The sequence below is a fragment of the Pteropus medius genome, unplaced genomic scaffold (assembly GCF_902729225.1).
Source record: "Pteropus medius unplaced genomic scaffold, Ma_sr-lr_union100, whole genome shotgun sequence".
Taxonomy (NCBI): domain Eukaryota; kingdom Metazoa; phylum Chordata; class Mammalia; order Chiroptera; family Pteropodidae; genus Pteropus; species Pteropus medius.
The window spans coordinates 16611488-16683576 of record NW_024354499.1 but is presented as its reverse complement, the minus strand read 5'-3'; the positions used below and the strand labels follow the sequence as shown (position 1 = coordinate 16683576).

At 39.4% G+C, this 72089-nt stretch overlaps 3 long non-coding RNA genes and 1 other non-coding gene across 4 annotated transcripts in view; 3 read left to right on the top strand and 1 right to left on the bottom strand.

The window, feature by feature from the left end:
• The window catches only part of LOC120594422 (uncharacterized), a 21151-nt gene extending 7570 nt beyond the window's left edge, over nt 1–13581 (top strand). Inside the window, exons 2-3 of the long non-coding RNA XR_005650567.1 lie at nt 9271–9419; nt 11550–13581. This is a non-coding gene — a long non-coding RNA (uncharacterized LOC120594422). The remainder of the gene's footprint in view (nt 1–9270; nt 9420–11549) is intronic.
• A 16284-nt stretch (nt 13582–29865) lies between these two features.
• On the top strand, nt 29866–42154 carry LOC120594421 (uncharacterized). The gene is made up of 3 exons (XR_005650566.1): nt 29866–30044; nt 36031–36112; nt 40709–42154. It is a non-coding gene; the product is annotated as an uncharacterized LOC120594421 (long non-coding RNA).
• Nucleotides 42155–42233: 79 nt separating this feature from the next.
• On the bottom strand, nt 42234–63150 carry LOC120594423 (uncharacterized). Its single transcript, XR_005650568.1, has 3 exons — nt 62836–63150; nt 45087–45241; nt 42234–43640 (listed from the first exon to the last, which is right to left on the bottom strand). It is a non-coding gene; the product is annotated as an uncharacterized LOC120594423 (long non-coding RNA).
• Nucleotides 45078–45242, top strand: LOC120594717 (U1 spliceosomal RNA). Its single transcript, XR_005650665.1, has one exon. It is a non-coding gene; the product is annotated as a U1 spliceosomal RNA (small nuclear RNA).
• Nucleotides 63151–72089: the final 8939 nt, after the last annotated feature.

Sequence of the window (72089 nt, the reverse complement as noted above, 5' to 3'; positions counted from 1 at the left end):
ATTTCTCTTACTCAGAATCAAAAAAAATTTTTGAGGAAAATTTGGTCTAATAGGAGAGTGGAGGCCTACTAACATGGCTCTAATTGGTAAGGCTGTCATCAGCAATGACCATAGATTCATGAAGACTATGTATGAAAAAGGTCAGAGATGGAAGGTAATATGAACCTACCAATTAGCAGGTATGAAGTAATGCAGGAGTGGCTATTTCAAGCAAATGCAAAAATTCTGATTGACTAACCTTTAAGTTTCAGTTTAAATACTTCTTCAGGGAATCCTTCTAAGGTGAGTCCTTCCAAAGACTAAGGTGAGTCCTTCCAAAATTATGTAATCAAATATTTGTAAGAATGTTTTAGTATCTGTCTTCTCTGCTGGAATGTAAAATCTATGAGAGTAGGGGTCTCATAGATTTTGTCTGTTTGTTCATCATTCTATCCCCAGTACCTAGTACAGTGGGTGACAATGTCAGGTGCTTAATATAAACAAACAGATACTTTGGATAACACAGTATTTTACTGTGATATTATAACCCCAGAGCAATCCTAGAATTTATAAATGCATTCTTCACACATAAATATTTGTTCTTAAAATGAATTGGCACAACTAATGCTTATGTATTTTTTCTGTACCAGTGCTATTAACAGCACTTCCTGAGTTACCATTTTTATCCTGACAGTCAGTTGCAGGGCTGGGGTTTGAATTAGCCCTCCAGTTTCAGAGCTACCCTTCCTCTTTAATGGAATGAATGAGTCAAATGAATAAATGTTGAAGCAGAAAATTTTTCAGTTTAGTGTCATTAGTCACTCATACCTTATTGTAAATGAAGCATCTGAGAAAATATAACGGACCAGAAGAGGAATAACAGGCTTTGGCCCCTGTAGTAGGGAGATATAGAGATATAGAAGTAACATGCACAGAGAAGAGATAAATAAAAACACATGATATTTATTATTGCCAGACAATTTTACAGATGGGGAAGCTAAGACACAAAGAGTTCATTTAAAACTTAAGTGGCAGAACCAGGGTTTAAACTCAGGCAACCTGGCAAAAGAGCTAGCACAATGTATCAATTTCGGTTTGGTCTGAAGAATTAAGTTCCAAGTCATTTAATTTAACATTCTAATATTTTGAGACATTCAATCATAGAAATATTAATATGTAACAATCTTAGAGAATATTAAAATAAATTTAAGAGTCTGTTCAAGATGATGGAATAGGTGGATGCTGTACCTGCCTCCTACCATGACCACACTAAAATTGCAACTAAAATATAGAAAAGAATCAACCTGGAGAACCACCCAAAGACTCGATGAACAGAAGTCCTATAACTAAGGACATACAGAAGAAGCCACCTTGAGACTGGAAGGAGGGGCAGAGAAGCAAAATGGGCTGGCCCCACACCCATATATGGCAGTCAAGAATTGGGAGGGAGATCTTGGCTTCAGAGGTCCCCATGAACAGCAAGGAGCCACAACCCCACACCAAGTTCCCGATCTTGGAGCACCATTGCTGAGAAGAGCTTCCCCACAATATCTGGGTGTGAATACTAGCCAGGTTTCTGTATCTCTAGGTGAGAGAGAGGGTGAGTAGAAACACAGGAATCCTTTTAAAGAGCCAAAACACAGACTTTCTTACTCCCAGGCACTCACTGGGAATACACTAGAAGGAATCAACAGCAGATTAGATAAAATAAGAATTGAATTAGCGATTTATAAGACTACGTAGCAGAAAACACCCAGTAAGAACAGCAAAAAGCAAAAAGAATCCAAAAAAAAAAAAGAGAGAGAATAGTTTATGGGGCCTCTAGGACATCAAGCATACTAACATTCCCAACATAAGAGTACCAAAAGGAGAAAAGAAAGCAAAGAATTGAAAACCTATTTAAAGAAATAATGACAAGGATCTTCACTTTAACCAAGATAGACCACATGTTAGGCCACAAAACAAGTCTCAATAAATTTAAGAAGATAGAAATCATACCAAGCATCTTCTCTGATCTTCAATTACAAACAACAACAACAACAACAACAACAAACTGAAAAACTCATAAACCTGTGGTGGCCAAATGACATTCTACTAAATAACAAATGGGTTAACAATGAGACCAAGGAAGAAATCAAAAGATACTTTGAAACAAAAGAAAACAAAAACAATTACCCAAAATTTATAGGACAGAGTGAAAGCAGTCCTAAGAGGAAAATTCATAGCAATACAGGCCTACCTCAAGAAATAAGAAAAAGCTCAAATAAAGAATCTAATTTACACCTAAATGAATCATAAAAAGGACAACAAACATAGCTCAAAGTTAATAGAAGGAAAAGGTAATAAAGATCAGAGCAGAAATAAACAAAATAGAGTCTAAAAAAAACAATATGAATGATCAGTGAAGCCAAGAGCTGGTTCTTTGAAAAAATAAACAAAATTGATAAACCTTTAATAACACTCATCAAAAAAAAAAGAGAAGACTCAAACAAATAAATTCTGAAATGAGAGAGAAGTGACAACTGACACTAGAGAAATACATAGAATTTTAAGAAAATACTATGAACAATTAGATGCCAACAAATTCGACAATCTGGAAGAAACGGATAAATTCCTAGAAGTATAAAATCTTCCAGGTCTGAATAAAGAAGAAACAGAATATGAATAGACTAATTACTACTAATGAAATCAAATCAAATTTACCAAATGTTTAAAGAAGAATTAACACTTATCCTTCTCAAACCATTTCAAAAAATTCCAGAGGATGGAAGGCTCCCAACCTCATTTTACTGGGCCACCATTATCCTGATTCCTAAGCCAGACAAAGACGTTACCAAAATAAGAAAATTATGGACCAATATCCATGATGAACATACATGCAAAAATCCTCAACAAAATATTAGCAAACCAAATTCAGCAACACATTAAAAAGATTATACACCATGATCAAGTGTGATTTATTACTGGGATACAAGGTTGATTCAGTATCTACAAATCAATTAATGTGATACACCACATAAAAAGAAAGATAAAAATCCTATCAATAGATGCACAAGGAGTGTTTGACAAAATCCAGCCTCTACTTATAATAAAAACTCTCTGGGAGACCACCTAGGAAGACCAGGTGCTGTAGTCATAAAAAATAAAAAAAATAAGGGATTGTAAGCTGACAAGGTCCTTGCAATCTGTGAGGTCAACCAAAGGTTGCCTCGCCTAAAAAACAAACAAACAAGCAAACAAACAAAAAACCTCTCAGCAAAGTGAGAATAGAGAAAACATACTTCAAGATAATAAAGGCCATAGGATCAGGAACAAGACAAGGATGTTCACTTTAACCACTGTTATTCAACATAGTATTGGAAGTCCTAGCCACAGAAATCAGACAAGAAAATGAAACAAAGCCATCCAAATTGGAAAGGAAGTAGAAAAATTGTCATAATTTGCAGGTGACATGACACTATGTATAAAGAACCCTAAAAATTCCACCCCAAAATGGTTAGAACTGATAAATGAATTCAGTAAAGTAGCAGGATACAAAATTGATATTCAGAAATTGGTTGCATTTATATCAATAACAAATTTTCAGAAAGAGAAATTAAGAAAATAATTCAATTTATGATTACATAAAAAAAAAAATATCAAATACCTAAGAATAAATTTAACCAAAATTGTAAAAGACTTGTACTAGGAAAATTATAAGACATTGAAGAAAGAAATTGGAGAAAATACAAATAAATGGAAGCATATATTGTGCTCATGGATAGAAAGAATTAGCAGCATTAAAATGTCTGTGGTACCCAAAGCAATCTACAGATTCAATAAAAACCCTATCAAAATATGAACAGCATTTTTTGCAGAATGCAAATAATCCTAAAATTTATATGGAACCACAAAAGACCCCAAATAGGCACAGCAATCTTGAGGAAGAAAAATGTTGGAGGTATCACAATACCTGATATCACACTATTCTACAAGGCTCTAGTAATCAAAACCACATGGTACTGATAAAAACAAACAAACAAACAAACAACAACAACAAACCAGACACATAGATCAACAGAACAGAGTGCCCAGAAACAAACCCAAGCCTATATGGTCAATTAATCTATGACAAAGGAGGCAAGACTATATGGACAGTCTCTTCAATAACTTATGTTGGAAGAACTGGACAGACACATGCAAAAAAAATGAAACTGGACCATCTTATACCATGTACAAGAGTAAACTGACAATGGATTAAAAAATTAAATGTAAGACTTAAACCATAAAATCCTAGAAGAAAACATAAATTCTCTGACATTGCTTTTAGTAATATTTTTTCTGATATGTCGCCTTGGCAAGGGAAACAAAAGAAAAAATAAACAAATGGGACTACATTAAACTATAAAATTTTTGCACAGCAAAGGAAACCATCAACCAAACAGAAAGACGATCTACTGAATGGTAGAAGATATTCACCAATGATACATCAGATGAGAGGTTAATATCCAAAATTTATAAAGAACTCTCATAACACCTAAAAAACTAACAATCCAATTTAAAAATAGGAAGAGGACCTGAATAGACATTTCTCCAAAGAGAACAGATGGCCAATAGACATATGAAAAGATGCTCAAAGTCACTAGTCATCAGAGAAATGCTAATTAAAATCACAATGACATATCACTTCTCACCTGTCAAAATGGCCATCATCAATAAATCAACAAACAACAAGTGCTGGCAACAATGTGAAGAAAAGGGAACACTTGTGTACTGTTGGTGGGACTACAAATTGGTATAACCACTGTGGAAAAACATTGTGGAGATTCCTCTAAAAAAAAATAAAAATAGAACTACCATATGGCCCAGCAATTCTATTCTGGCTATTTATCTGAAGAAATCCAAAACACTAAATTGAAAAGCTATATGCACCTCTATGTTTATTGTAGTATTATTTACAATAACCACTATATGGAAGCAACTTAAGTGCCCATCAATAGATGATTAGTCAAAGAAATTATACATATATACAATGAAATATTACTCGGCCATATAAAAGAATGAAATCTTACCATTGGTGACAACATGGATGGACCTGGAAGGCATTAAGCTAAATGAAATAAGTCAGAGAAAGAAAAATACCTTATGATCTCACTTATATGTGGAATCTAAAGAAAAAAATAAACAAAACAGAAACAGACTCAGATTCAAGAAACAAGGTGATGGTTGCCAGATGGGAGAAGGTTTGGGGGGAGCTAGTTTAAAAAGGTGAAGGGACTAAGAAGTACAAATTGGTAGTTAGAAAATAATGGGGATATAAACTAAAACATAGAGAATACAGTCAATAATATGGTAATTACTATGTATAGTGTCAGGTGGGTACTAAACTAGTCAAGAGGATCACTTTGTAAATTATATAAATGTCTAACTACTATGCTGTATACCTGATACCAATATGAACTAATACTGAATGTCAACTGTAATTGAAGAATCAAAAAAGGGGTGAAAAGGTGACAGGGAAAAAGAGATTCAAACTTCTAAGTACAAAACAAATAAGCCATGGGAATGTAGTATACGACAAAAGGAATATAGTCAATAATATTGTGATAGTGTTGTATGATGTCAGTTGGTTGCTGGACTTATCACGGTTATCACTTCTTTAAGTATATAAATGTTGAATAACTATGGTGTACATCTGAAACTAATACAATATTGTATGTTAGCTATATTTTAAAAAATATTTTAAAATCTGTAACATACTTACAAGCAGGTGGCTGAGAGAGATGGAGGACTGTGGGAGTCCCAGGCATTCCTCTTAAGGGGCCCACACACTGATGGACTCATTCCCTCTGAGCTCCAGTGTTGGGGCAGCAGCTCAAAAGGTACCAGGGACATATAGAGAGGAACTGCATTGTCTGGCTTCAGGGCGAAAGCTGAAGGGGCAGGTTTTTCCCAGACAGAAGTGCTGGCAGAAGCCATTGTTCCTTTGTTGAGCTCTCTCCGCCATCCCAGAGTGCAGAAAGCCCACACAGTATGTGAGTCTCCATCAACCTAACTAACAGTATTTTCCGTCTGCTCCCTCTGATTCCCTGTGACCCTGCCCCACTCAACTTGCAGGCCCACGTAAGTCACTTTCGGTGGCTTTTCCATGCAAATAGCCCATCTTGGATTATGCTGCAGGCTTTCCTAAAATCTCTCAAAAGTTCACAAACCCTAAGCAAGCAGCATCCGGCCTCAACCTGCTCCATACCTCTTGCTAAGCAGCCTCAAACCAATTGGCACTAGTGGCAGCCAAACCTGGTTCGCAGCTTAACCCCTCCTAGGCACCTCAAAGCCCAGCATGGATGAAAGACATCTGTGGATTGCTTTATGGCTCATTTCACATGGCCCTAGGCGAACACAGGTGGTAGCTGAACTCAGCCTGAAGTGGGCCCCTCCCAAAAGGCCCCAGAGCCAGCATGCCAGTTGGCTGCTTCAGACTAAACCAGAGCACCATCCAACTGCTTCCACAAATGACGCACCTAAAGGGCATACTGGGCAGGCACCAAAGCCCTGCTCTGTAGGGTCAGCCCCTGCACAACAATTCCTCCACTGTAGTCATGGCCAGTCATCACAATCAGCCTGAGGGTCATTTCCTCCCACTGATGTGCCAACAGCAACCAAGGCTCAACTACAACAGGAAGGCACACACAACCCACACAAGGGACACATACTTGGGGCACCTGGCTCAGGTGACCCGGGAGACTGCACCACTGGACCCCATAGGACTTCTACTACATAAGGCCACTCTTAGACAAGCAGACATAGCAGATTCTGCCTAATACCTAGAAACAAACACAGGGAGGCAGCCAAAATGAGGAGACAAAGAAACATGTCCCAAATGAAAGAATAGAACAAAACTCCAGAAAAAAAAATGGAGATAAGCAATCTACCAGATGCAGAGTTCAAAACACTGGTTATGAGGATGCTCATTGATCTCAGTGAGGACTTCGACAAAGAGATAGGAAACATAAAAATAAAGAGAAAAGATAAAAGCAGTCATAAGTAAAAGATATAATAAAGAAAATGAAGACTACATGAAAGGGAATCAGCAGTAGATTAGATGAAGCAGAGGATCGAATCAGCAATTTAGAAGATAAGGTGGCAGAAAACAATCAGAACAGTAAAAAAAAAATTAATATTTAAAAAAATAATAAGGATAGTTTAAGTTGCCTCTGGGACATCAGGTATATTGACATTTGCATCATAAGTGTACCAGAAGGAGAAGAGAGAGAGCAAGGAATTGAAAACCTATCTGAAGAAACAATGATGGAAAACTTCCTTAACCTGACTAAGGAAATAGACATACGAGCCCAGAAAGTACAGACAGCCCCTAACAAAATGAACTCAAAGAGGCCCACACCAAGACATATCATAATTAAAATGCCAAAAGTTAAAGACAAAAATGGAATCTTAAAAGCAGCAACAGAAAAACAGTTAGTTACCTACAAGGGAGCTCCCATACTGTCAGATGATTTCTCAGTAGAAACTTTGTAGGCCAGAAAAGACTGGCATGAAATATTCAAATTAAAAAAAAGCAAAGACCTACAATCAAGGCTATGCTACCCAGCAAAGCTGTCATTTAAAATCAAATGACATATAAAGAGCTTCCCAGACAAGAAAAAGATAAAGGAATTCAGCACCGGTATTACAAGAAATGTTAAAAGGACTTCTTTAAGAAGAAGAAAAAATAAATAAAAAATATGAATAATAAAACGGCAATAACTACATATCTAGCATTAATTAGTTTAAATGTAAATGGGTTAAATGCTTTAATCAAAAGACAAAGACATGCAGACTGAAAGTAAAGGGATGGAAAAAGATGTTTCATGGAAACAGAAACAAAGCAACAAAGCTATGGTAGCAATTTCTATACTAGACAAAATAGACATTAAAAGAGAGGCTATAACAAGAGACGAAGAAGGACCCAGTTATCCCGCTTCTGGGTATTTATCTGAAGAAACACAAAACTTTCTTTGAAGGGACATGTGAATCCATATGTTCATTGCAGCATTATTTACAATAGCCAAGAAATGGAGGCAACCTGGGTGTTCATCAATGAATGAATGGATAAAGAAGAGGTGATACATACATACATTGGAATATTACTCAGCCATAAAAATAATTAAATCTTGCCATCCTCAACAACATGGATGGACCTAGAGGGTATTGTGCTAGGTGGAGTGAGTTAGACAGAAAAAGACAAATGCCATATGATTTCTCTTACATGTAAACTCTAAAAAACAAAACAAAGAAAATAAAAACAAACTCATATATACAGGGAATATTTTGATGGTTGCTAAATGGTAGGGGTTTGGGGAGTAGGCAAGAAAGGGGAAGAGATTAAGAAGTACAAATTGGTAGTTACAAAATAGTCATGGGGATGTAGAGTATAGCATGGGAAATATAGCCAGTAGTATTATAATTATGTATGGTGTCAGATGCGTACTGGATTTATTGGGGTGATCACTTTGTAAGTTACATAAATGTAAATGTCTAATCACTGTATTTTACACCTGCAACTAATATATTGTATATGTCAAGTATAATTGAAAACAAATTAAAAGAATGTCAGGGAGATGATGGAAATTTATAAGGGTTATGACAATACATTCTAGTGATGTGACAACACACGTAGTATAAGCCAGGCTCAGGAAACAAGACCTAAATCACGAAGGTCAACAGTGAAAATTTAATGTGAAAAATGAGAAACAATGTGTTAGGAAGCTGACAGAGCAAAACGGAAGGCAAACTATCCCAGACATTAGTAATTGCAGGAAGCTACTACCTCCCTAGGGTAGAAAGGATGAAGAGAAGAGGTGAAGCCTGGTGTCCAAAAGTCAGAACCACCTGTGTGAGCTGGAGCCACAGAGGCTGCTTGGCTGCAGCTGGGGTTGTGGGGGGAGTTGCTGCCCAACCAGAACTGAAACACAGAGGAGACACAGCTGGAGAAGCTGCAAGAGCAGGGAGAATGGGGAGGAGGGTACCCTGTTTCTCTCCTTTTCCTTCCTGTCATTCTCTTGCCAGTACTTCCCACTGGCCAATCCTGACTGGAAGCTGGCAAGGGAGTCTGGGAAATATAATCTGATGGAACAGAGTAAGGAGAGTGCTAAGGTATCTGAGAGCAAATGGCAAATAACTGGCACAACCTCTCCTTTTATGGTTTGGTATTTATTCTCATATATCTAGCCATGTTGAATTCCTATTCGATAATGTCACGGTCCAATTACCAGGATTAGTTTTCCTTAATATACTTTGTCCCTCCAAATACAGAGACATGAAGTCCCAGCAATCTGGATCAATCTCAAAGCCCAGGATCTCTGGCGATACACAGTCCCCTCTGTCAGATCCAGATGTGGCTTCAGGTGGCCTATGAACTACACTGCTTAAGTACCACCAATTCTCCTCATCTAAAACAATAGGTAATAAGTGAAGTGGAAACATATGTAAATGTGTATCTATAATTTTAAAACTTATTTATGTATTATATTTTTTCATTATATTTTACTATTTAAAGCTACTACATTTCTCATTTCTGTAACTGTCATGAGGTTGATATTATCACTTTTTTTTCCTTCCAAGTTCCCTTTTCTATCATGTGGTCAGATAACACAAACCGTTATTTCTGACCTCAGTGGTCCTGCCCTTAATGAGCAGCTGTAGTTTTCCATTAGATTCTATTTTGGACATGGAAATACTAAGAAGGGCCCACCAAATCCTTTGTGTGCCAAACCTGGTCCTTTCTTGTCCCAACTATATAGTGCCAAACCAGTGTCTCCTTAGAAATCAGGATGTATTACCCAGCCAGCTTAGTAAACCCCCTTTCTCCATTTGCCTGTTGATTTGGGGGTATAAGGAGACCCAAAATAGCCAGGTTTTAGCATGCAAGTCAATGGGAGCATTGTTGCATCCCCTGGTGAAGCATTTCCAAGTCTCCCTTGACAACCAAGAACTCTAAACCTCCAGACCAGGTTTTCAAAGATAGAAATGTGTTAGCAGGTAATGGTGAGAAGGTTCACTACTATTTCTACCCATTGATACTAGGACCTGTGAATTCCTGCTATGGAAGAAGCAGCACCATATCTTGTTCCCTGGCTCAAAGCATTCTGTAGGGCAGAACCCCAACCTTGTTTCCCAGCTGATTCCGTAACTGAATGTAAATCAGATTGGGCTCAAGCAGGTCCAGAAGTTATAGAGTATCATAACACCTACTACTACTACATTTCTCTTTCTCCCTCACCACAAACTCAAGGCCTTATAGAAGCTCCCTAAGGCCACATGAGTGGGGCAAAAAAAACTTGGATCTTATTTACAGATTTATCTATACAATATGTTGGCATCAGCAAGAAACGGACTACTGTTACATTCAGTCCCTCTCAAGGGTGTCCCTGAAGGGCAGTGGCAAAGGGCAATCTTCCCAGTGTCCAAAACATTGAGTGCTAGAGAGAGAGGTAGAGGTAAAGATCTGTGCTGATTCACAGACAGCAGCTGAGGGTTTGGATGATGGTTTGGGATGATTGGTTAGAAGACAATTGGAAGATTTATGACAAAGAAGTGTAGGGAAGAGGTCTGACCTATTGGAATGGACAGAGGATGATGTCATTTGTATCCCATATGATTGCTTCGCAATGGCATTCATTGCAGAGGAGACTTTCAAAAGTCAGTGTACAAAGTGATATTAATATGTGAATATTAGCTTTCTCTCCCAAGTTTGCTCAATGGCAGAAGCCAATACTTCCCTCCCAATAAGGCACCATTTCCAAGAAGGGCCTGGTGACAAGCCAGCTCCATGATGGTAGGTTAATTACATTAGACCCCTTTCAATCATGGAAGGGGAGGCAATTTGTCCTCACTACAATAGGCAACTGTTTTTCCTTGCCAACAAAAGAAGTAAGGTATTTTCCACTTTATGATGGATTCCTGCTCTGCATGTACATCTATAAGGATTGGTGGGTCAGATAGCACCTAGTTCATGATGGCAACTTGACTTGTCTGCTGACCTAGTGTGTCGTGGTCAACCTTTCGGTCTCTACCAGAGCCCAGTAGGAAACTGCAGCTGTTTCTCAAAAGCATAAATTACAGTTATCTGTATAGTAAGATGTAATAAAGACTAACATTTTCTCTGAATTGTAGAACACAGCAATGTATTGGCTTTCCAGAGATTGTCAACATATATTTAGTGTTTAATAAGCACTCAAAGTCTCATTGTTTCCCTTTCTCAGATGCACAGTCACCCTGGGAAATGACCTCGGGTCCCTTTGGGGAGTGCTTGGAGGAAGACTTACAAATTATTGTATTTCTGACATTGCTAAAGTTTCCTTCCTAAGAAGAACCGGCCTTCCCTTCAACAAAGGAGTGGGGTTCCTATGAGCTAGCAAAAGTTTAGCAATTGAAAGAGAAATAACTTCCTTTTGTGGTTATTCAAGTCATGTTTCTGCTGACTGAGAATTTTGATTATATAAATTAATGCTTTGATAGGCTACCCATTTGTTTCATGCCAAAGATGACTGTGATTCCTTAAGATGATCTTTACTCCTTTTTGCGTATTATAGCAATTGTACTCATCTTGTCAGCTGGTTAAGCACTGTCAGCTGGACTGATTGCTCCAGGACCGGATGATTCCTACTGAATTAGAAAGCCTTTTACAATGCAGTCTTCCACTGTCATCCTCATAAGGCTTTTCAAGGCTGTTTGTCCTCTCCTCACCAAAGCGTTTCTCAAAGCCTTAATAAAGAGAAGTCTCCATGTCTTCCTGGGAGACAGTGAGGTTGTGGACAGGTAGGTTGCACAAAATAGTTTCCTTTTAACTTTCTCGTATTCCTAAATCTTTGGATTCTTTCCCTGACATTATCCCAGGGAAGTTCTGGCCTCTCTGCATCGTTAAATGTACACTGCTGTTGGGCCCAGGGTTCACTCAACTAACCACCCAAATTGTTAGAGCCACTTCTAGATCTTCAAGCTAGCACATGAAGTTCAGAATCTTTGATAATAGTCCCCATATCAATAAATGCAGTCCAGTCCAATATTTTATTTCATCTCAAGTTCTTGTGGACATAAACTTAGCAAAATCTTGCAGTTGTTTTGTTGTATAAGCTCTCTTCTCCAGGAACAAACCTAGGATATAAGAGTCTGATTCTACCAGTGGGTTTGAAAGTAATGGGCAGAGATCTTCAGGAAGCTAGGCATTTCCTTGAAAGACAATTATCTCATGAGTGGCCTCAGATGGTATGCAAGGGGATGTTCCTGCTGATTTGGAAGTCTCAGTGGATCTGAGATGCAAGGTGCTCAGATTCTTACAAACCATCCAAATGTCCTCACCTAATCTCAAGGTCTTGAGCCATACTAACAGTTTCCTAACCTTGACATAAGAGACTGGACAAGGCTGAAGGTTGAATTTGTCTTGTAATTTAGAAGCCTGAAAACTAGCTTTTGAGTCTAGCGCTCGGTCTATGATATAAAAATAAAACATTCGGTTAAGCCCACTATGGAAATGTTCAGTTTCTTAGACCATGCCTTGACTTGAGCTAAGGTTTTAAAGCCCCGAGCTCAGCCTTTTTTTTCTTCATGAGCTCTCTAATGCAACAATAAGAAGTCAGTCCTCCTTCATCGCTACTATAACCATCATTACTACCATATCAAGTGCAGTAGCTACTTCATATCCCAAAGTCTTGCTTTCAAGAAGCCTTTCACTTCAAATCAGCGTAGATGATCATTTAAGTCATTGTGAATTCATGGAATTGGCAGAGCTCATAACTGCTTTTAAGCTCAAATAGGTAAGCAATTCCAGAATTCTTGCATCTCAGAATTCCTGGGACTACTTTTGGGGTCTGTCAGGAAACAATTAGGGCAGAAAATGCATCTGAGACCAAACAAATTTCTGGCATAGTAATGGGGTGTAGAGCTTGAACTTGATGATTTACCAGCTGTATGATTTTAGAACGTTGTATGCCCTCTCTGGGAGTATTCTTGTTAGAAAAGTGGAAGTGATATTATCTCTCTGTCCTAGTGGCCATGAACCATATATCTCTACTACTGCTTCCAGCCACAGTTCTTTGGAACTTGGAGGACATCAGACCAGCAGCTTATAAATGATTGGCAATGAAGGGTTCTGCCCAAATAGAAGAAAGCCCCAATCAAGTCTGTCATTTGAGAATTAAAATAGATAAGACCTAAAAGCTCCTCAGGTTTGGGAAAGTTTGGGGGCCATGAATAAGCTGATGAAGAAGCAGAAATAAGTCATTCATAGGAAGAGAAGAGCAAACTGGGAGAGGCAGAGATCAAGAGGAGAGTGAGAGCCTTCCTCGGGTGTCAGCACCTACCCGGTTTGCATAAGATTCTACCCTGGTTCCTCACATGGGTTCGCTGACAGGCGCCTACATCTTTATTTTAAAACAGAAACAAGCAACCAAAAGCAAAACCAACAAAACAAAACCCTCTCTTTTGCTTGAACTGCTTACATGATCTATCTTCCTCAAAACCAAAAGATCCTGGCCTGGGAGAAAAAAAAAATTTTTTAATACATTGTTGTGAGTATTAAATGAACTAATTTGTGTGAAAGCCCAGGTGCACTGGGGAAAAACAAAACAAAACAAAACAAAACAAAACAAAACAAAACAAAAAACGTTCTCACAATCAGCTCAAGGTTAAAATTCTGGGTCTACCACTTGTTAGCACGGCCTTGGTGCGTGTACCCTCCCTGCCCCTCGGTTTCCTCAACTGTAAAAGGAAGATAATGATTCCATTTGGAATGCCTTTCCAAACCAATCAATTTCTGTTCACAAACTCATTTTTCAAAGTCTAGCGCAAGCGACATCTCCACAAATCCTTCCTAAGCGGTCACCCGCTTCTCTGTCTTAGATTGATGCTATTCTGCTTTGTATACTACTACTAATTTATATACCTGTCTCATCTCTGCTACCATGCCATGAGCATCCTGAAGTTATGGGCCACATCCAATCACTCTTTATACCCTATGGGGCATGGCAGAGAGCATCTCAGACAGAAGGTAAACAATAAACATTTCTTGAATGAATGAAGCATCTACTGTTTATTAGAACCATATTCATTCTTTCTTTTAATTTGCAACTCCTTTCCTTAAAAATAAAATTCCAAAGGAAGCCCAGCTTCATTTGTCCAGGTGCTTATCTTATATATTCATTTCTGAACTATATGATTAGCAATTATAAAGTTTATTTTTCCTTTGGCATTAATGCCATGTGAGTATTCTGAGTTTCTTATAGCTAAAATATTAGTGAATGCTGAATAAGGCCTATAGGAATGGAAAAAGTTAAAACATAGTCTGCTACGATTCTGTTAAGATAATGGAAAGAATTTAGAAAAGTATGAAGATTCATGGAAAATATCAAGATCACCAATAGAGAAGAAAAAAGACAGATGTAAAAATTAACCATACAATGGAGTGATTTTTTTGACCAATCATTTCAACAATGGGTCCAAGAAAATCCATGATATGACTTGAAAGATGAAGTCATTCTAGGTAAATTAGAAACAATCTCTGGATACCTTGCTTTCATGAATGACCTAAACCTAGACATTACTTAACTGCTAAATGGTTGATGATCTAGCTCCATCTGGACATGCAGACATCCCCGCATTTCAACAGCCAAACAGCTGTTTGTTAAGTAGAACCAGGACACTCCCAAACACATTCCCTATATTCCCAAAGAAAGAAAAGCATAAAGTGGGAAGATTAAAGTCCAACTTGAAATAAATATTTAAATTAGTTTCAAGTTCATGTTCGATTGTGTTTAACTATTAAGAATGGTATCGTTAGTAAAGGAGAGGAAGAATACATTCTTGGAAGGACGTCTGAGTTGACTGAAAGTTCCAAAGGCGTTAATTAGCTGAACTTATCATTAGTTACTTGATGTGGAAGTCTTACCCCAAGTTCATAACATTGAAATTAGCCCAAATCAGAGTTCATGGTATATAAGCCAATTACGAATTCTTTCCTGAATAAAATTACTTAATTCCTAACATAAATCAGAATCATAACAGTCTCTCCTTATTTAAACAGACCACCCTGATATCTAGTGATAAGATCTCTTTAGAACAAAATTGAGTCATAGTGAAAGGATCTTACTAAGCTAGTCAAAGACTGACAAATGACATCAGTGACATTCCAAGAAGGAAATTAGATAACAAAATCAAATAACAGCACCCTAGTGATCTTGGTTCCATTTTAAAAGTGAATGTTGGTGAATGTCAATCAGAGCCTTGTCTTCTAACAGATTTTCTGTTATTTACTCCAGAGTGGCCAGCGAGTGTGGTCATGGGCTTGAAGCTGGACAGACAGTGGGAGGGGCCACGGGTGGGGCAGACTCAGGGGGTAGGAAGGGGTGGGGCACAGCTTCTGCAAAGAAGGTTTTTTTTGGCAAACAAAGTGTGAAAGCCCAGGGCCCAGAGTTAGAAAAGGGGCTCCAGATGAGGTAGAAGGTCTCTAAGGCAAGGGGAAGCAGTACCAGGAAACCTGAAGGAGGGTTGTGTGTGCAGGGTCCCAGTCCTCATCACCTAGGAGGAGAACAAAGCAAAGCTCCAGTCTAGGTGGGGACTAATATTCTAAGCGGTTTAGTTGAACAGGGCTCTTGGGGCCAAGGGCCAGACAATAGCCCAGTTATGAGAACTGGGCACAAGGTGGAGGCACAGAATAAGCAGCAGAGGCTTAGCTCTTATCTCAGGTCAGGATTGGTTCTGGGAAATCAAAAGGCAGGAAAAGCTGAGGGAGGGATCAAGCCATCTTCATAGCCAGGAGACAGCAGGAGGACTAAAGGATGAGCAGTCAGCTGATCAGGCTGCGCAGTACTGCCCGGGGCAGGCTGATGGAGACTGTCAAGGGCCTGAGCAGCAGAGTGCTGGTTCTGGTTTTGTACACAAATAACTTTAGATAAATCTTTCAGAGCCTCATTTTTCTCTTGAAAAACTGATTAAAAACACCACTCTTCCTAACAATTTGGGTTAAGATCTCATTTTCTTTCCCTGGTTCCTTGTCATTCATCTGGCCCTTGGATGTAGAGACATTAGCCTAGTGTCAGTCTTCAGCTCTCCTCTCTCATTCTATACACTCTCTTTTATATGCTCTCTCTCTCTGGATTCTCTCATCTCCTACAGGTACGTCTTTAGATTTGGCCTCTTTCTTGGACCTCAGTGTACTACTAATGGTTCATTAGGTTAGTTAGAGCTGGCTTATCTGCTTTAATAAATAGATATATGATAAACAGACATTGACCTAAACACAATAGAAATGCATTTGCTCAAGTAAGCATGCCTGGAGGGAAAAATAATTCCCTTCCATACAGTCATTTAGGGACCCAGGTTGATTGAGGCTTTGCCACTTTTAACATGTAGCTTCTTGGTTATTCTGTCAGTGCTGCTAGTGGAAGGGGAAGGGATATTAGGTAGTATGAGAAGGTTTTAAGGGCTAGGAATGAAAGTGACACACACTTTTGCTTATATCCCACTGTCTAGAACTCAGTTACATAACTACACCTAACTGCAAGGAAAGCTGAGAAATGCAGACAGGTGGTGAGCCCAAAAAGTGGGGTACATAAGGTTTAGTGAGCAGTTATAAGTCTCTACCATGTACATCCTTGATTTCCAACTATCTTCAGGATATACCCCTCAGATGCCCCATAAGAACTTCAAACTAAACCTGTTCAAAGTCAAACTCACTAATGACCCCAATAAAACCTGCTTCTGCTATATTCCTTTCTCTGTTAATGATATTATCCACTCACGTACTCACCTACAAATCTTTGAGTAAGTCTTCAATCATCTCCCTCTATCAGTAAGTTTTGGTGGTGGCCATGAAAATGCACAGCTCATGTCTTCTGCTTTGGGAAGCATGATGAACTGAAGGCTCCAACTTCTGAGGACCCCTCCTGGGTCCATCTCTGTGTCTGCATTGAGCCCACACTTCCTATGGGCTACTCCCAGCCTGTGACTGAGCATACACAGCCTATTCCTGCAAGACATGGGACTCCTTCAAAGGGAGACTTTGGCTTGAGTACTCCCCATCAACCTGGCAGAAACTTTCTCAGACCTGTACTGAGTTTGAGATTCTCCTCCCCAGTGCTCCTTTGTTTTCTGGTCTTCAACAAGATCAGACCTGCTTTGTAGTTTGAAGGCTCGCCTCACCTTTATCTTTAACAGGTGTTCCCCCAGTAAATCTCTTGCAAAGAAGTCTCATATCATGCTGGCATCTGCTTTTCAGAGGACCTGAACTAAAGCAGTTTTCGAAGTTGTCCTCTTTTCCATTCTCGCTGCCACTGCCCTAGTTCAGGTGTGTTCTTCTTCCTCGTACTATTTCAAAAGCTCCTAATGGTCTCCCTGCCTCCAATATAGTTCTTTCCAAACAGAGCATCTATACAGTTACTTTGTGCAGACAGAGATGGACAGAGTTCCATTTCCAAAATATAAATACTAACCTGTCACTCCTCCGATCAAATGCCTTCAATCATTCCCACATTTCATCTATGGAGTCTACTTAAATTTCTTAGATCATAATTCAAAAGTCCTTCACACTCTCTCCTCAGCCTTGCATCCTCCCACTATCCTTCCCACACTTGGAGCACTTGCCTTTTCCTGAATCTATGCTGTTCTTTCTTTGGGCTCCTCTGTCTACCTGAAATAGTTTCCAGCCATTTCTCATCCCATGGAAATCTTATTCATTCATTTATTTATTAGTACTCATCTCAAAACCCTTCCTAATCCTCAAAGACCTATTTCTTCCCTCTTTGGGATTCTTACAGTGTTTTGTACATATCCCTCACCTTGCATATCTTTATTTAAGTGGATGTCTATCTCCTCTGTTAAACGGAGATCCTTGAAGGCAAAGATGATGTTTTATTTATTTATTCATTCAGTAAAAAGGTATTGAGCAGCTATCGTGCCCTAGTTCCTGTCCTAGGTGTTGGGGATAAATCAACAAAAGATTTTTAAAATTCCTATCCCTATGGAGTTTTATTCTAGCATGTACCCAGGTTGAGTGGTTCTTTTGCATATAGCAAGTGCTTCAATGTTTGTTAATACTGCAAAAGAAATCATCATTTAAAATACCCTACTGACCAAATATATAGTTTATATATATATGCTGAATATATAGTTTATATATATGTATGCTGAAACTCAGCTCTAAGGAGGAAACGTGGAATTATGGCTTGGAATGTCTGCAGAAATCGCAGAACTACACAAACAAAAGTGAAATGAGCCACAAATTTAGGCCAAGAACACTTGAGGCAAAAGATAGAAGGTTGATAGAACATCAAATTAAAGAGACCAGCCTCTGTGTTGGCAAGGAGACTGGACTTGACTAGGAGTCATTTTCAGAAATAACTCCTCCTCTAGTTGGCTTTCGGGAAAATGCTCTTGTGACATTGATATGTCTCCCAAATGTCACTGGGCAGCAGCCAACATGAAGCACAGTCATGGACTCGGACACATTAACTCTGAGAGCTGAAAGGCACACAGGGCGAAGAAGTCCTCAAAGAGAATCCTTCATCTTCTTCTGCTTGGACACTTCCAAAATGAAGACATCATTCTTATAGAGCAGACTGTTCTGTTCTGTTCTTGGGCAGTCCTCATTTCATTTATTCCTCTTCTAATACATCTTAGATTTTGCCCATACTTCCTGTCGAACAAGTTCTCTGCTTATACCAATGCCTTCATTATATTTCTGTAGAAATGATGCATGCATTATAAAAATTAAAGCAACAGTACAAAGAACATTTAAAACCATCTCAAATCCCACCACCCAGAAAAAAACCTTCATGAATAGTGAACATTCTAATAGAAATCTCTCAATGACATATCTAAAGAAATATCCCCAAAATAAAAGCAATTACACCAAAATGGGATACTACAATTCTATTTTTAATTTTTAATTTTATTTAAAAACTTTGTTTTGAAGTACAGGATACACACAGAAAAGGAAAATGAAAATTATAAATACAATGAATTATCACTAAATGAATACATCTGGGTAATCTTCACAAAATTCAAGAAATAGAACATTACCAGTATCCCCAAAACTCCACTCCTGCCTCCTCCATAAGAGTCCTGCTAGAACAACTAATCTTAAAATGTATAGAAAGCCTCAAAACACCCCAAGTAGCCAAAGAAATCTTGAAAAAGAACAAAGCAGGAGATATTACAGTCCTTGATTTCAAATTATATTACAAAGCTACAATAATCAAAACAGTATGGTACTGGCACAAAAACAGACACATGGGTCAATGGAATAGAATAGAGAGCCCAGAAATAAACCAGCATTTATATGGGCAATTAATCTATGATAAAAGAGGCACAAATACACAATGGAGTAAAGACAGTTTCTTTAATAAGTGGTGTTAGAAAAACTGGACAGATACATGCAAAAAGAAAGAAACTGGACCACTTTCTTCCATCATATAAAAAAAAGAACCCTCAAAATGTTTTAAAGAATTAAATGTAAGCCCAGAAACTATAAAACTCCTAGAAGAAAACATAGGCCATAAACACTTCGACATCAATTTTAGCAAGATCTTTTCAATATCTTTAGCAATATCTCCTAGGGTAAGGGTAACAAAAGCAAAAATAAACAAGTGGAACTACATCAAACTAAAAAGTTTTTGCACAGCTATAGAAACCATCCAAAAAAAGAAAAAACAACCTACTGAATGAGGTAAAATATTTGCCAATGATAAATTGATAAGGAGTTAATATCCAAAAATATATAAGAAACTCATACAACTGAACATAAAAAAATCCAATTAAAAAATGGGCAGAGGAACTGAATAGATATTTCTCCAAAGACAACATATGAAAAGATGCTCAATGTCACTAATTATCAGAGAAATGCAGATCAAAACCACAATGATACACTATCTCACACCTGTCAGAATGGCTATCATCAAAAAAATCAATGAATAACAACTCTGACAAGGACATGGAGAAAAGGGAACACTCATGCACTGTTGGTGGGATTGTAAATTGGTACAACCACTATAGAAAACAATATGGAGGTTCCTCAAAAAATTAAAAATAGAACTGCCATACAATCCAGCAATTCCACTTCTGGTTATGTGTCTGAAGAAAACAAAAACACTAATTTGAAAAGCTATATGCATCCCTATGTTCACTGCAGCATTATTTACCATAGTCAAGATACAGACACAACCTACATGTTCATCGATAGATAAAGAACAGGTGGTACATATAAACGATCGAATATTACTCAGCCATAAAAAATAATAAAATTTTACCAGATGAAAAGGGAAAATAGTCCTTCTAATCGCTATTCTTTCCATCTTCCCCAAAGTACTATTATCCTAACTTCTAACACAGTAGGTTAGTTTTTCCTTTTCTTTTTAATTTTTTATAAAAGAAATTATGTATTAGATATTATTTTGTATCTGGCTTCTTTGGCTCAAAATTATGTTTGTGAGATTCATCAACATTATTGCATGTATCTATAGTTCATTTTCAGTTCTATATAATGTTCTAGTGTATTCCATAATTTATGTATGTATTCAACTGTCCAGGGACATTTGAGTTATTTCAATTTGGAACTGTATGCTGATATAGAAATTTCTTTCAATGTTCTGACACACATATGTACACATTTTTGTTAGATATCACCCAGGAAGAGAGTTGCTGGGTCATGGGACACGCATACATTCAACTTTAACAAGAAAAGGCTAAACAGTTTTCAAAGGTCATCGTAGCAATTTACCATTACAGTATATGAGAGTTCCAAAGATCCCCAACCTTGCCTGTAGTTGACATTGACAGATTTTTTTTTCTTTCATTTTAGCTATTCTGGGATTAATGTACTAGCTCATTGTGGTTTTAATTTGCATTTGTTGGAAGACTAATGAGGTCGAGCATGTTTTCATGTATTTATTGCCCATTTGGGATATCTGTTTTGTGAAGTACCTGTTCAAACCTTTTGCCCAATTTTTCTACTGGATTGTCTGCCTTTTTCTTATTACTTTGTTAGGATTATGTTGCAAATAAATTCTCACACCCTGTGTGAAGCGTGAAATAACTTTTACTCTCTTATTGTGGTCTTGATGGCTTTTTATTATGTCAACCTTTATTTTACAGTTAGTGCATACATATATTTTAAACTGAGTGTAATTATACTGAGTGTAATAATACTGAGTGTAATTTTATTCGAATTTAACAGAAAAAAACTGAAGTATAATAAAAGGAATTGCTAAATTTCAGATAAATGTTTCCCACCATAAAAAAAATACTAGTTTCTAAAATAAGCCTGCTAGAATTAAGGAAAGTATTTATGAAAAGCGTTAATAGGTGGCAGTTATCTTTAAATGTTTTAACTTTAGACAGTATCTATGAACTCCTTGTTATGACCCAGGAAGTTACCATTCTTACATTTCTTCCTCTCTTCTCTCTCGCAACCTCCTGAGTTTGCCAGTTTTGTACTATAGAGATTTACATTTTATTCTGAAACCACAATTTTTACTGTAGTACAATCTTCACTCTTTGTTCACTCAGAGTCATCCCTTTTCAGCAGTCTTTTTACCATGACTTCTCCCTCCCTTCATTTTTTCTTTTGATTTATCTCCTGCTTGTCTAGGCTTCATTTTCAACTACAATTTTAAGGGCTTTTAGGTCCCGGTTTCCTCAGATACTGGAGATCGTCTGTTATCTTTAAACTTGAAGCACAACTTGGTGCAATATAAAATGATTGGGCAGGGCCCACAGACAAGATCATGCATATACATCCTGGAGCATTCTGCTTTACAAGTCCAGGGAGCATGAACTAATTTCCCATTGATACCTTCCTCCTTGGTGCACTGACTTCACCGAGTCCCCAAGTTCCTGGAATCAAGCAGCAGAAGCCAGACCTTGAGCTAAGAAAGGAGCAGTGGCAACCGAGTGGCTCAGTGTTCACCTGGGCCTCCCTGCTTGCTCTACCTGCCTCTCTTTACCTAGGGTGGGATTTGTTTGAAAGCTGTGTAATAGAGAGATACTAGATGGATTGCTGGTCCTAGATCACACTCGGCTTTCAAACTTTGGGATCTATGAGGACTCTAGAGAGCGGTTAATATTTCACTGTGAAATGAGCTGTTTGGTTCCTATGGGAACGTAGGTGTATGAGTGGGTCAGTGAGATCACAGTGGCTAATGAGGAACATTGAATTTATTTATCCAAGTCATCCACGCATTTATTCCTTCAACAAACATTTACATTCAAAAAAGTTTTCTCCAGTGTAATATCTACCACAGTTTTCCTTTGTGTGTGAAGTGCTCAAGAGAAGCCATTTCCAACAGGCTAGAGCCAAAGAGCACTAAGTCACCCTTCCTGGCCCTTTTCCCCCAGGGTCTACTCACTGGGAGGCACTGCCTTGCACTCTGCTTTCCTATTTCCACCACAGCCCTGGAATGCATGGGTGAAAATGGGAGCCAGGCTCTTCCTAGCATCTCCATTGTTCTTCAAAGGGCAGCCTTTCCCAGCTTCATCCTCCACCAACACATGATCTCTCCCACCTTTGCTCTCCACTGACTAAATAAGTAACTTTGCTGAGTGCAATTTAATTGTCCTTAAAGAGAAGCAGGGAATCCCACAGGCAGACATGTGCAGACACATCGAACACACCCATTGCCCAGAGTCTGGGTTGTGCCATGTCATCAAGCAAATTTTCTACCTATTTAGCACTGCCAACTAGGAAGTGCTGGTTTCGCCCTAAGCATTGAGATTACCTTCATCAGAGCAGAAGCCATAGAGCTGACATGACATGACAGGCTCAGGAAATTTCATCTAAAGGAAGGGTCATGAGCCTTCTCATGGAAAGAAAAGGGAGCACTTTTTATCTGCAAAATAAGGAGGCAAGCAAGATATTAACAACACGAGTACTTTGCAAATTGACTTAGGAAAGCAAGATAGCATAGAGTGTTCTATGAACACTGGGCATGCCCAAAATTGGAGGCTGATTTCTGGGGAGATCTGCGATACACGCTTAGAGAAACAGCAACGGGTTTTTCTTTGGTTTCCTATCTATCTATCTATCTATCTATCTATCTATCTATCTATCTATCTATCTATCTATCTATTATCTATCTATCATCTACCTATCTATCATCATTTATATCTATCATTTATCTGTTTATCTCTGGACATAGTCTTAAATGTAGATAGGGCCATACTCATAAGATTTGAATTTGCGAGAAAAATATAGTTGTCTTTACAGAAACTAGGATGTCATCTTTGAGGTTTTCCACCTTTGCCCTATTCCTTCTAAATGTGTTCAAGACAGCCTGGTGTTGGCCAGGGTCTCACCACCCCTTAAGATCTGGATAGGACTGACTCAGGTCTCATTACCCAGCTTCTCAGACTGAAAGTCAATGCTTGTCCCAAGATTTCTCTGAATTTGTGTGTGTGGAGGGGGTGGTTGTGTTCAAGGTCACAATTTGCCAAATTCAAGCCTTAGCCAAACTGTTTGTTATTTTCTCTACATGCTGTGGCTTTTCTTTTCTCTCTGCCCTGACATCAACTCAGTAAGAGTCAATGCCCTTTCTTTTTGATCACACCCTTTATGGTAAAAGTGAAGGGAATCCTGCTCAGAGCAGCAGAATGTTTACTGAAGGTTTGTGGGTCATAGGGAGTGCTTTTAAAAGCTGAGCACTTAAGATCCACATAACTCTTGTAGCAGGGCTACCAGTCGTCTCCCTCCCTTCTCTTCCCCTATATTTTGGGAACTCCTACCTCTGACTCCTCTCTCTGACAACATCTGTGTTCTCCTGTGCCAAATCCTTACCCAGAAGTTTATCAAGTTATTTTCTCAAATAAAGCCAATTTCCTCTCAGCGAAAAACTCTGATGTTGACTGTATAGATAAAACAGTTTTTATTTCCTCACAATAGCAACTACCACACTAATCATTCATTTCTGTATCTCTCTCTGTAAAACCAGGCTCATCGAAAGCCTCATTTTTTGATCTATGTATTCCCAGTATCTGGCAAGGGGACTTCTGAGCACTCAATGATTCCATCTGTTCCAAGATTGAATGACTGACTAGAGGAGAAGCAAACAGGGCTTGTAGGGCAACATGCCCTGTGATGATTCTACTTCACAGGAGAGTCACACCTGACAGCCTGTCACTAGGTAATGATGAAGCTTTGGGGAGGAGTGTGCAGTGTTGCTTAGCAACATTTCTTCATTCTCCTATCACTCAGAGTGTACAGGACCAAACATTTTTTAAGGCAATATTAGATCATTTGACCTATCTCATTTAAAAATAAGTAAGATTTGTCTTTTTGTCTTAGCTAAAATATGTAATTTTTAAAAAAGAACACAAAGGCAAAAAATATCGAGCGTCTCTACTATTCACATCCAACAATCTACATTGTCAGAAGGTTGACTAAGTCAGAGGGACATGGGGAGGATTTCCAACAATCTGCAACTTGCCTTCTGTTCCCTGAAGGGACAAATTCAGTTAGCCATGGCCAGTAATGCTGCTGGCCTGGAGTCCAGCGGAGTCTTTCCTGCAGGCTCAGAGATAGAGCTGGCTCATTTGGCATGGCCTGAACCAGAGTTGGCTGGCAACCAAGGACAGGAATGCCTTCTGGATGTGGTTGATATTTACCTGACTAACTTAGACCAGGACAAAGAACATTCAGATTTATTGTCCATTTGAACTCTAGAAAACCTTTGTATAAGCTTAAGTTCCTTGAAACATTTGCATTGAAAAAGTTGCACATGAGTCAAATAGTCACAAATAATGAAATATATTTCTCTCTATGACAATGAATGCACAGTATACATTTTGTGACTATTTTTTTCTTCTTTTGCTTTCCTTCTAGCTTCCACAAAGGGAAGCTGGTGGTGTCCTGGAATCTGAATCCAGGCTGTGGAGCTTGGCTGCAGGAGGGCTCCTGCCATGTGTCTGTGAGCTCAGAGGAGGCCCCGCTGCCTTGTGGAATGGAGCTGGCAATGCTCTGAGAGTGGTGCTCTCCCAGTAGGACTCGCACGTAGTAGGGGCACAGTCGGTAAACCTAGAACTATTCAATCACTCAGCATTCAAGACACCTGTTAAGGGCCTAACTCTTACTCAGGCCTGAATGAAGCCCATCTAACATGTGTATTTTCCCCCTACAACACATCGCAGCCCTTCTGCCCTTAGGAAGAACAGATAGCCTTTCAATGTTATGCTTGGGGCTCATTTTCAATCTACAAAAAGCATACAATGTGAAAAATGTGGCACTAAATAGACCATGTGAAGGACACTTGTTTACAGTGTGAGAGTTGAAATAAAAAGCAGAGCCTCACTTACATAACCTCAGCTAGGAACAGGCAAAAGGAATAGCTCAAAATTTTCTCCACTGTGTATGTTTACAAATGACCACAAAGGCACCGCGAGTATTGATTTTGGAGTCACAAATACGTTTTAAAGAGTAGGTGAATTCACAAATACAGAAACTGAATAACGAGGATCAACTATGTATATATATATGGCATCTCTCTCTCTCTCTCTCTCTCTCACACACACACACACACGCACACACACAAAACATCCATATGCATATGTATGTAGGTATTTAAAAACTCGTTATACTTACCTACTCCACAATAAGAAGGTATGACCCTAAAGGTACCCAACATAAATGCACCTCTTGTAGTCTATTGAAGTAATCTTCTGGTTACTTGGTTTCACAACTCTTTAGGGTAGAAATTTCCAAATCTAACAACCCATACCATTTCAATCAGACTACCCTGCTTGTATGAAAATTCCCAGGGGACCTTGGGTCCTAACCCCATGCATGACCTACTGAAACAGAGTCTGGGGTTAAGAGAGGACTGGAGCCTAGGAACGTCAATGTGTGTTTGATATAGTTTACAAAGCTCACAACTCAAGTTTGAGAATCACTGGAAAGAGGTTCCCAGCCAGTCAGAGAAGTCAGCCCTTGAAACTTTTTTATGACCCCAGGGCAAGAGGCAAATCGCAGACTTTTATTTGCCCCCACACCTGCCCTTTTGTGAGTGGATGAAAGGGAAAAATGTTTTATGACTTGAAAACGACCAGTAGGTAGTTCTATTTAAAGGTGAGTGACCTGGGGAAGGTTATTTAACATCTCTGTGCTTTCTCTGTAAAGTGAGGGTAATAATAATAGTTATCTCTTATGTTGTCATGGAATTAAAGATACTAATACACATACAACATGTAGAACAGTGCTTAGCATGTAGAAGTCAGATTACAGGAAAAAAATATACACATTTAATTTGATACTTATGTGTACATTGGAGCCTTTCTAGGAAAAATAGGCCTCAAAAAAGAAGATAGGCCTGAGATCTTACATATCATTTTTAACACAAAATGATCAATTTGTGAGAGGAGCGACAAGACAAAAGAAAAAGTTTAAGTTTCTAGGGGGGGTCAACTGTGGGACAGTGACTAGGAAATATACAGAGAAACAAATGGAAGATCAGGATAATTTTAGTAGGTCTGTTTGTACAGACCTAGTTCAGCATGGACTCCCAGTCTCTGGTGAAAGCATGTCCTTCTCTCCCTGGTACAGGTATGGCATCTTTCTCATGGGAAATTTTATGACTTGCTTTAGGTAGAAAGAAGATCAGTGAGCCTTTCCAGCACCTGCTGTTTCCCACGTGTATTCAGCTCAAAATAATCAATATGCCAAAGTGGCATACCGGGAGTGGCATGTGTGTTCTGGTTCTCTTCAATATGTTCACCAAAAGACAAGTACAAGAATACTATTAGTAATAATCACAAACTAGAAGCAACTTAAACGTCCATCAACAATAGAATGGGTAGATAAACTGGAATAGTTGTACACGGGGTTACTATATAACAACTAGAATAACAAACTACCACCACCCTCAGTGTGGGTGAGTCCTACAAAAAGAATGTCAGGTGAAAGAACCCTAAAGAATGCACCCTGCACGTTTCCATGATGTAAAGTGCAAGAAAAGGTAAAACTGATAAATCACGTCAGAAGTCAGGGGCGGGTTCTCTTGGAGGGGACATTAAACACTGGGAAGGAGACACATGAGGGTTTCCAGTTTCTGGTTCTTTGATTCTTATATGTGTATCTGTCTCTTGTGAAATTTTTTTTAGTTGTATTCTTATTTATGCATTTTACTAAATTTATATTATATTTTAGTATAAGTTTACATTAGAAAGGCGGGATTATAAAGAAGTCTGTGGTTAGAGGTGGGGATTGATGTCAGGGAAGAACAATGAGTATCATTTAAAAAGGAGAAAAATGTCAAAAGGACTTACAAGAACTTTTTACCTGTAAGGATTTTGAAAGACTAAACACAGAAACCCAAGAATTCAAAGAAAATTCATAAAACACCTTCCTGAAAAATCATAATCAGGAAGCGGGACTCTGAGTGACCTCTGGAGGTCATTTTCAGTAACCCCAGCAATCCTCCTGGGAGGCAGCTGGCCCCACAATGTTACAACATCGTGGGCCCTGTGTGCACTCGTGGCACAGCTGTCATATGCTTCATGGTGAGAATGAGCCTGGTCCCCAAACCGGTACATTCATTTAACTAACAGAGGTAGTATGTTGTGCAAAGTGTAATAATTATTACACTTTTTCCATCTACCTCAAGCCCAGTGGAGACAAAACATCCAGAGATGGGAACGATCTACTCTGTTCTCAGGAGCAAAGAGGTGGCCTCTTTCTCAGTTTTTCCCAGACCTGCCTGTCTTTCAGAATCACCCAAGGTGCTTGCTGAAAACACAGGTTCCCAAGTTCTTTCCCCGGAGATTCTAACTTTGTTGGTTGAGGCAGGATCCAGGACCCTAGGCTCTTGTTCTAATCAGACAAGTTTAGGAAACAGTGCTCTAGTACAAGAGGTTATTCTTATATGAAAAGAATAAAAACTACTATGAGCTGGTGTTTTGAAAATAGTCCAAAATATCATAATAATATTATAATTTTCTGTCGGAGAAAGGGAGAAGGGGAATCTTGATAAGGAGTGCAGCAGTAAAGTTGGTAGATAAAAGTCCAGGATACCCAATTAAAACTGAATTTCAGATAAATAACAAATAATATTTTACTATAAGGATGAATGAGACATACAACCTATATTAGTGGAGGTGTGGAAAGCTAGGTATTCGCAAACACTGTTGGAAGAGAGTAAATTGGGACACATTTTTTTGGAGGGCATTTCAGTAATATTTATAAAAATTAAAAATACAAACACTCTTAGACCGAGTTCCCCTGTAAGAATTCACCATAGAGCATAACCCAAAATATATTTAGAAAGATATTTACTGTAGCATTGGGTATAACAGCAAAAAAGCTGGAAACAAAAAGCCTAAATGTCCATCAACGGAGGAATGATTAAATGGATTGCGGTTTCTTTGTAAATTTGAATTCCACATAACCATTTAAAAGAATGATGTAGGTCTGTATATACCTACATGGAAAGATATATTTCTTTACTTCATCAACCGCTGGATCCAACAGTTGCTGTAATGACTCTGTGCCAGTTCCAGTGCTAGAGGGGAGAGAGGGCCTAGAATGCAAAAGACGGGACAGAGGAAGGCTGTAGGGGACAGACTGGGAACCTCAAGAGAGGAAAGAGAGTTTAAGAGGGATCAAAGGATTCCAGGGTCAAGTTAAAGAGGACTGAACAAGTTGCCCTTTGGATTTAGTTCCTAGCAGGCATAGGGGACCTTGGCAATGACTATGCCCGTGGGAACAAGCTCCAGATTGGAGAGGACTGGGAAGAAATGAGAGGTGAGAAAATAGACCGTGATATAGAGAAATAAGGTCATGGATGGAAATGAGTAAAGGGAGATTCATTTTTAAATGGGAGACTTGAATATTTAAAAGTCAATAGGGAAAATTCAATTGTAATATATTATCAAGTTAAATAGCCACAGGTATATATAGTATAATATAATATACTTAGTATATTATTGTATGTGTCTAATATACTATGTATAATATAATCTCATTTGTGTAAAAGTATAAAGACTATTTACATGTTGGCATATACATAAAACTTTTCTGGAAGGACACATAAGAAATTATTAATATTGGTGTGGATACCGAGAAGATGGGTTCATTGATATGGACCCTGAGAGGAATTTACCTGCTGAGGTGAACTCCCCATGGTCCACCGAGGGCCCAGATTTTATAAAGAAAACCCAGCAGCCGTTTGCTGACAGCACTCTGCACGTATTCTGTATGCCAGGAAGAACCTCAGACTGAACTCTGGGCTTCTTGCAGTATGCCTTGCTTGTTTATGCCTTCTGAGTCAACCACTGCAGGAAAACACTAGCTTTGTCTCCTACCAGTGGACTGAGACTTGCCCCATCCAATCAGAACCACACAATTTGGATGCCTTATTTTCATAAAATGGGCCTAACTGGGAAACTTGAAGAAAATTTACTGTAAGAGGCAGCCTCCCCTTTGTCTCAGTGGAGCACCATTTAGGTTGCTACCTGAATCTTTATCTCAGCTGCAGCTATTTTTGCTTAAATAGATGCTTTTAAATTATTTTTTAGAGTCTAATAATAACTTTGGTTTACATCAGTAACCGATACTAATTATTAAGGGTAACTATTATTATCTTTGGGGAGAAGTAATGAGGTGGAAGAAAAGCATGTTTTTTACTTTTAATTTTACACTTCAGAACTCTCTTCCTTCCTCAATCCAAATTCCCAATTTTTAGGGTAATTGATCTCCACTAAATATCAGAGTAAAGCAATTCTAATTAAAGGAATCCAAAGAATCTAAGCAAAAAAGGAAATTGTAAATAACTCTCCTCTCCTGGCTCCTCCCTACCAGGGGTTTTGTATTTTAAAACTACATTCACCTTCACCCAGATAAACTGTGTTGAATACCAAAGACAAGGGAAGAATTTCAGGAATGTGAGGTCATCTTTCCCCTTCCTAGGGTGCTGTGTCACTGTGATTGTGCCTGAAAGCTGAGCTAGGTCAAGATTAGTTGTTCTCAACCCTAGCTGCTTGGTGGCATTACCTGGGAAGCTTCGGAATTATTGATCACCTATTACCACGCCTGAGTAGAAAAACCCAAACCACTGGAGGTGAGTGAGGCCCAGGTATTATTTTTGAACACTTGATTCTCAATCAAGAGTCTAGAGCAGTGGTTCTCAAGCTGGATGCATATTGGAACAACCTGAGGATAAAAAATTAACACTTGTATGTACCAGTTTGTTAGGGTGACCATAACAGAATACCACAGACTGGGTGGCTTAAAACAAAAATTTATTTTTATCATAATTCTGGAGGCTAGAAGTCCAAGATCAAGATGCCAGTAGGTTTGGTTTCTCCTGAGGCCTCTCCCCTTGGCTGGTAGATGTGCATCTTTTCCCTCTGTCCACACATGGTCCTCCTTCTGTGTGCGTGTCCATGTCCTAATCTCTATTGATAAGGACACCAGTTATGTTAGATTAGTTATTAAAAAATAAGCAACAGGCCCAAAATAGAGTCATTTGTGCTGAGCCCGTGTCACCAAGCTAAGACTTAATACCTAATCTAATTGTAGTGTCATCCTTTCCCAAGAATGTAATCTTAGCCAGTCAGTTTGGAATTTCCTGATCAGCACTAGTGAGGTAATCTACCTGATAAACCCTTGCCTCCCCCCACAAAAAAGGTTATCTTGCCTGAAATAATCCCATTTTTGCTAATAACCTCCTTGTTTCACCACTGCCCTCTTCCTCTTCTGCCTTTAAAAGCCTTTTCTTTTCTACAGCTCTTAGGGGCAACTTCCTATCCGCTAGATGGGGTGCTGCCTAATTCATGAATCAATGAATAAAGCCTAAAAAAATCTTTAAAATTTACTCAATTGAATTTTGTCTTATAAGAGTCCATCTTAATAACCTCATTTTAACTTAATTACCTCTTTAAAGGCCCTATCTCCAAATACAATCACATTCTGAATTAGAAATTCAATATATGAATTTTATAGTGGACATAATTCAGTCCATAACAATGTCCAATTAAATCAGAATCTTTGGATGTGGGGTCTGGACATAAATATTTTTTTGAACCATGGATGATTCTGATGTGCAGCTGAGCTGAGGAATAAATGCTGGTTGAAAGGGTAAGCAGAAACAGGAAAGAAACACAACGAAATGTGCAGGCCACCACACTTCATAACTGGCACACATGTCCATGGTGAGTGCCCGGATGGTGCTGCTTTAGTGTGGTCATTAAAATCAAGTGGCTGTAGACATCCCCCACAATAACTACCTATTTAATCCCATTTTTCCATTTCCTCCCAGTTTATAATGCAGTCTGTGAGGAACTCAGTGAATCTTGCTCTTAATCTTAGAATAACCAGATCGAATTCCCTGAGGTAAGAATAATCAAAATATAAATGAGTTTCAGATAAGCTCATGATATCACTGAAAAGAGACTAGACAAAGTGACCATAGAGAAAGATGATTCCCAGAAGTGAAGAGAGGAAGCCTGGGGTGGTGTGGCAGGCACTGCTGGCTGTACCCTTAGCCAACGTGACCCTGTCCCTGTCTCATTGCTGTCAGAGCCCTGGTTTGTTCATCAGGGGAGGCCTTTTCTGCCTGTGAGTCTGTGTAAGGATGTAATGCCAGAAGGTGGGGGGACTAGCCTCATGAGGTGAGACTCTCTCAGCACAGAGATGGGAAGAGCCTGGGTTCTTTGATGATGCCATTGCATCATGGAATTAAACCACTTCATAGAACTTCTCCACCTTTGGACTTTTTGTTAGAGGAGGTAAGAAATTTTTTCTTGTTTAAACTGTTGCCCTGGGATTTTCTGTTCCTCTCAGCCAAAATCATCCCTAACTGACATGTTAATCAGTCACTAGCTACTAGAGCTAGATACTCTGTGACAGTGGTTCTCAATTACAATGGTGATAAACTACACCTGGGTAGCCTTACAAAAGCAAGACAAAAAAGAAATTCCACTGATTTCCGGGTTCCACATCCAGAGATCCTAGTTTAATTGGTCTAGTGTAAAGGAAAGGCACTGGGGATTTAAGCAGGGATGAGGCTGAGAACCACTGCTCTAACATTAAGAAATTAATATGTTAGGGATACAGGAGCTGCTTCTGAGCCCTTTCGAGCCAAAAGCTGAGTAAAGTGGAAGCTGACACTGTGTCTCTTGTCCTGGGCTGTTGTCAGTGCAAAGCAAGACCAGCTCATGCAAATGTGGCAGAAGGGGCAGGGTGGAGGGCAGTTCACTGGGAGCCACTAGAGTCACAGGAGTCAGTTTCTCCCTAGGATCAAGAGTGGACATGAGATCGCGGTAAAAATGGCCTCATTTCCTTATACAGCAGTTATTTTACTTCCTCATCAATCAGAAGAGCTGGTGTATGTGCTGCACGTGTATGTCTTATGTGCGTGTGATAGCTAGGGACACACAAAGGGACATTAGGGACAGGAAAAACCAAGGTCACAGAAACACAGCTCTTAGAGGAGGACCCCTGGTCCCTGTGTGGTGTGAATTTTCACTGTCAGCCTAGAGAACACTGATTACTGTTGGTGATTTTAACCCATGGAGCTGCCCTAGGAGGTTCTCTATATCACTCCTCATCGGGAGAACCTGTGCCATTTCATTTTCCTCAGCAGACTTGCCTCTAAGGATTGTGACCAGGGACAAACCATCCCTTTTCTTTATTTTCCCTACTTAAATAAGAAGCAAACAACTTTTTCTCTTTAAGTATCCCTTTAAGAGTTACCCGGGACTCACACATCTAAAAATTCTCACTGAGCGGTCTTGGTGAGCATGGCTGATGCTGACTTTTGGATGGTGATGATTAGGGAGGGGAGATTAAATTATTCAATCATTTGAAAAGTATTGAGAATCTGAAAAGTGCTGGAAATGACACCAAGGTGGAATAATACTTAGTCCCAGCCCTCAGAGAGCTTATAACTTGTTAGGAAAACTAAACTGCATAATGGTATTAGAAATAAAGGTTAAACTGTGTAATGCTACTAATAAAAGCCCCTAAGAGTAGACTGGAAGAGCTAGAGAAGGAGGCAGCTTCCTGAAGAAGGTAGGATTCAAGTTAGGCACTGAAAAGTGCACAGGATTTGGCCAAGTGAGAGAGGACAGGCATGGGGAGAATGAGCTGGAGCAAGCTGACCCAGAGAACTGAGCCTGTTTGGAAAACAGGGGAGTCTGCCTGAAGGGCCACAGTGGGAGTGAGGTGGGCTGGGCAAGTGTGGCCATGGTATGGTAGACTTCACGAACCCTGAGTCACATGGAAGGTATCTGTAACTCATGACATTGTTCCTCTGCCTAACTATGGTGACTGTGTCATGAGCTAAGATTGGCTAATTATGACCTAACTCTGAATAAATATGACTTCAGAACATAGACTATGTCACTTCTTGTTCAGCTGTTGGCCTCAAATCCTTCAGTCAGTAACTGTCCTCACAAAAATGCTGGTATACTGAGCAATAAGAACATGGTTTCCCAGACTAGAATTCATTATCTGGCTTGAATTCTACTGACATTTGCCCAAAGCAGTCACATGGCCCTCCTGCTCCATTACCCAGCACGTTCCATTTGTCCTTTGAGGCCCCGTTCCTTCCCAACCTCTCAGTGCCATTGGGGCGATGGGTCACATCTGGTCATTTCACTGTGTCCTTCCTCATATTGTTTGCTAACAGTCATCTGTTCATTTTCTCTCTGAGGAGAACCTATTTCATGTTCTTCTTTTTTGTTTCCTTAGGAATAAATGTAGTGCCAGGCCCACAGTAGGTTAAAATTCAATAACACTTTCACTTCCCCCAAGTTTTTTAGAGACAAAAACTATACATATTTTTAATATTTTATCTTTTAGAATAGGCAAATATATACATGAACAACACTGTAAAGGTACAAAAGAGAAAAGCACATTCTCCTCTCTCTTCTGCTTTTTATTGCATCTAATTAGTTTCAGGGCAAACCCTCCTAGGTTTCTTGGGAATCCTATGTGAAACATGCTATATGTTTATGAACATTTGTGAATATATATTATACTTTTTCACACAAATGGCAATATGCTATACTCATTATTCTGCATGTTGCCTTTGTCACTTATCATTATATCATGTGGCATTTTCTATATCAATACACATAGACTTGCCTCTTTCTTTTTTAATAGCTGCATACTATTCCATCGTGTGTACATACACATGATTTATTTAACTAAGTCACCGCTGATGAACATATAAGATAAACAACATTGCATATAAGATAAACACATAATTTCGTACTTATATCAGTATAACTGTAGAACAATTACTGAAGAGTAGAATTTTTTGGTCTTAGGGTTTGTGTATGTCAAATTTTGGTAATTATTGTCAGATTGCCTTTGTAGAGGTTGTACCAAGTTACCCACCAACAAGCAATATATGAGATATGTTTCTCATACCCTCAGAAACCTTGAGGCAAAAAAAAAAAAATATATTTACTGAGCCCTCATTCTGTGTGTAGTGCTTTGCTTGGTGCATATGTGGGAAACTGAGATAGAGAATAGCCTCGCCTCCTTGGGCAGCCATCATGGACCTCACATACTGGGCAGAACAGCCCCATGAGACTCACAGTGACATACCGTCAGCGAGGTTTGCAGAGGGCTTGTCAGTCTGGGGGTTGTTGGGCTGCTGTATTTCTGGTTTGTTTTGAAATGGCTATCAGTTTGTGAGAAGGGTTACATTAGGGTTACAAAGCAGGAGGAAGTGGTTCCAAGGATAAGGAAGGGACAGTGATAGCGTATAGAAGGTGGGAGAATGGTCGAATGGGGTCCGAAGTTATCAGGTGCTGGAGAGTAGGGAAGAGCAGGGAACTCAGGGAGAAAAGATCAAGTTTTGGGGGAGAAAAAAAGGAGGGAGTTGCTAAACTATGAAGGAAATGGGGTTTTAAAAAAATTCTTGAGAATTTTCACAGAAAATTAATTTTTTAAAGGGGTGCGTGGTTAATTTTATAAATTTTGGAATTTCCTCATCTCCCAGCCTCTGTTCTTCACAAAGCAATATTTTATTTTATTTTTTTTTCCAGATGTTTTTTTATTTAGATAGTTTCATATTTTCCTCAGTCATTTGGTGACTGGATATCAATGTCTTGGGGACCATTGGCAGTATTAGGGGCAACTTTCAAGAAGGGTTTGAGAGGGCCTCCTGGATTTTTGCTAAAGCAAGTCGAGGCTCTGAACCAGTGACCTCTGGAAAGTCGGGAGAAGACTGATTATTTTATAGATGGAACTGGAGCACCAGGCTCAAATCTTACTTAAGCAAACTGGTTTTAGTACTTAAATTTCAACTCACTATAAGTGTGATAAGTGTATGTAAAGTTTACATTTCCAATTCTAAACTTGGTGGATTGAATAAGAAAGAGCTTATATCTTAAATATGCCTATATAAATAAAAAATTGTTCATAGTACCATAAATGTTTTATAAAAGATAGTTATCCTTTAAATGCAGCCTCTTTTCCTACATAAGGAAAATTTTATTTCTTTTTACTCAGAAGTATTTTATTAGTATAACCATCATGCACTTACACGTATTGGTCTGCGTGTGTAAACTTGAAGAGGTATTTTCACTCAAAAGGCGAATGTTATAATCAGCTCTTTGTTCTACTCCTGTAGATATGCTTGCCACTTAGGGTGGTGGGGCAGGGTGACCTCAAAATTAACTAAAGATTCATCCTCCCTTTTGCTTGTTCTGTCTAAACAACAAATGTAACTATAACCCATAGCAACTCCCATGTTTTGTAACTCTTTGTAACTGCCTGCAACCCCTAACGACTCCTGCGCCATGCCAACTAAGCCCTATAAGAGCAAAGTTGCATCTGAGCTCAGGGCCCAGATCTTCAGAGCGCTAGCGTAATAAACCTGAGTTCTCCAGCTCTCCAAGTGCTGCTTGGTTTCTCGCCAGTCTGATTTTTGCAACATTTCTGCAACATTTCTGGAGCTTCCAGTGAGATTCCAACCACGCCGGCCCTTTGAGCCACCGGACTGGTGACTTAGCCAGGCCGGGCAGGAGGGGCTCTGAGACGAATGAGGCGTGCCACCTGATGGTATTCCGGGTTCTCTTTCAAACCAGTGCTGTGACTCTCCGGACGGCTGAGCCCCAACTGGACTCCAACGAGGATGGACCAACTCACCAGAAATGGCCACAGTATAAGGTGAGGCCCTGGGACTCAGCAACCTAGTCAGGTTTCCTCTCCAGACAGAAGAGGAGCTTGATCACCTCCTAAAGTCTTCAGTTAGAAGATACAGATTAGAGTCTTCCCAGGGAGAGGAGACATCGGGGTCTTCCCATGGGGAGAAGACAAAGGTCAGGGCCTTCCAAAAAGTGGGGAGGCAATGTTTTAACCTGGTATGTGAATGAGTGAGTGAATGAGCGACCTGACTGATTTGACTCTGTCAGGTGCGAACTTGTGGCTCCATGGCTGGGCACTCATAAGGTCCCCTAAAGGCTACAGAGTCTGAGTGGGCTCATCTGCGATTCCATAATGTACGACATGTGGTCTATGGCGGCATTGGACTAGTGTCCAATCGTAAGTCACAAAGCTGAGTCCGCTACGGCCAATCGTCACCTAAGCTCCTTCGGGACACGGCCAGAAGAGCACCTGAGTGGTCTCCTCTCTGGAGGAGGCACCCACCCATGTTTGTCTTTGTGTCATTGACACGGGGTGGGATACACAGGGGAAGAGGAGGGTGTAATTAACCACTGATTTGGCTTAAGAATTGTCTATCTCCAAATGGCCCTTTTGACACAGGAGCCCTCTGTTGAATTATTTTCTTGAAATTTTAAGGCCTATTTGCCCCCTCCATTAGGAAGCTCCTTAGGGTAATATGGGTGGAGATTCCTCTAAGCCAATTGTTTTAAATTGTATGTTGAAAAATTTTAAGAAAGGTTTCTGTGGGAATTATGGGGTTAAGTTGAACCAGGAAAACTTTATTCTTTTTGTGAGCTTGAGTGGCCCACCTTCGGGATAGGATGGCCTTCAGAAGGGACCCTGGACCTCCCCACTGTTAGAGCTGTGCACCAGGTGGTGACAGGGACCCCTAGACATCCAGACCAGTTTCCATACATAGACTCATGTTTGCAAATTGCTACTGTAGTGCCCCCTTGGGCCCGGTTCTGCACAAATAGGCAGGGACAGAGTAAGGTACTTGTGGCCCAACCGACTCGGGGAAAGAACAAGAAAGAGCCAGCAAAAGTCATCCGACAAGGGGACCCTCAGGGAGAACCTTTCTTCCCACCACTGTACATCCCAGCAGCTCCGCCAGTCCCTGCACAGCCACTCTACTCACAATTACAGGACAGCCCTCTGCCATTGGTGCCTTCACCGCCCCAACAGCCTGAGCCAGAGTCCACAGTGTCTTTGCTTGGCCACATAGCCAGCGCAGCAGCCTGTGGCCCTCCAGATGCCTCTCTGAGGGAAGTGAGGCCCTTTTGAAATTAGCGAAGATGGCACATTCCATACCCATGGTTCTCCTCACAGACCAGACAACAACTATTGTCTGGGCCATGGGGGACCGTGCTACCCGCTTATTCTGCAAAGCCTGCTCATGATGGTTAGGGGGTCACCTAGCGACTCATGAGTTCCTGTACCTACTAGAGTGCCCCATCCCCCTTTTAGGTAGAGTCTTATTAATGAAACTTGGAGCACATATCGCCTTTGCCCCTGGAAAGCCCACCAGTCACCCTGGGGGACCAACCTGCTCTAATGATGGCTGTGACTGTGCCCAGGGAAGATGAATGGCTTCTCTATTCTCCAGAAAGAAAACAAACAAATCCAATCAGACTTCTAGAAGAGTTCCCTGCTGTCTGGGCAGAAAAGAGGCCCCCAGGTCTAGCCAAGAATCGCACGCCCATTGTAGTGGACCTGAGGCCAGGAGTCACTCCTGTCACACAAAGACAATATCCAGTGCCATTGGAAGCACACTTGGGGATTTGGGACCACATCCAGCATTTGCGTGATACCAGAATTCTAGTCGAGTGTCAGTCACCTTGGAACACTCCGCTCTTATTCATCCAGAAGCCTGGAGGGAATGACTACCACCCTGTCCAGGACCTCAGTGCCATCAACAATGCAGTGGTCATCATCCATCCAGTAGTCCCGAACCCGTACACCCTCCAGAGTCTCTTACCTGCCCAAGCAAGCCTGTTCACCTGTCTTGATCTCAAAGACAGCTTCTTCTGCCTCTAGTTTTCACCAGCCAGTCAGCCACACACTGGAGAAAGACACAACTGACCTGGACTCAACTGTCACAGGGCTTCAAGAATTCACCTACCTTGTTTGGTGAAGTGCTGGCCACAGATCTTGCTGCCTTCCCCAGAGAGACTTTGAATTGCACTCTACTCCAGTACGTAGATGACCTGTTGCTGGCTAGCCCCACCCAAGAAGACTACTGGAAAGGTACTAGAGCCTTGTTGGCCTTACTCTCTACCATGGAATACAAGGTGTCATGGAGGAAGTCTTTATTCTGCAACAGGAGGTTAGATACCTTGAATTCATCATCTCGGAAGGACATCGAGCACTTGGATAGGAAAGGAAACTAGCCATCTGTTCAATACCTCGGCCAAACACTAAGAAGGGTCCGTGAATTCCTAGGGGCTGCCAGATTCTGCCAGATCTGGATACCAGGTTTCTCTGAAATTGCCAAGCCACTGTTCCAGGCCACAGCTGGGTCCAGTAAAGACCCCCTGAAATGGGGCTCCAAACAAGAAAAAGCCTTCAGAGAAATAAAGAGACTCTTAACCAGTGCCCCAGCATTAGAACTACCGGATATGACCAGGACTTTAACCTCATCGTACATGAGAAGAATCATACCGCACCGGGGGTCCTCACACAAATAATTGGGCCATGGCAGTGCCCGATGGCATATCTGTCCAAACGGCTAGATCCGGTGGCCACAGGATGGCCACCATGCCTCCGGGCCTTAGCTGCCACAGTAGTCCTGGTCAGAGAAGCGGACAAGCTCACGCTGGGACAGAATGTAAATGTAAAGGTTCCCCATGCTGTTACTGAATTAATGAATAACCAGGGACTCAAGTGGCTGACCAATGCCAGGATAACTCATTATCAGGGACTGCTTTGTGAAATCCACGTGTCCGCCTCAAGAATGTGAACGTTGAACCCTGCTACTTTCCTGCTACTTTTCCTCCCAACCATGATTGTGAGGAGGTCACGGATAAAGTCGACTCAAGCAGGCTGGACCTGATAGATGTTCAGCTTCAGAACCCAGAATGGTATTGTTCACGATGGGAGCAGCTTCATCCATGAAGGACAGCACAAAGCCAGCTACGCAATAACAACTATAGATATAGTTGATATAGATATAGATATAGTTGAGGCTCTGCCACAAGGCTGGTTGGCACAGTGGGCCGAACTCATCCAGGTGCTGCGGCAGGCTGAAGGGAAATGACCAGTACCTATACTGATTCAAGGTATGCCTTTGCTACTTTGCATGTACATGGAGCCATTTATAAAGAGAGGAAACTACTGACAGCAGGAGGAAAAGAAATCAAGAACAAAGAAGAAATCCGTCAACTGTTGGAGGCAGTCTGGAAGCAGGTGGCAGTCATTCACTGCAAGGGCCACCAGAGAGGAACCGACCCTGTCAGTAGGGGAAACCGACTGGCAGACCAAGCAGTTAGGGAGGCTGCCAACCAACCAACTACCACAATGGGTCCTGAGCCAGTTTCTACGGTTCTCCTAGCTCCAGAATTGCCTCTGTCCCCGACATACACCAAGGAAGAACAACGGGCCTTGAGTGAAGGGAGAACCAAGAGAAAGGAGGGCTGGTGGGAACTTCCAGATCGGAAACTCTTTATTCCCACTGCAGTGGCAGCTCAGCTGGTAACATGACACCACGAATTGACTCACCTAGAGAAGACTACTTTAGAAAGCTTGTTAGGCCGCTACTATTTCATACTCAAGCTCCCAACCTTGTGCGTCCAGATCAGTGCTAGATGTGTAACTTGCACACAAAACAGTGCCAGCCAAAGGCCAAAATCCAATCCAGGGGTGCGAACAATTGGGACTATGCCCTTCAAAGACATAGAAGTGGACTTTACTGAGGTCAAGCCCTGCTGGGGCCACTGATACTTACTTGTGTTAGTTTGCACCTACTCTGAATGGGCCAAAGATTTCCCTACATGCACTGAACGAGCACGAGAAGTAGTTAAAGCCTTGTTGAGGGAAATTGTTCCAAGATACAGGTTGCCCCTCTCTATAGGATCTTACAATAGACCTGCCTTTGTGTCTGAGGTAGTCCAGGCTCTGTCCAAAGCTCTAGGAATCAAATGGATGCTCCACAAAGCCAACAGGCCACAACGTTCAGGGAAAGTTGAGCGCATGAACTGGACTCTCAAGACTACTCTAGCTAAGCTTTGTCAGGAAACCCAGGGACCTTGGATTGACTTGCCACCTCTGGCTCTACTCCAAGCACGCTATACCCCAAGATCTTCGGGCTACTCCCCTTTTAAAATCCTTTACGGGAGACCTTCCCCAGTGATAGAGAAGCTAAAAGGAGACCCTTGACTTATAGCTGACCTAGAAACGTCCCAACACCTTCAGGCCTTAGGGAGGATCCTCTGCCACATTACCCAGGAAACCCTAGAAAGAGCCCTTATCCCCTTAGGGAACTGGATCCCTCCCTATTGGCCAGGATATGAAGTATGGATTAAGGAATGGAAGAAAGAGCCACTCCAGCCGATCTGGACAGGCCCTCACACTGTTATATTAGCAACTCCCACTGCTGTTAAGGTTGCAGGTGTCATCCCGTGGATCCACCACACCCAGGTAAAGAGAGCGACACCTCCGGAAGAACGGGAGATGTGGACTGCAGAGCCTCTTCCTGATTAGCCTCTCCGAGTCACATTCCAGAGGCAGCAGAGATCCACATGAGACCTTTGGCTCTGCTCTGGCCACCCCCAGAAGCTGACTAGTCTATGCATGACAGAAACTTGAGGATCAACTGTCCAGACTGTCCAGATGTATTGTTATCATCCCTGACCTATTTGGCCTGAATCGGGATCCTCTCAATTCTTGCATGTTCAGGCTAAACCCCTCTTCAATACATTTCTAGAGGATTTATCTAACTGCCATTGGTTATAATCATGAGGAAGATCCTTCCTTTTGTTAATTCTAGTAGGATTTTATACTCAGGTAATGGTGTCTATTAACTCATCCTATAAGGGAATTATGGATGCCGAGTACTTATATAGGATGCTTAATTTAGCTTATCATCTCTCAAACTCTTTGAACAGTGACTTGGCTAAAGATTGTGGGTTCTGCCTATCTCCATCTTTTGCGTGCTACTTGGCTGTCCTCATCCCCATCTGGTACTGGGCAACAAGTAACATGACCCTTCGCCCCAAGTATCGGGGAGGCTGCCTGTTTGAACTGATAAATATAGAAAATTCATTTGATTTCCAAATCACTGACATGACTAAAGGTACACTGACAGGAAGAGCAGTTAACCTCTTAATGCCCTACAGAACCATCTTAACTCGGGCAGCTTCTCCTGAGCCTCCGATTTGGAGACCAATATCAACTCATACAAATCTTAAGTTACAGGTACCCCTTTGTATCAAGAGAAGTCAATACTTGAGCCAGAGCCAAAATTTAGGCTCCCTCGAAGATTCTCATTGCAATTATACTATAGAAATAGAACCCTCAAAAGACTGATCTAGTTTCCAAGTAGCACAGGCTGCTCCATGTAAGAAATCTGTACAAGTCTCGTGGAAACCCAACGCAAAGACTACAGGGTTACTAAACAAAAATTCAAGTTGCTGTCAAGGAAAGCCAAATGATTGCTTAAGCGTCTTTCCTTGGGAATTCTGCTCCGAACCCTCCCAAGAAGAATGCCTACTCTTACTAGCAAAACCTCATTGAATAGATCTTTACAGATACTAAGAGAAATTTTTTACATTGGGAAAACAGAACCTCTGGAGCATCTCAGGATAATTCCTATGGACCCCTCCAACTCCTCACAGGGGCAGTTCTAGCGGGAATACTTTTGACCTTGGAATCTGAAAAGAGCAAAGGGCCAAATGATTGACTTTTTACTATTGAAATGAGTTTTTGCCATGGAACCCCAGGTATATTCTTTCTTTGTGGAACCAAGTCATATCTCTGTCTCCCAGCTAACTGGACAGGGACATGTACCCTGGTTTACTTGGCCTCTGAAATAAACATCACTTCCAACCACCAGTGTATGACTATCCCTCTAACACACACAAGAACCAAACGAGCAATATAATTCATTCCCCTTCTTATAGGCCTTGGCATTGCCGCAGGGGTAGACACTGGCATAGCTGGCCTAGCCTCCTGCCTGCGTTATTACCAAAGCTTATCTAAGGTCCTATTTGACAGCTTAGAAGACATATCCAAAAGCATTGTCACTTTACAAAGCCAATTAGAGTCCTTAGTAGGAGTAGTTTTACAAAACCAGAGGAGACTTGATCTTCTAAAAGCCGAAAAAGGAAGGTTATGCTTATTTTTAGAAGAAGAATGTTGTTTTTATGTTAATCAATTTGGTGTAGCTAGAGATGCAGCCAAGCGGCTTATAGATAGAGCCTCAAAAATCTGCCACCAATTGAACGAGTCACGGGGGTCCTGGTCCAGAATATGGAATTGGGGATCCTGGCTTCTTCCACTTTCAGGACCTCTCCTCATTCTCTTCATAGCTCTCTTATTTGGTCCCTGTATCCTGAACTGTCTTGTCAAATTTGTCTCCTCACACTTAGAATCCATAAAGTTACAAATGGTTGTGACATCTGGAGTACCCTTATACCAGCCCCAAGGCCAAGAAAATCAAGAGGTTGATGCCCTATAAGAATTTAAAGTGCATCAAAAGGAGGGAATGAAGAAGAATTTTCACTCAAAAGGCTAACGTTATAATCAGCTCTTTGTTCTGCTTCTGTAGATATGCTTGCCACATAGGCTGTGGGGCAGGGTAACTTCAAAATTAACTAAATACTCATTCTCTCTTTTGCTCGTCTGTCTAAACAACAAATGTTATTTTATATAAATGTTGCCTATAACCCATAGCAACTCCTGCGCTTTGTAACTCTTTGTAACTGCCTGTAACCCATAGCAATGATGCTGTTTTCCCAAGTCACTTGCGTCAGGGGAATATTTGTTTTTATAGATGATACAAATAACCTAGAAAACAAGAAAAAAGTGTTGGGAACCTGGGATATGAGAGGGGTGATATGCAGAAGAAAATTAAGCCCCCGCCAGTGCCTTTACTGGGAAGCTGCTCCAAATCTGTGGTTGTGCCACTCTCCTGTTGGAGCTGTAGTGTTGTGTTTGGTGTCCAGCCCTGGAGTGGAGAGGTAGAGTTGTGTATTTCTTGTGGCATCGCAAGAAAGCTCTTCCTGAAGCCTGTGGCACCCATAGGCCAGATGATTTAGGGGCAGCCCAGGCCTTTGCAGACCATTCTTAGGACAAGCTGCTGTGTAGACTGTGCTCGTTCCTCACAAGACGACCCTTTGCATTCTGTTCTGTTCAGACTTTTCCTTTCTTTCTTCTTCTTTTTTTTTTTTGAGGATGTTTTGCAATTTTATTTTCTTTTATGCAGATTCTTGAATGAACACTAGTTCCTCTTGTGGCACCAGAAGGCTCCTGGAGTCACCTCTACTTCTTTCAGAAGTGTGACCCTCGCAGTTCCCTGGAGTCAGCCTCTTTTGAGCTGAAAATTGATCATGGAAAAAAAATAAAACAAAATAAGCATTACTCAGAGAATCATTTAAAATAGAGTCAGAAGGTTATTGGGGGGTGTGGGACCTGTGCACATCTTGTGCCTTAGTTTTGAGCTGCTGTTAAGTTGTTAAATCTGTTGTTAAACTCAGCTCAAAACAGAGTCATAAACATCCTGGACAACAATTGCTACATGGACAATATGTGGGCTTTATCTCCTCCTTGTAGTTTTTGCCTCCCTGGTTTGGATACTGAAACTAACCAATTCCTGTTAACCCAGCCAGCATCCATCATCTGCACCACAGAATTACACTTTGTGGTTTTTGCCTTTATAAACCCTGCCTTTCTTTGTTCTCTCCAGATTATAGTTTGAGTTGCTATCTGAATCTGAGTCTTGAGGATTCGAATCTTTAAGACCTCTCCCCTAAATAAACTTTTAAGTTGTTTTATAGCCTCAGACCTTTATTGGTTAATAAAATAGACCTAGTTGTATTTCCATTTACTCCATTAGAATGAACATGAAGTAGTTTCCTCTTACTTGACCTGTGTCTGTATCTTCCTTTTTGGCTGATATTTTATAAGAACCTGTTATCTCCCTCTCCAATATCTGGTAGGCAGTTAGAAACAGCCTTGTGAGCTAGAGACAGGCTGTTAGAAAGTCCAAAACAGAATGTTTTGGAAGCGGAGGGAAGGCAAGCTTGCAAAACAGGTACAGCTTTGTTGGGGAACATTCAGCCTTTGAGGTGAAGCTTTGCAGCCTAAGTGGCTCTAACATTTCTTTTCAAATCCATTTTGGATAAAGCAATGAGGTAGAACTTAAATTTAAACTAAGATTTAAACATCAGTAGGCACGAAGGAGAGAAAAGATCAGCAGGAAACAATTCGTGGAGAGATTCTGAACTATCTGTAACATATTTTCAATACCTGCTTCTCATTAGCAATGACAAAATCCAGCCATGCTTCGGACTCTGCAGAATTGCCTTCTTCCGCTTTTACAATCCTACTCAGTAAACTCTAAAATTCCTTCTGCCAAGCACTCTCTTCTCCCTTCCCACCCCGACCTCTGCTCTATTTCTAAAAGCATGTTCAAGCACTTATGAGGAAATTTGATCCATATGGGTTGGATCGGCTACATTTAACTCATAAAAACTGCTCTTTTGTAAGAGTTAGTCCATTGCCAAGTGTTTCAGAACAACAATAAAATGTTTTTCTAAGAAAAAGTCATAACTGAATTCCAAAAATTAATATCTGCATGCCCTCTCTCCTTTATATAAAATTTTATTCAATTTTACTAGCATTTATGACATTTTCTAATATGTATCAGGTACATATTGGGATAAGTACCTAGGGGTACAAAGACAAAGGATGTCTGGTTCCTGTACTCCAGGAGTTATTAGTCTAATGAGGGAAATAGAAATGCATAATGCTAATACTTAACCTGGTAGGGGAGATACCATGATCCCAAAGGTGCTTTTTTCCCAGGGTGAGGCATATCCATTCCATTTGGGATGTGCCGACCCCTGCGATTTCCCCAAATGTGGGAAACTCGACTACATAATTTGTGGTAGTGGAAGACTGCATTTGCACTTTCCCCTAAATAAGAAAAAAAAGGAGAAAAAAGAAGTGAATGATGATAATACCATTATAAGGTCCTCAGCATGTTCCTGCACATGTGACAAAAGAAGCCACCAGGTGCAGAGAAACTTCAGAGTCACTTGAGACTGAGCGACTTCTCAAGGCCCCAGTGTGAGTCAGAGACTGAGCCATCCTTTGAAGCCAGGCATTCCTTCACACCCATCTATTGCCTACCATCAGTGAGCAATGTGGTGCACTTGGGAGCTACCTTGGGTAGTAGGGGAAGAATTTTGCCAGACCCACCCCTGCCTGATTTTGTTTTTCCTTCACCCTGCCCTCTTCCTTCTCGCACACTCAGTATTCAGAGTTCTGAACATTGCCCTTCTGATTATCCCTGCCCAGTCACAGCTTGCTCTCTGCTTCTCATACCGGTGTGTGGCACCTCACCAGGTCAGGTGAGTATCTCGTTCGGCAGGTTTTACAATGGTCAGTTCGGCAGGTTTTACAATGTTCAGTCCTTGACACCAGAGCAATCAGCTCTATCCTGCTGCAAGACAGGTTCTTTACAAGTAGCAGAGCAAAGACCTTGAGCTTCTCCCAGCACTGCAAAACTTGGGTCTAAAAATATGTAGGAATGATGGGAAGTGTTTACAATAGCCCTGCCAGAAGCCCGGCAAATGTGTTTAAGGAAAAACACACTGACTTTCAAGTAACAGAATCAGCCATAGTCAGCTTTTGATGATTGGGAGAGAAATTTCTCTTTAAATAACAGGTTTTTAGTGGACATGACACGTGGAATGGTGGTTTTAGCCTAAACATGGGGACATAGTAGAGAGCCACCCAGAGACACAAATCAATTACATCCACTGGATGGGCATAAAGCTCAACCGAGCTGTTCCTGAGGGACCCAGCCTGGAGGGGCTGGTCTCCAGGTTCACCCAGGCCAGTTTCCAGAGATCTGCTCTGAGCTGGATCAAAGCAAGAATGCCCAGAATGATCTGGCACTTGGCTAGGGCTACTTAGTCTCTGGGGCCAACCTAGGTCTACAATAGATTTAGTACTACACAGAGCACTTTACAAGTTCTGCAGCCCTCCAGAAATGGGACTTGGAATTACTTCGGATGATCTACTTCTCCTGCCCCTTGGTGAGAGGTAAGAGTGGAGACAGGGACAGATGAGCAGACAGAAAGAATATCTGTGCAGTAAAAGTGAAATCTTTGCTAGCGTCCTGGGTATACACAGCCCTATTTCCACTCCCACTTAAAAGCATCCCAGAAATTTTGTGATCAATTTTCAATTTCTGCCTATCAATTTCTTGCAAGAGTATCACCTGGGCAAACTGGCATCAGTGTTCTGGACCCAGTGCTGATCAAATATGGCAGCAGAAAGAAGCCAGACACAAAAAGCCACATGTTATATTCTTCCATTTATATGAACTGTCCAGAATAGGCAAAAATAGAGACAGAAAGTATATTCGTGGCTACCTAAGGCTAGAGGTTGTGGGGAGGTGTGGCAACTGGGTGTTACAGCAAAGGAGTGTGAAGAATCTTCTTGGGACAATAAAAATGTCCTAAAGTTGATTATAGTACTAGTGGATGCACAACTCTAGGAATAGACTAAAACCTACGAAGTGTACACTTTAAATGAGTGAACTTTACCGTATGTGAATTATAACTCAATAAAAATAAATGTGACAGCAGAACTGAGAGAAAGTCAAAGCCAAGAGGCCTCATTAGGAAAGTCCCTGCTTATCTTGTTTGTTTTTGGCTCAGCTAGACAACACAGGTCATGTGGGAGAAAAACGCAAAATATGCAAGAAATAGTCTCCTCCTTGTATTGACCCTTTGCCACTTCTTCTCTCCTTCAGTCAGAAGTTTGGGTTTTCTAGGAAGCTGCTAAATGGCTACCTGAATGAATTTGCCTACAAAATTGCAGAATAGTGGATCCATATATGTCTCATTTAACATCTTGTAACTACTGCCATTCATTCAACTCATATTTATTGAGGCCAACTATGTGCCAGACACTATTCTCGGCAATTAGGACACATCACATCTTCACATTATGGCACTCCCATTTCAGTCAGAGAAGACAGGAGAACAGTAAACATTAAAAAATAAGTAAGTCATGTGACATATTAGGAGATAATAAATGCTAAGGAAAAAAAATAGCAGGGTAAGTGGGGGGGCAGGGTTGTAGCACAGGGTGGGGGTGGGAAAAACTGTAAGTTTAAAAAGGGTGAGCTGAGCAAATCCCATTGAGGTGTCATTTGAGCAATATGATTAACTGAGCTTTGAAATAGAATATAGAATAGGGTGAGCTTTTTATTTCTGCTTTTTTGGAAACTGTTTTCAAGATTCATTTCCTGAAAATCAATTACAAATAGATTTGTTTTCATATTTATATAACACCGAAACCCCAGTTGGGTTAATGTTGTGGAAATTGATTTCGGTGATCTGATTGATTCATCGCACTTAACTTATTGTACTGCAGTCAGAATATATCACAAAGTAAAAGGTACCGATAAAGACAATGAAATCACTTTGCCCCAAGATTTCAGTAAAGCTGTTTCTCTAGTTGAATATATTATAGAAAATGATTATGAGAAATTCTATTTACAGTCTGCGTGGTTTCAGAAGGCATAAACTCATTAAGATATATGCATTCCTATGTTCGTTGTAGCATTATTTACAATAGCCAAGATACCTAGATGTCCATTGATAGACAAATGGATAAAGATGTGGTACATATATACAATGGAATATTATTCACAATAAAAAAGGATGAATTCTTGCCATTTGTGACAACATGGATGGTGTTTGTTATACGCTAAGTGAAACAAGACAAAGACAAATAGCATATGATTTCATTTATATGTGGGATCTAAAAAAAACAAAACAAACAAACAAAAGAAAACAGAAACAGACTCAGAGATACAGAGAATAAACTGATGGTTGCCAGAGGTGGGGAGATGGGTGAAAAAGGTGAAAGAGAATAGAGGTACAAACTTCCAGTTATGAAATAAATAATCCATGGGGAAGTAATGTATAGCACAGGGAATATAGTCAATAAAGTTGTAATAACTTTGTACAGTGACAGATAGTTACCAGACATTGTGGTGATTGCATCATAAGGTATATAAATGTCAAATGCTATATACCTAAAATTAATATAATATTGTATAACAATAATAAAAAAATTTTTTGAGTGTTTGTGATTATTTATGTCAGATGCATGTCTGAATTATCCTTGGTGACATGTCAAGTATTTATTTGAATTATCCTCTGTGACTATCCAGCTAGAAAAACTACAAAATGAAAATAATTCCAAATATGTTATATTATCTTACAATAAATTTATGTGATAAATCCCTTATGTTAAATATCAAGAGACATTTTCATATTTATCTACATAAAATCAATTCTCCCTGTCTCCTCAAAATAAATATAGAATAAATAGTTACAGAACATAATTTTGAAAACATATTCTTATGCCTCAGTCCTATTCTGCAAGAAAGATGTGGCATTTGAACTGAGACTTGAAGATTTCAAGAAGCAGTTGCAGAAAAGGAAAGTATTTTATTATGCAGGGAAAGACATGGAAGCAGGAAAAAGATAGTGAATGCTGCTTGGCCTGCTTAGGATCTACGCACACAGCGTCTGGAAAGCTAAAGACCAGACTAGAAAGTTTGTTAGTGCTGCCTGAGCAGTGCCCAAGCAACAGAAGGATGCTGAGCAGGAGGATGGCATGATGAGAACTGAGCATTAGAAGCTAATTCTGGCATAAATGCAGCTAGGGAATTGTAGCTCCTTATTCCTGAGTGTATGTTAGTGATAGGATTTTTGTTCTAAAATGCGTATACATGCTTCATATTGTTTCTACAGCATGGACAAAGTTTTTGACTTATAAATTATAAGTCAACTGTCCTTGGAAAGCATTGTCTTTGTCAGATAGCTTACATTTTAATTGAGAGACAAGACTAGAACACGTGAAAAAAAACAGTGAAAATCAAGATTCAGTTCAGACTAGGAGTTCCTGAGGAGAACCAAAAAGAGGGACATCACTGAAGAGCTATGAGAGTGTAAGGAAAATGCCTAAATGGGGGACCTCTGAGAACTGAAAGCTAAGGGGACTAATAATGGCTATTGCTCTTATGTAAGGAGTTATGAATTCTTAGATGTCTGCTAGGTATCCTAGGTGTCCTTCCTCTTTTTTATTAGAATTTATATTTTACAGGCTGAGTGACCCAAGGGAAGCTGACTTAGCACTCCAAGAGTGGGTCCTGATCAATCTAAATAAACTTGCCTTGCTGATCCCACCTCTCCTTGCCAGTGATTGGTTCAGGGATCCAGGCTTAAGCCAATCAGGATATTGCATTCTTCTGGCAGCTACTTATTATTGGTCTAAAGATAAACAAGTGACCAGAAGCCCAATAAGACTGAGAAGAACTGTTATTTCATAGTTGGAGGAGAGGCTCTCTCAACAAGGCAGCATGTTGTCTCTGTTACTGTTGACAACTGGCCCTGAAGGAAGGCAGCCTGAGGACAATAGCAGCATGTGAAGAATGACAGAGTGAGGGACTTATGGAGATACAGAGAGGAAGCCCTGATCATGCTATGCTCAGACCTGCCTTATGTTGAAAATTCTTGATATGTGAGCTAATCCATTTTCTTGCTAAAGCCACTTTAAGTTCAGCTTTCTGTTGTTTACAGCCGAGAACATCCTGAGTGATAGATGTGCCAGTTAGCCCACCCATTCAAGAAAGATAGGTCAAGGGAGAATGAATAGAATATATAGGCCCTGTTTTTAAGAAATCTAGCTTACTTGCTCTTTTTTATATGTGCATCTCCATAGATAGATCAGGAAGGAAACCATATTAGGTGAAAGGAAGTTGTAATTAGATGACACCTGATACCTAAGGTTAGGTTATAAGAAGATTCAAAACACTCAGGGCTTGGCTGTAGACTTCTGACGAAGCCCCTCTCCCCTCTGCCTCCCAACTGCTGAGTGGGTAACACCAGCCAGGGGAATCGGAATCACTGAGGTCATTCAACTCCCCTGTCAGAGTAAAAGACCCATGAAACCATCTGATTCTGAATGTCCTGAGGTTTTGGTTTCACTGCAGTCAAAGTAGTCTTGTCCAGAGAAGAGGGCATCTCTAATTTTGGCAGGCCCTAGAATATGATGGCTACAACAGGTAGAGAAAACTTAGTGGAGGAAGCCAAATTTGAGGTGGCTGTTAAATCTTTTTATTATTTGTTGTCATTTTTTAATAAAGAGGCTAATTATAAAATGAAATGTTTAGTAGTTCTTATTTTAAAACATAAAAATAACATCAGGTTGTCTTACTGTTTTTGTTTTGTTTTGTTTTTGTTTTATTTTTTGTACCTGTGGATCAACGGCTATTGACGGAAAACGGGCCTCATCCTACCTATATTAATAAAATCGAAGTCAATAATCAGTAACAAGAAACTTGAAGGGAAACAACCAAACCCTCATTTGCCTGGAAACTTTTCGATGACTCCCCGTTGCCAGCAGTCTGGGTCCCCAACATGGTATATAAAATCTTCCAGATCTGGCCTTCCTTTCCTCTTCTTGACATATACTACATGTCAACTGACTTGTATTTTTACAATTCTCTGAAGATGCACTCGCACTTTCAGTTCCCTGCCTCTTCCTGGAATGTACTTCCCTCCCTACCCTCTGTTTAGCCTACTTCCTTCTGTCCTCTAAGATCCAACTCAGGCATCGCTTCCTCCAGGAAACGTTCCCTGACTCGCTTCCCCATCGCTGGTTGGGAGAAGGCACTGCTCATCTGGCCTCACATGGGTCTTACCCTTTGAGCTCCATTATAACCTTCAGTATTCAGCAATGTTTGTCTTTGAGTAAATCAGAATTTTTGCCTGTTCAAGCACATCCTGTCCTATTCTTGTCATCTAATATTAGGAAAGGCCTAGAACCTGGAGGACTGGGAGTGGAGGTAGAGCCTTATCTTTCTGCTAGAGACAGAGCTGGGTTGCCAGTAAAGTTTCCCTGTGCAGACACTACAAAGGCGAGACAGAACTTTGGCAAAAGGCTGTACGAGATACTGGAAATTAGTATCTTGCCCTGCCCATGTCTCAGCCAGAAAACTCCTTTGACTTCATAAACTCACAAACTGCTAGGGAAGTTGAGGGCTATTGCTATAGCCATTGGTTTTCAGAATAGGTGGAGGCTTTGTTTTGTCTTTGATGCTCACTTTTTCAGTGTAAACTGAATGAGATGTAGTGGAGTTGAGGAGTAGTGGATAAGAGGCCAGAGAGGAAATATTCTCACAGGATTTTATGTAGGAAATTCCTCCCTGACTTGTAATTGTTCTAGTTAGGAAATGAAATAATTAGTTACACTCAGCAATTCCCAAGAGAGTGCATGATAGCAAGATTCCAGAACACAGAAACAGAAGTTAAGGGCAGACTCTGTTCTTGGGATACCTGGCCCATCACTGGTGAGCAGTGAGGCCCAGAAAAGGAAGGCAAAGGTATCTAAGCTCTGTACAGAGTACAGGGAGGATCCATACTATGAAAGATTAACATGTAGTGTAACACGCGCCTGCTTGGAGGGGCACAGCTCAGTTTGGAGAAAAAGCCCTCCTTTTCTCTAACTTCTGTTTCTGTTCTTTCCTTTGTCTGTCACCTCTCCTTCCCCCTTTGCCTACTCTTGGCTACTGTTTCCCCCTCCTCTTTAATCTACCCTTCCAGTGTGCTCGCTGCCAAGAAACATTCACTTTCTCAGTGGGTGTTCTGATCATAATTCAAATAAAAAACTATTACCTTCCTTCAAGAAATTAAAAGTGTTTTTGAGGCTTAAACACCTCAGGCAGAGATCAAGTAATTATCAAGATTAGATCCAAGAAGCAGAAGGGAATTATCAACTGTATATTTTGGGAAGCCCCTCACCCAGTACCGAGGTTTCGAGTAAGGAGTTATATTTGGATTCAGGGACAAAAATGGGGAAGTGATGATTGCAGGATGAGGGAGAAAGGCCACTCTTTACATGAGTGCCACAGTTAGAGCTAATTGCCAATACTAATCCTGAAATAGTTCTAATGACAAGGCACTGTGTCGAATAGATTGAGATAGCATCTTTTTTCAAATTGCTAAGATTCCTTCAACATCTTCATGAAGAAAGGAATTTGAAGAGTTATTACTATTATTTTATTAAGGAAGAATTGGAGCTACTATTGTTATCATTTGGCTGTATAGTAATCCAAGCTCAGGGGTCTTACCCCATGCTCTGGTTGTGTCAATGACAGAGATAGGGATAGCCCAGTAGTCTCCCACCAGCCAGGCCTAAGGATCCTTCCTTTCAATCTAAAAATTCCCAAAATAAAGACAACATTCCACCCTCCTTCCTTCTCCAGGGATAGTGTGAAGATTTGTTTGTTATAGCAATGAAGTGCTTTAAGAGCCTAGTATGGAGGTGATATTGAAAAAAAGATAAAGTACAGTTAGAAATACTATTTAAAACATCCTTTGTAGATTCACTTTAATTCGATGAGGCATTTCACTGAACACAGTTGGCCCTCCATGTCCAACTTGGAGTAACACTGAAATTAATCAAAGTAATTTCCATGCCCCAAATCATGGTACTGATTTTTATTATATAGCTTATGACAAAAAAATTACTTGGGAAGTTCTAGGAAATAATATGTAATTTATCATATCTTTTTTTAAATTGAGATATAATTAATATGTAACATTAGTTTCATATAGGTGTATGATATAATGACTTGATACTTGTATATATTGCAAAATGATCATCACAATAAATATAGTTAATATGTCATCATACATAGTTACAAAAATTTTTTCTCATGATGACAATTTTTAGGGTCTACTTAGGGACTAATGGACAGCATGGTGACTATAGTTAATAATAATGTATTAAGTATTTGAAAATTGCCAAGGGAGTAGAACTCATATCTTGTAAAGGAAGTATCTTTAATGTATTTCAATAAATACTTATCATTTATTTTTTTGTTTTTATGACTTTCTTATAATAAAGGTAATCCAAGTTCATTGTAAACATTTCAGAAAATACAGAAATAAAGGGGGAAAAAAATCACCTCTTACCTCACCATTTGAAGATACTATTGTTATCATTTGGCTGTATAGTTTTTCAAGCTCATTCTCTGCACATATACATAGACTTTTTTTTTTTTTAATCCAGAAACAGGGTCACATTCTGTATACTGTTTTGTAACATGCTTTTAAACATTAAACGATATATTATAAACTTCTTTCTAGTCATGTCAATGTGTATAGTTCAACACATTTGTAACAACAACATGATAGTTCACTGAATGGATGAACCATGAAGTGTTTCATTAAGCCCAAGTGCCTGACCCTTGGTTGGTCTCCATTTACCACAAGTATTAGTAAAGCTAATGAGCACCCAGGCCTGTGCACTTGTCTGGGTAATTCCAGGAGAGAAATCCCAAGTGGTGGAATTATTGGGTCAAATGAGATATACATGTTGAATATTAACATGTAATGCCACACTGCCTTCCCAGAAGGCTTCACCAAGGGGTCCATTTTCCCCACACATGTGCCAATAGTGAGTTTTGGTCTTTGAAAGTATTTTTTGTCAATCTAATATTTAAGTAGAACGTATTTGGAATGTTTATTAAACATTTAAATGTTTATTTTCTAATAATTCTTTTACACATATGTTTAGAGTTTTATGTTTTACTTATGGTTTATAAGAGCATTAATTAGTAAAAATATTAACTTTTGATTAGAAATATTTACCCCCAATTTTCTCTCTAATTATATTTATAGCTAAAAGGCTTATTTTTAGAATCAAATAACTACCTTTACTTTGAGTCTGGCTTCAGTGATCAGTGGTTTTTTCTTTTTAACTTTTTATCTTGAAATAATTGTAGGTTCACATGGAGTTGTAAGAAACACTGCAGAGATTACATATACTCCTCACTCAGTTTCCCCTAATGGTAATATCTCGCATAACTATAGTATAGTATCACAAACAAGAAATATAATACCGAATGCTAACTGTAATTTAAAAAAATTTTTTTTAATTAAAAATATAAAAGAGAACAAGGCAGAAAAAAAAATAACATTGACCTTATTTGGATCTCCATTTTTACATGCACTTATTTCTGTATCTAGTTCTATGCAACTCGATCACATGTGTAGATTTATGTGACTCTCACAGTCAGGATACAGAATAGTTCCTCATCCTCCTCCTTAAGCCACCTCCTCCCCAGCACCTCCTTAACAACAGGCAACCATAAATCTGCACTCTCTTTCTATAATATTGTCATTCCAAGAATGTTCTATCAATGGAATCATATGGTATGTAACCTTTTGGGGTTCGATTTTTAAAAATTCAGTGTAATTCCCTTGATATCCATCCAAGTTGTATATACCAATAGTCTGTTCCTTCTTATTGCTGAGTAGTACATCACGGTATGGATATAGCATGATTTGTTTAACCTTTCATCCACTGGAGGATATTTGGTTCTTCTTCTTTTTTTTTTTTTTTTTTTTTTTTTTGCAGCTTTTCGCTATTATAAATACAGCTGCTGTGAATATTTGTGCACAGGTTTTTGTGTGACTATAAGTTTTCATTGCTCTAGAATAAAGTCCAAGAGCATAATTGCTGCATAATATAATATACACATGTTTAGCGTTAGAAAAATGGCTATGCTTTCTACCAGAGTGACTATAATGTTTTATATTACCAAGATATACTTTCTTTGTATCTTTGCCAACATTTGGTGTTATTATCATTTTTATTTTATCCATTTGATAGATATGTAATGGAATCTCATCGTGGTTTGAATTTGGATTTCCCTAATGGTTAATGATGGTGAACATCTTTCCATGTCAATAAACTATTTATCCTCTTTTTATGTCTTTTGGCATTTTTTAATTGAAGTTATTTTTTACTGTTGAGATTTGAGAGTTGCTTACGTATGCTATAATTCTACTTACAGCTCCTTTTTTGGATATGTGGCTTGCAAATATTTATTCCCAGATTGTAGCTTATCTTTTTATTCTCTTAGAGGGTCTCTAAGAGCAAAATTTTTATGAGATCCAATTTATCAATTTTTCCTTTTATGGATCATGCTTTTGGTGTCAAGTCTAAGAATACTTTTTCTAGCCCCAGGTCCTAAAGGTTTTCTCCTAAATGTTTTTTTTTTTTACCTTTTAATATTTAAGTCTGTAGTCCATTTTGAGTTCTTTTAGTATAAGGTGTGAAGTTCTGATTGAGTGTCATTTTTTTTTTTTTTTGTCCGTGGATGCTCGATTACTCTAGCAGCATTTGAAAAGGCTATGTGTCCTCCACTGAGGTGCCTTTTCACCTTTATGAAAATTATTTGGCATATTTGTGTGAGTCTATTTCTTTTTCTCTATTCTCTTCTATCCATGTGTCTATCTTTCTACCAATATTATATGGTCCTCATTACTATAGTTATATATTAAGCCTTAATATTGACAGAGTAATTCCTCCTACTTTATTTTCTTTTTCAAAATTAGTTTAGCTGTTCTAGGTCTTATGTGTTTCCTTGCAGATTTTAGAATAAGTTTGTCTATATCTATAAAAAATCTTGCTGAGATTTCAGTTGGAATTACATTTCACTGAGGCATCAGTTTGGGGAGATTGCTGTCTTTACTATGTTGAGTCTTCTGTTCCTTGAACGCAGTGTGTCTCTCCATTTCTTTAGGTTCTTTTTTATTTTTTAATCAGCATTTTATAATTTTCAAGATACATATCACATAATTGTTTTGTTAGATTTATACCTAAACATTTCATTTTCATTGAAGAAATTGTAAGTGGTATTGTGTTTTTAATTTCACTTTCCACATGTTCATTGTTAGTATATAGAAATGTGATTGACTTTTGTGGGTTGATTTTGCATTGTATAACCTTGCTGAACTCAATTCTTAGTTCTAGCAGTTTTTTGTAGATTCCTTGGGATTTTGTATTTAGATAATCATGTCATCTGTAAATAGGGACAGTTTATTTCTTTCTTTTTAATCTTAATGCCTTCTATTTCTTTTTCTTGCCTTGTTGTCTGGCTAGAGCTCCTAGTACTATAATAAATAAGACTGGTAAGAGCAGACATGGTTGGCTTGTTCTCATTCTATGGGAAAAACATTCTGTTATTCATCATTAAGGATGATGTTAGTTGTAGGTTTTTATAGATGCTCGTTATCAAGTTGAGGAAATTCTCTATTGTGAATTTGCTGGGAGTTTTTGTCATGAGTGGGTGTTGAATTTTGTCAAATGATTTTTATGCACTGATTTATATGATCATATGATTCTTCTTCTTTAATGTGCTGATATGATAGATTACATGGATTGATTTTTGAATGTTGAACCAGCCTTGCAACTCTTGGATAAATCCCACTTGCTTGGGGCATATAGTGCTTTTTATACACTGCTGTATTCTATTTGCTTATATTTCATGAAGATTTTTGTTCCTATGTTCATGGGAGATAGATGTCTATAGTTTTTTTTCTTTTTGTACTGTCTTTATTTGATTTTAGTATTAGGTTAATACTGGTCTCATAAATTTAGTTGAGAGGTGTTCTCTTCACTTTTACTTTCTGAAAGAGATTGTACAAAATTGATGTTAGTTCATGTTTAAATATTTGGTAGAATTCTCCAACAAAGCCATCTGGGACTAGAGATTTCTTTTCAGAAGCTTTTAAATTTATGGATTCACTTTCTTTAGGGGTTATGAACTAGTCAAGCTGTCTATTTCATTTCTGCAGTTTTCAAGGAATTGGTCCATTCTTCTAAGTTGTTGAATTTATGAACATAATGTAGTGGTCATTATTATTATTATTTTGGTGCTTGCAAGATCTGCAGTAATTACCCTTGTTTCATTCTTGATGTTGGTGATTTCTGCCTTCTTTCTTTTTCCTGTCTTTTGTTTTATCTTTGATGTTTTTGCTAGAGGGATATCAATATTGTTGATTTTTTTCCCAAAGAGCAAACTTTTTGTTTCTTTGGTTTTCTCTATAGCTTTCTTGCTTTTAATTTCATTGATTTCTGCTCTTATTTTTATTTCTTTCCTTCTGCTTGCTTTCGGCTTCTTTTTTCTAGTTTCTTGAAGGTAGAAACTTCAACCATTGATTTGAGACCTGTCTTCTTTTCTATTATAAGTCTTTAACGTTGTACATTTCCTTCTCAACACTGCTTTAGCTCCATTCTACATATTTTGGTATGTTATATTTTCATTTTCACTCAATTTTATTTGTGTCTTAAAATTTCTTTTGATACTTCTTTGACTCGTGAATAATTTAGAAGTGTATTGTTTAAATTCCAAATGTTTGGAAATTTTTCCTGCTATTAATTAAATTTATTGACATTTGTTTTGGTCCAAGATATGCTCCAACTTGGTAAAGGTTCCACAGGTGCTTAAAAAAAGTATATTCTGCTGTTGTTAGGTAGAATGTTCTAAATAGGTAAATTCGATCTGTTGGTTAATTGTGTTGTTTGTTTCTTCTATATCGTTGTTGATTTTCTGTCTAGTAGTTCTATCAACTGCTGAGCATGGGATGTTAAAGTCTCCAACTATAATTGTGGATTTATCTATTTCTCCTTCAGATCTACTAATTTTTACTTCTATTAGTGTTTTGAGGCTTTGTCATTTGATACATGCACATTTAGGATTGTTATGTCTTTCTGGCGGATTATTCCTTTTATCATTATGTAAAGTCGTTCCTTATCACTGGCAATTTTTATTTTGGGGGGAGATTGAAAGTTTACTTTATTTCATATTAACATAGCCACTTCTAATTTTTTTAAAAATTAATATCTGCATAGCATATCTTTTTCATTCATCTGCTTTCTACTTACCTGCATTGTATTTCATTGAGTTTCTTGTAGACAGAATATTAATGGATCATTTTTTCTTATTTGCCCTGTCAATTTCTGTCTTTTCATTGGTGTATTTAGACCATTTATATTTAATGTAATTATAGATATATTAGGATTTAAGATTGTCATTTTATTATTTTTTTTTCCTGTTTGTTTTCTCATTTGTTTCTTGTTTCTTGTCCCTTTGTTCCTCATTTCTTTCCTTTATGTGGGTTACTTGAATTTTGGGGAGGGATTCTACCTTGTTTTATTTGTGGTGTTTTTGAGTATATTACTTTGTATAGTTTTCTTAGTGGTTGCTTTGGGTATATACATATACATACACACATATGGGTGTATGTGTATATATATACATATGTGTGTGTGTATATATATATGTGTATGTATATATATATATATATGTATCTTATCAAAGGCTACTGGTATCAACATTTTATCTATTCAAATATAGTGTAGAAAACTCACTTTTGTTTAGGTGCTTTCCTGCTCTGCTTTTAAAATATAATTTTCTGAAGTATTTTCTCTACACATATTGAATACCATATCAGATGGTATTCTAATTTTGCTTCAGCTATTGTATATGATTTGAGAAATTCATGATAGGTAGGGGAGTCTATTACATTTACTCGTTTCAGTGGTTACCTTTTATTTCTGAAGTTCCAAGCATTCTTCTGTTATTATTTCCTTTCTGTTTAGATAATTTCCTTTAGTCATTCTCTAAGGGTAGATTTGTCTGTGCAAATATAAAAGATATTTCTTTTCTTAATTTAAACTTCTAAATATTTCCTAGACTATGGCAATACAATTAATTTTTATATAATGACCTTACATTTTGTCGCCTTGCTAAACTCAATAGTTTTAGTAGCTTTTTTTGTGGATTTTTTGGAATGTTTTATATGGACAATAATGTCATCTACAAATATTTTACTTCTTTCTTCCTACCTTTTCTTCTTTTCTTCACCTTATTGGGTTAGCTAGGACCTTTAGTATAATATTAATTAGAAGTGATGATAGCATACATCTTTGCTGTATTATTTATCTTAGGAGGAAAGCATTTATTCTTTCACTATTAAATATGATGTTAGCTCTAGGTTTTTTTGTACATGTATTTTATTAGGTTGAGAAAGTTCCCTTCAACTATTCATTAGCTGAATTTATTTCATGGATAGGAGTTAAACGTTTTCAATTTTTTCCACATCTAACATGCTTTTTTCTTTTTCAAATTTTATAAATATGCTAAATTACATTAATTGATTTTTGAATTTTATACCAACCTTGCATTTCTGGTATAAACCCCATTTGGTCATGATATATGTGTTGCTGGATTTGATTTGCTAATATCTCGTTAAGTATTTTTACAGATATTTTCAAGAGGATTATTGGTCTGTATTTTTCTGTTCTTTTAAGAACAGAAAATGTTAAGTGGGTGTAAGTGGGTCTTTGGTTTTCGTATCAAAACCTCATTGGTTTTCTTATCAATGTTTTGGTATCAAAATATTTCCCTCATAAAATTTTTTTGATAGGATTAACCTCTCTTCTATTTTCTGAAAGCATTGGTAGAAAATTGGTATTATTTCCTCCTAAAAATTTTGGTAGAATCTATCAATAAAACCATCAGGGTCTGAAATTTTCTTGGTGCATTGTGTTTATCTGCAGATTCAGTATTTATAATAGATACAAAGCTATTCAGTATATCTACTTTTTCTTGAGTGAGTTTTGGTAGTTTGTGTCTTTCAAGCAATATGTCCATTCTATCTAAGTTGACAAGCTTATTGGCATTAAGTTGTTTATGCTATTTCTTTATTATCATTTTAATGTCTATAGAATCTGTAGTGATGACTTTCATAGCGTTTCTGACATTAATTTTTGTGTTCTTTGTTTTGTTTACTTGATCTGTTTGTTTAGAGGTTTTCCTACACTATTGGCATATTAGCTGCACCCTTTTCTGTGTGTTTGTTTTTAGGATTTACAATGTACATTTTTAACTCATCACTGTCAACCTTCAAATAATATTATATTACTTTATGTAAAGTGTAAGAAGCTTACAACATTATGCTTCTGTTTTCCCCTCTGTCCTTTTGGCTATTTTAAAAAATTATTATTCATTTTGGTCCTACATATCTTAAAACCTCCACAAAAGTGTTATTGTTTTCATTTTGGACAGCCAGTTATCATTTAAAGATATTTTTAAATGAAAACAAAAAGTGTGGTTTTCTTAATGTTTCTTTTGCTTGGGTTTTGTTGAGGTTCTTGTATCTCAGGATTTGCAGTTTCATCAGATTTGCAAAAACTCTGGCCATTATTTCTTCAAATATTTTTTAGTCTCCCCCCTACTTCTCTCCCTCTGGGACTCAATTATACACATGTTAGATGACTTATTATAGGTCATTGATGGTATTTTGATTCTTTTCAGCCATTTTTTCTCTTTGTGTTTCCCGTTGGATATATTGCTATGTCTTTCAGTTAATTATTTTTTGCAGTGTTTAATCTGCTGTTAATCTCACCCAGTGTATTCGTTCATTTTACACGTTGTATTTTTCATCTCTAAATGTTTCATTGGTGTCTTAAATGTATTTCTTTCCTCATAACGTTTTCCTTTAGATCATTGAAAATATTTATAATATTTATAGTAGTTGTGATAAGGTTTTTGTGTGCTAATTCATCTGTGCCGATTCTGGGTTTGTTTGTATTAATCGAGATTTGCTTATATTAATTGTGAATTTCACATTGTTAGATGCCGGATTTTGTTGTATTCTTTTGAAGAAAATTGCACTTTGTTTTGGCAAGCAGTTAAGTTTTATGCACTTTTTAAAAGGAGTTTGTTTTAAAGCTTTGTTTAAGTGGGTGTAAGGCAGCCTTTATTCTAGAGTTACTTGAACCCCACTACCAAGGTATGACTCTTCTGAGGACTTGGCCTAGTGTCCTTTGTATTATTAAGTCTCTCCATCTTCCTGAATGAGTCCTGGCAGTTGTGTACAACTATAATTTCTTGTGGTTCTCATGCCTTGTGGAATTTCATTCCGTGTACTAGTTGAAGACTAAAGGGGACTCTTGCAGATCTCCAAAGCACTCGTTCTTTGAATGTCCTTTCCTTTTAATGCTATGCCCCATACATTCTAACTTCCTTGGCCTCCCAAAAGTATAATCTTTTCCTTTCAACTCAATGAGTCCTCTGGGATCTCTTTAGGTTCCCCTTCTCTGTGCTGCAGCCAGGACATTGCCTCCAGGAAGTAAGCTGAAGCAGTTGTAGGGCTTATCTTGTTATTTTCTCTGCTCTTGGGGATTGCTTTCCTGCACTATCCCATTGTTCAAGCTCTAAAAATAGCTTTTTGTTTAGTTTATTTGTTTTCTAATTTTCATGGCAGGAAGATAATTCCTGTAGTAGTTTATCTTTTATGGGTAGCGGCAGATGTTCTGCATAATTTTTTTATTGTTACTATTATATTGTTTAAAAAGCTCTCACCAAAAAGAAATCTCAAATGCATTTAAATTTGAATAGCATTCAGTGTCCAGAATATTTGGTAATAAATTCAAGGTCAAAGTAAAAACAATAATTATCATGCTCACAACCTAGTGTGAGCACTTGACAATCTATAACAGATGTTATAGAGATTAATTGTTGTTTGTATATACTGTGAAAATAAAACATTTTTATACTTAAATGTAATTATGCCTAAGAAGGACATGATAAACTGAAAGTTTATCAGTGCCAAAAGGGAACAGGCATAATTAGAGGACAGATGCTTGATGACTTCTTTTCTTTAAGGAACTGACAAAAGAACAAATCAGAAGGTGACATAGGAGAAAAACTGGGAGTCTAAGGAAAGACCAGGGAAAAAGAGAATTTGTGAAAAACAGAGAATTTGTGGAACTTCAAAACCAACAAAAGAGACAAGTTCAGACTCATAGCCTTTTGCGGCTGAGGGAAAGCAGTGGAACCCAATACACAGAGACAGGGTCTCAGGAGCCCGGATCCTAGGCTCAAAATTACTACTTACTTTATAGAAAGAAACTAAGGCCAGGAAAAACAACCACTTTCTGCAGTCAGAATGTGACAAAATGAGCCTGATTCCATGAGGGTTTCCACATGTGATTAGATGCAGTTTCTTTATACAAGGCAAATTTAAAAAAAATTATTTTCTCTCATAGTGACTTTGCTTTTGGTTTCTAAAAAAAGTGTTTTAAATCTGAATCTTTACTTGTGTTGACCAAGAATGTATAGCTTTTTTCCTTTTAGAAAAGCATAAAGGCCAATCAGTCCCTGAGCATCTACTTAATTCTTTTTGTTTCATTAATGACTATACTTATGTGCTATCTCACAACGCATCTTTGAACAGTCTTCTATGGAATTAAACTAAGCAATCACCTAAAGGTTTTGATCTGAGGGATACTATGAAGGGTCACCTGCCTGAAATGCTACTTGCATATGTCTGCTGCAATGCCAAAAACCTAACCATGTAATTCTTCTAAGAAAGGTGAGACCACAAGCTAGCTACCCAGTAGTCACACTTTAGTGTGACAAAATGTATTAGCTTAGCTTCCTCATGACAAATTACTGAAACTAAGCCATGGAGAAATACCAATTGGGTAGGTGGTAAAGAAAGGAGTATAACTTAAGACATGAAAATTTCTCTAGACAGGTCAAGCATGGAGTTTTCGAAAACTTGGGGTTGGATCAGAAGAGGAGGTGGAGAGAGAGCAAACACAACAGCACTTACACATTTTCTTGGGGTAGGTCTTGGTCGGTATCTCATTCTTAATCACTGGTTTGTATTCACAGATTTTCCGTCCAACTTAATGGCTCTATGGGCTGAATTTTCAATGATCCATCTGGTGTCCTGGCAACGGGCCTCATGCAGTAAACCAGAGCATGCCCTATGCCACCTGGCTATACAAACATTGTCTGGGCTCAACCCTGTCTTTCTCCCACATCCCACACGAAGATAACAAGTCACCAACCACATAGTAAGATTAACTTTAACTTATAGCAAGGGAGAATTCATTTCAGATAATTCCTTCCCTCTTGACCTTAACTTTCCTCAACCACTTAACTTCATATTATCTTGTGAAAGTTCCTCTCAGTAAAATGTGGAAGAGTTTATATTGCTCGGTGGCTTCAGAAAGGCTAGGTTCAGGTTTATGATCAGTTTATTTCCTTAGATCTTTTTTCTCTCAACCCTAAATTTTATGGGTTCTGAATCAGTCACGTTTTATAACAACTATGTCATAGATGTATTAGCTTTTCTTTTATTATGCAGTATGACAACAGAGGTGTGGCAAGTTAGGGGATGATCTGTTCTTTCAAGAGACCTTTGTTCCTATAAGTATACTCAGCACATTCTCACCCACAGACTAACCTCAGACAGAATAACATAATAATTATATCACAAAAATAGCAAACAACATCGATCAGATTTGGGGATGGGGCTAGGAGTAGATTGTACAAAAGATTTGTCATTCTTAATAGAGGGCTTTGGGAAAGTGTGGATGGTTAATGTGAAGGTTAAAAGCAAGTTGAGAGAAAAAATAATAGGAATAATAGCTACATAATCAAACATCATTAGCACTAATTAAGACCCAAAAGTTTATAATAGTTGGCCAGACATGAAATCGCTGAGCTCCCAAGTGTTGAGATTAGTTAATTAATGTGGGTAACTGCTGAGGTTTGAGTTGTTAGCATTTTATATCATATTCCGAATGTTTAAATTCTAATAAAATAGCACTGTGTCTTTCGAACCATGTCTGTTACCCAACAGGATGTGTTCACATTTACTCAGACACACCTAAATATTACATGGTGGTGGTCTGTTTTCCTTTTCTATATGTCAATTGTGCTTTGCCTTATGGTTTGTTGTCAGAGTATCTTTCCAGCTGAATCTTCCTTCTTTACTCCTTTCCTTCCTCCCCGCATCTAACACACACTGTTAGAATAAAATTCCTAAAACACCACCTTGCAAATGTCCTCCCCCTGCTTAAAAACATATATAGATTCTTAATTACCTATTGGTTAAGTTTAAGCCACATAACTGGCCACTTTTGGTTAAGACTGGTGAGCACTGCGAATAGCAAGGCAAACTTCCATCACTGGAATTATCTGAAACATACATACATTCTTGCTATAAAATGTACTAGAGCTGCCAGTCATTTCTTCTACCACTGTTTGCTCTCTGCCCTATCCCCTCCCCATCAGAGAACCTACCCAGGCTGAGGGTAGTGGGTCAAATGAACTGACCCTGCTTGCCAGAGTTTATTGGCCTAGGGATAAAAACTCGATCTATCAGATTAGTTAAATGATCTTTCTCGCCATTTGGAAGTGGGCTCAGAAACCCATGTCATTTATGTTGACACTTAACTGCTAGGCAGCCATGTTTGCACCCTATGTGTGACACAGCACAGAGAACTGTCCTCTACAGAGAAAACAATAAAGTAGGCATCAAAAAGAGCATCAATAAATCAATAACAGAAATAGCAACAATTCGGTATAAGTCAGTACTTACATAGGCTCTCAAAACCCTCTAGGAATTATAAAAATGCAAAATGAAACAACAATCATTTTCTGTCCATCAGATCAGTAGGTAAAAACAAATGGAATATATTCAGTGAGAATGGCAGATAGGAAGAAGATTAAGTAACCAGACAGAGACAGAAAGAATGGGATCTGTTCAGCCAGCTGCTGGAGGCTTTCTTGCTGCCTCTTAGAATTGCTTTAAGGTTTGCTCCTGCTCAGTCCTGTATGCACATGTCTGTTGGGGCGTGGTTTCCTGCTGTTGCAGGCTCAAACTTTGAAGTTATAGCTCCCAGAGTTCCCATCCATGCTCAGCCATTATTTTTTAAAGCTCAGACCTAATTAGGGTGGCTGGGTCCTGGGCCTGTGCCTGGCACCCCACAGACCCTCAGGCATTGTGTTGTATCGTTTCTGTGCCAGGCCCTCCCTGGAACTGACGCAGAGCCACTCAGGTCCAGCCCAGCAGGCTTTTCCAAATTTGAACCTGGGGGCAGCAGTTAAAGTCTCAGTTTCCAAGGAAGTCTAGTTACACAAAAAGAACCATCACCTCCACAGCTCTGCAAGGTGTTAGGAAATGATTATCTAATGGCCATCTCAAATTCAGACTTCTAAAATGAAAATTCTAATGTAAGTCCCCTGTGAAAATTAACACTGTTCTAACTGCCTCTTCTCAGATAAAGGTAACTCCAGCTGCTTATGCAAACAAATCAACAACAGGAAACTTTGGTGTCACCCTGGGTTCCTCCTTCTCAGATATACCTACCCTACTAGATTATTCTCAAAGTATATCAAATATTCAACCACATCTTAAAACTGACACACTGGTAGGACTTCTGTCACCTCTCACTTGGGTGATGCCATGGCCTCCTGGCTGCTCCTGCTCCTACCCCCAGACATAAGTTAGGCTAGGCCACCCTCTGCTTACATCGGCACTGGTGCCCATTTCACTCAGATGAGTTAGATTCTTACTGTGAAAGAAGGTCCACATGGCTTTTCCAATGCCGCTGCCACTCCAGCAGTCTGGCCCGGCCCCACTGGTCCTTGGAGACACCAAGCACAGCCTTGCCTCAGGATTTTTGCATTAGCTGTTCCCTCTGCCTGGAATGCCGCTCTTCAGAAATCCGTGTGTCTGGCTCCTTCTCTTCTTAAAGGCTCGGTTCAAGTCTCATCTACCATAGGAACCTGCTTCGACCATCCACCTTCCCCAACACCTCTACTACCAACTCTTAGCCCTGCTCAGGTTCTTCCCCCAGGCAACTATTCCCTTCTAATATGGTTTATAAGTCTGTTATTATGTGTATTGTCTGCTTCCCCCTCCCAAATTCACGAGGGCAAGTATCTTCACTGAGGGAATGGAACTATGCTTGGTAAACAATAGGTACCCAATAAATATTTGTTGAATGAGTGAGTGAATGAATGAATATTTGGTTACATCTTTCGTCTCTTACAAATGGGTGCTGCTTCAGATATGAGTAAGTAAGACAGAGCACCCAGGGATATTTCATTGCCCTTACCACCACCAAAGAGGATTTGCCATCTCCGCTTCCGCCCATCACTGGCTCTTGATGTTTTCAAAACCTGGGGCAGGTGCATCTGATTGGCCCACTTAGCTGCCTGTCCTCTAGCAGCAAGGGAAGCTGGGAAAGTAAGTATCTGATTTTTTCCAATAACTCCAGTGGGGGATTCTCCAAACGGAAAAAGGTGTTGAGAAACTAGGCAGCCAAAAAATCCCACAGATATCTAACAAACAGGTTTCCATTATGAGAATCTTGTCAGATTCAATCAATAATTCCTGACTGAGACAGAAAAAAATTTGGGTGGTTTTAAAGGGTAATCTATTGGGAAATGAATCTTTCAAAAAATATCCTACTATGATGGGAAGGTCCTCGTTTTGCCACTTTCCAATGGAATACACCATTTCCACAGGAACTTTCTGAAGGTGGAGATATGTGAACCAGGCTCCTTCTCTAGGAGCCTGGCATGGGGCAGGCAGTGCTGGACCTAGGGATAGGAAGGGGGTGCTCCAGAGCCATAGCCAAGTTGGCTTTAGCTTAGGAAGGAAAGAGAATGACAGGACCAGAGAAAGAGCTCAGGGGAGACGGGGAGGAGGGATGGGTGGGATGTGGATGGGAGATAAGAACAAAGAGGAGCTTTGTGAGCCCCTCAGGTAGATCCTCCTTTAGTTCCTTATCCCCCTCTGAGTGACCAAATAGGAGGTGAAGGCCCTTGGCAGCCTGCCCCAACCCCCTTCATTTCAAGCCTTATCTGTGCCAGCCAACCTGGCCTACCTACTGACTGCCCCCAGACAGGTCAGAGGCGCTCCTATCCCTGGGCCTTGTTTCATCATTGCCTCAAACTCGTGTCCCTGTCCTCAGCTTTCATTCTTATTCCTTGTCTTCCTCCCAAGTCTGGCTCACTGTTGATTCCCCATTTCATGTTTCCTGACTGTCTTCTCCAAAGTGGTCACTGCTCCCCTGACCAGCTCTGGGAAATGACTTTGGTTCAAGTTGGGTCGGTTCTACATTTGTTGCCTCCAATTTCCCCCACCCCTACTTTGTCAAGACCTGTTACTAGTAGTCTGCACTCGGGGGTGGGGCGGTACCTGCCAACAGGTGTATTCAATCAGGTAGTGAGTTCCACACTAGAGGGAGTCCAGGAGGATCTGGGAGCACAGAATGAGGTCACCTCATTCAAAAGGAGTAGGAAAGTGCTCAGGGAAGGCCACCTGAAGGAGGTTCTTACTTGAGTACTAAAGAATAAATTTCAAGACAGATTTAGAGTCGTTCACAAATTGGACGTGGCAAATGTCCAATCACCTGAAGGACAAGGAGGTACAGGAAATGCTCTCGTGTTTCTCACCCCACTTCAAACACAAACTAAGAGAGAAGGGAAGAGACCCCCATTTTTTGTGCCTGTGCTTGTCTCCTTGCAAGCCTGTGCGCCTCTCCTACCCAGTAGAGTACAGTCATAATCATAAATATTCGCTGGGATAATTCGCAACGTATTTCTATAAACACATTTTCAACTTTAGAACTATTGCCTAGTAACCCTTTGCAGAAAATTGGTATTTTTCCTAACCAATGACATATTTTGGAGGACTTTCTTAGCCACATAGAGGTTGTAGCACAACTGCTTACAAAAACCCCCAAATGGTTTTTCCTTTTTTTTTCAATTGGTTCTTTTCTTGTCTTCTATCCTCTATGACTTCTGTCTTCTTCTACTTAGATTTAACACAACATCTTACCTTTCCTTCCTATAATAAACCCAAGGTGAAGCAGTGTTAAGATTATAGACGTGTTTGAAAACAGTCTATCCTGAATATATTCCTTAGCTAGGCTGACATTAAGCTAGTAAATACCCAGTTGGCCAAATGGATTGTAAAATATTAACATAATTCATTAGTGGTAGATATCTTGATGTGACTGCCAAGCCTTTCAGCTGTTTTTCCTCTCTCTATGACCCATTTACTAAAGTGGGAACGTGTGGCCCAGCAGGTCGACTCTATGAGATGGGACATTAGGTCAGCCACCATTCTGTTCAAATTGATCAGTGCCCATTCAGTGCTGGTTGTTAAATAATTTGAATGCCCACCTACTGCCCATTTAAACACCCTTTTCTCCTGAAATATGAATCTTTTTTGTCTCATACATTTTTCTGTCAACCACATAATTTTAAAATGTTGAATAAATATCTAAATGTTTATATGTAAATAAAGCAAACAAAACTTTCTTGATATGAACTTTTCAGATAAGCCAGGGCTTCCCATAGCTCTATGCAGCAGCAGAGCTCAACTGGTATGTCCCATAGAAAGTAGATATAGAACCATCCTGGCGAGGATGGCAGAGGGTATGAACTTGACATTGAGTTCCAGGTACGAGCAGTGTGAACGCCGTCTTGTGCAAAGGAATATTGGTCTGAGCTTAGAAAAACCTCCTTAGCATCAATTCTGAGAAACTCTTCCTCTGTGTCTCCAAAGCAAGACCTCGACTTCCCTAATTCCTTGAGTGCCTGGACACCCTATTCACCTGGGACACTCTCAGTTTACACTTGTCTTCTAGCTCAATTATTAGCAGCATCCCTCTCAAAAAATACCCTAGTTTAGCTGAAAATTTTGTTGTTACTCTACTTATTTCTCACTGCCTCTCTGAGTCTAGACGAGGCAGCCACTGCTGATATGGTCAAGTCCTTTGATGGTGAAAAAAGATTTATTACAAATCTTTGGTTCAGCATACTGACCTTGAGAATGCATGGGATGTCTCCAAGTTGTTTGTCTAGCTTTCTGCAGGATCACAGAAGCGTTGAATAACTGGGGTAGGAGACTTCTGATGATCCATGCTCACTGTCATAGGGTAGAAACTGTAAACTCCTGGCTCTTTGCCCTCTGTTGAGAACAACAGCGACCTCCCATCCCTAACCCCTATTAAATGGTCCCTTATCACCATCACCAAGTGGAATGCAAAAAAAAAAGTATTTTTTAAGCTTTTGTTATTTTCTGGGGGAAAAAAAAAACTGCTCATGGCAATAAATTAGAAAAGAGATAAAAGAAAAAGTATGTTAATAATCACCCATAATTTACACTCTACTGGACAACTGCCTGGAATTTTCCAAAAGTCACTATCATGGGGGAAAAATGGAGTGATTGTTTCTAGATTGAATAAGAATAAAGACGACATAGCAACCAAATGTAATGCATAAACTCTGATTGAGTCATAGATCAAAAAGGAAAATCAGATAGAAAAGACTTTTTTGGGGGGGAGGGGGGACATTTTGAATATGAATAGATAACTGATATTATGAGGTTATTGTTAATTTTGTTAGATGTGATAATGGAACAAAAAAGTTTGTGCACACACCCGCAAAGAAACAAACCAAATATGGTAAAAAGTTAACTAGCAGTGAATCTGGTTAAAGGCCAGGTATTCATCATACTATTCATTTAAACTTTCTTTCATGTTTGAAAATTTTTTAAATAAAAAGGTGGAGCTATATCCACCCACAATCATTTCACTGAAAGGTAGCCACTGTTAACATCCTTTGTATATATTTACACCTATCGCAAATATATGTTTCAAGTAAAATTCAGTTACATACACATTATTTTGTAACTTCCTTAGAGCAATATGCCTAAATTTTATTTTTAAATTATTAAAAAAATAAAATTGAATAACACAATTTTGCAGTCTCTCATTCTAACTCTGTCATGAGCACTTTCTGCCATTAAATATCTATAGACAACATAATTTTTAATGCTGCCTAATATTCTACCATGTGACTATCCCATAACCTACTTAACCATTTTCTGATTTAGTTGGCTTCCACATCGATAGCTAACTCATAATGAATAATTTTACACAAATCTTTGTTTTTGTGTACTGTCTGTACTTAACAAAATATCTTATTGCCACATGCAGGTAGCTGGAAGCTTTATCGAATCCATGGTAGAGTTTACTTTATTGATATATAGTTCCTTGCTTTGCCCTTGGACAGTTAGTCAAGGGTCAGTAAAAGAAATGGTCCTAAGACAACTGGGTGTGTGTTTGCTGACACGTGTAGTGGGAGGCACTGTCAGTATTGCTTCCAGGCCTTTTGGTACATATAAAATCTCTCCGATGAGTTTCTTCAACAGCTTGTTAACCAAGGAAATGTTAGTCCTCAATGAACATCGCCGAAGGCGTTTGTCTTCCTCTTGGCAGAGCTTTTTGGAGACTTTTATTTTGTATTACTACTCCTGGACTCTTTTAGGTATAAATGAATAAATGGTCTACCTTTTGGCCAGCCTCAGCATTGAGCCCAAATGGACTCACATGAAGAAAATAAGCTAACTCTAAAAAGGCCTTAAAATGCAATTTAAGATTTTCCTGAAGTCTCCTAAAGAGATAATTATGTTACGTGACACGCAGGATGATGTGTCTCAAATTCCCCCTCCCCCTGCCTCCATTTCCACATTTCCCAGGCATGGCTGTGGCCCCCGACTTTCCCCAGAACTCCCTCAGCTTCCTTTGGGCTGGATTTCCCCCTCTTGCCCTCTTTTCTCTCACACTTGAGCCTTCTACCACTTTCAGAATCGATTGCCTTCTCCTGTGACTAACTTCTCACTCTTCTTGATGAAACCAGCCTCCCTATACTGATACCTCTAATTTTCTTCTTTGCCTCCTACATGGACCCTCTACCCATGGAGGCCTCAGAGCCAAGTTGAACAAGAGAACCCAGGATTACTGGAGGGGGGCGGATTTAAATATTCTACATTAATATTAATATTTGTCCTGTCAAAGTCATGTCACTTATAGAAACTTTCTCAAATGCTATCTGGAAAGGGGTAAGGTAGAATAATTCATTTCATCAATACTTATTGGTGTCTGGCCCTGCTCCAGTTGGGGATATCAGATAAATGCATACATGGGTTGACCTTCTGGGGTTGTGGAGAAAGATACTAAACCTAGAGTGAGAAATGCTCTACCATATCAACATGATAGAGCAGTGCTTTCTCTCATTTTTACATCACGGTACACATAGAAAAGAATCATATTTGTGCTGAAATCAAGATTGTATATGTGTGTGTATATGTATACATATAAAGATTTTCTTCTGTCCTAACCTGATAAGAGTTAAAAAAATTTTTAAGCTAATTTTAGAGGGGCAGAGTCAAGATGACAGTGTAGAAAAATCCTGGGCTCACCTCCATAGACACACCAAAACTACAACTACATAAAGAGCAACTCTCTCTGGAAAAGACCTGAAGACTAGCAGAACAACGACTCCTAGGGATAAAAAGAAAAAGATGGGGAGGAGAGGCAGATGCAAGGTCTTGTCAGGACCCACACCCCTGGAGCTCAATTTACAAGCGGAAGAGATATCAAAAATGTGCAACTCCTCCCTGAGGAGTAAGGGGCTTGAGCTCCACATCATACACCCCAGACTAGAGGATGGGCACCAGGAAAGTGAGCCCCCATAACATCTGGCTTTGAATACAGTGGGGCTTATGTCCAGGAGAACCAAGGGGCTGTGGGAAACTGAGACTCTGTTCTTAAAGAAGTCATGCATGGACATACTAGCAGTCTCAGCACAGAGGCAGCAGTTTGAAAAGCACCTGGGCCACATGTGAAGGAGATTCATTGACTAATATTAGGGCAGTAGTCTGTTGGAGCTATCTCAGGGAATGGAGGTGCTGGTGGGTGCCATTTTTTTGCCCTCCCTCTGCCTTGCTAGCTTGGTACTGATGGATGCCAATTTTAGCACTTTCTGTCAACCTTGCTGACACATGTTGGTCTCACCCCAGTGTTACAGTGACGCTGCTCTGGCAGGCACACCTCCACTTTAGTGCCTTTCCTGGTGTTTCACCGTCATAGACCCCACCTTGCCATTCCTGGTGGGTAAGCTCACCACTCCAAGTGACTCTCCACCACAACCCCTGAGCCACCACTCCTGGTGGATGGGCTAAGCCAGTGCTGGCAGCCCTCCACAGAAGCC